General features: G+C 37.1%; 1 protein-coding gene across 2 annotated transcripts; it reads right to left on the bottom strand.

Annotated features, from left to right (window-relative positions):
- Positions 1-31,375: 31,375 nt before the first annotated feature.
- LOC131051219 (glutenin, high molecular weight subunit DX5) lies at positions 31,376-39,151 on the bottom strand. 2 transcript variants are annotated; one of them, XM_059218400.1, is made up of 8 exons: positions 38,480-38,616; positions 37,838-37,889; positions 37,239-37,375; positions 36,707-36,892; positions 36,480-36,575; positions 36,322-36,393; positions 36,028-36,147; positions 31,376-32,914 (listed from the first exon to the last, which is right to left on the bottom strand). In XM_059218400.1, the coding sequence occupies exons 2-8, from the start codon at positions 37,884-37,886 to the stop codon at positions 31,673-31,675; spliced, it is 1,902 nt and encodes a 633-aa protein (XP_059074383.1). In that variant the 5' UTR covers positions 37,887-37,889; positions 38,480-38,616; the 3' UTR covers positions 31,376-31,672. The 2 variants fall into 2 exon arrangements, with proteins under 2 accessions (XP_059074383.1, XP_057844652.1); XM_057988669.1 differs by lacking the exon at positions 37,838-37,889 and having other exon boundaries at positions 38,480-39,151.
- Between the last annotated feature and the right edge of the window lie 32,938 nt (positions 39,152-72,089).

The following is a 72,089-nucleotide window of genomic DNA, read 5'->3' as shown; positions in this document are numbered from 1 at the left end:
TGATTGGGGAGATTTCATGGATACACCTTTGGTTTTGTTTCTTCCCAAGGGGAGAAATGTTGTTTGCCGTTCGTGGAGTAGTTTCTTCATTCATCTTTGAGCTTCTACCAATAGTGCAGATTCTACATTGAGGGGCAGCTACCTAGTCTCTCTTCTTCTCTCATATGAGGGGGACTTTTTCCTCACATTGGATTTTGTCCTTCTCATACTTCCTTAAGAGTTCTTTGTATATAGTTTTCATCTCTCTTTTTGGGGAAGGGTTTTTTCCATTGGTTTTTTCTCTCTTTCCTCGCTTTATGAGAGATTACATTGGTTTGTGTGCATTTGCATTTGTACATGGGTACCTAGCATGGCCTTGTAGCCAGGACCCATCTTGCATTGCTTAGTTGCATTGTAGACTTAAGTGCATTTCCCTAAGTTGCACTTAAGGGGGGGTGTTGGTGTAATTATTTGTTCATGTTGGATATTAATACACTTTACTTAAGTTTACTTAGGTACATGCATTTCATAGTATTTTGTATATGAGACACTTAGGGAGATGTGCTACATTGGGAGTGTGTATGTAGGAGAAACTCCACCTTTTATGGTGTGATCTTGTTATTACTTTATCATATCCACTTATTGTGGAGTGATAATTCCACCTTCGTTGGGTAATCCACCTCATGTGGAATATTCTGCTATTTCTCCTACCTACCCTTGCATCTCATTGAGCCATGTGTCATCATTGTGTTCTCTCTTGTATCTTAGCCTTTCCTTTATAAGTAGGCTCATCTACATTATATGTAATGATTGATGATACAGTTGATCAGTATTTTCATCTTGATAGAATATAGTTTATTTCTATCAATATATTGTCTCTCTATTTTGTACTTTTCATTGAGCTCTTGATCTTGGCAAAATCTCATAGGAGTCTGTCCTTGAATGGGTTGTTTCTAGGGTCGGCATCGACATCTTGGAAGGAATGGAGAATCCTAGGGACCCCATACCATTTATTCGGTGGCCAGAGGATGGAGTTAAAGAGAGATACAGAGCATTGGCATGGCATGGTTGGGAAGCATTTAAAACATTTGCAAGGTTGATGAGGGTGTGGAAGAGGCTCTCAACGCAGCGCACTTGCTGGCAAGAGTGGAGATGGGTCGCGAACTACAACCAAGGGCATGTACAGATGAGGCAATGCGGATTCTGGCCAAGTTTAATGAGGAGTTTCCAGATAATAGATAGTTTTTCAGTGCTCTTGTATATTTCTGCAAGTCTGTAGGTAGTGTTAATAGTTTAGTATTATTGCTTGGTTATTGCTTTGTTAACTATTGAGCGGAAATATGCCCGTTACACAGTTTCAAACTACCATACCAAATTTTACAATATTTTTTGGTAGTTTTGGTGGGTTTCCTGTTGCATAAGATTTCTGAAATGATGATCTCTGAACAGTGTACTTTTTATTTTAAAATTAATACAATAACTTTATTACCAACCAAAATATATATATATTCTTTAGTGTATTCCAATGTTGCAGTCAGATTAAATGAGTTGTTTTGGCCAATATGTTGTAGTTAAGATATTGCGATTTAATGGGTTCTGAAATATAAATGTTTAGTTGGTTCAACAGAAGTTTCAGTGATTAGCATGTTGATTTCATCAAGTTATGAGGTTCGGTATTGTGGTTGTTATTCAGTCGTTCATGTTATTCGATATTCTGGTTTGTGCTCCGCATTACTTCAGAATTGCATTAGCTTGGTTTGTGGTTTTGGCAAAGTGTTGAGACATTCATATGTGTCCTCAATTCAAATGGTTCGTGATTTGGAATTCTGCAAGTGAATCTTTTAGTTTATCAGTCAATTCAGCGTGTGTTCTTGAGGTTCAATATAATGATGATGGAAAATCTAGTAAGTGGTGATGTTGCAGTTGTTTTTAGTGCAATTCACATTGCTTGTGGATGTTTCTAGATGGGGTCCTATCTATGTTGATGGTCCACATTTATTGTTGTGTGCGTTGTTGATCATTTTCTTGATCCGGTGGTGTTCTTCGTGTTATGGGACATTCTTGGTGATTATAGTTTGTTTCAGATGATCGAGGCATAATTTTTGGCAATGTTTCTCGGTTGTGGTATTGATTTAGGTCCATAATATGTCTTAACCAACAGTTTTTTGGTTTGCATGTACTTTTGTAGCGTGTGAGGTTATTATTTTATAATTTGTGGTGAGAGTTTAGCCAACCTTGAAATATAGGTTGATGGTTTGTATAAATATATGTAATATTCATTTGTGAGATGTATCTGCATGTGCAAACATTGAATTGATCTTTCAGTGGCAGAGGAGAAGAGTGAATAACTTAGAGTGTGCAGAAGTGGAAAGAGCAGCATTTCAGTATCTGTGCTTAATCGGAATTGTAATCAGGCATTGGGAGATGCTATTTCATCAATTCATGTAATCTGGATTGTTACCCTAATATTTGTAAGATAGTAAGTCTTCCTTAGGGTTGTAGCCCCTCTTGTTTTGAGCAATGAGCTCTAGGCAGTGTGCCTGAATGCATGTGCATTCCCCATTGTAATATTTACATTTACTCCTAACAGGGTATTATCTCATTGTGGGTAGGTTCCCACTGTGGTTTTTCCCTCAACCAGGTTTTCCATGGCAAAATCTTGGTGTTATGTGTGTTATTGATGTGGTGATGGTTTATGTCTTCATTGCTAATAATCATATCTGAATTTAAGTTTAAGTTGTGTAGAATTTGTGTGCAAATTGATTCACCCCTCCCCCCTCTCAGTTTGTTGCATTGTTGCCAACAATGGTTTGTGTGGTACAATCCCTTATTGATTTTAATTTTTTCATCTTTTTAGATATTCAATACCAATTATAATAAAATATGCATGGGTCTTCCAAGCAAGGGGATTGATTAGGCCTATTACATCAAAAGCCCATTTTTTAAATGATGTCATAACCAACACTAGCTACAATGGTATTTATAATCCTTTCATAAATATCACTTTTTAGTTTACTTGTTAGCATCCTTGAATAAAATGGCCCAACTAAGTCCTACCAATAATAACTTTCTTAATGTGCAATCACCAAACTAATGTCCTGTAAAAACACCTCCATGAGATTCTTTTAAGATGTGTTCTCTTTCATGTTTCATCACCACCCTTCTTATAAATTCATCTTTCCTTAGAATACATAATTCTCCACAAATTATGGTGTATGGTGGGGCTTGTGTGATAAGTTTGATTTAATCTAAATAATTTTCTAGGATCTTACCAATAGTCAACAATTCGACATCTTTTCATTCAATATTTACCACATTTACTCTAAATAAGCTTCATGATCTTCTTTAAGGATGTGTTCTCTTTCATATTCCATCACCACCCTTATTAGAATATATAATTCTCAACTAATAATGGTGTATGGTAGGGCTTGTTTGGTAAGCCTCCTTTAATCTTCTCTTTAGAAATTTTCTAGAATGTTACCAATAATCAACAATTCGACATCTTTTCATTCAATAGTTGCCACATTTATTCTAAATAAGTGTGCCCTAGGAAATCACCCTCAATTAAGCATTCTTCTTCCCTCTTCATTTCCTTTCTTTCTTCTTGTAAAGTGGAAAATTGGATCCTAGTGACTCCCCACCTAGGAGAGAGAAAGGAAGTCACTAGGATGATTTTCACTTGGAGAAACTTTACATTCAAAAGAGGGACTTTAATCCACTAGATCCAAATACAAGGGACACAAGGATATGAATTCCAAGTGGATTGCAAGGGTTGGAATGTGATTTGCCCTATTTTGTAAATAGATATGTTGACTTGTTGACTATGCAGAAAAGAGAGATAAAATGGGTGAAATGAGGAGCTATCGGTTTGGGATCCCGCTGTAACTTCAAATCTGAGATATTTAGATTGATACGGATATGCCCTACAAATTTGGAGAAAATTCGTCGGGACCATGTTGAAAGTGCACACGGTCCTCCAAAAAATCCGTGAAACAAAAAGGATTTTTTCATCTTTGCAAATGAAGCCCAAACCTGCAATTATAGCTACGCACCTGCAACTACACACAGAAAAGAAGGGAAGAAGGGTTGTGGATAGGGTTTTGCCTCAGTCAAACCCTGATTGAGGAATCAACCTTGAAAGAAAGTAATTGCAAATTCTTAAATGTAAATGATGGAAATGTATACCTTGTAGATCTGCAATTTGTTGATGATGATTGCTTTGCTTCTTGGATGTAATCACAAATGTTGTATGCAATGGCATGTAACATGATAAAACCCTAACACACACACACGCGCTTGCAAATGAATATTGTAATATTTCTCTAATGGATGAATGAAGAAGGCACGTGAAGAAGATGATTTGACGGATGCTTGAAGACTCGAATGCTTGATGAAGACCTTTCGCTTGAATTTAGCCTATCATGTATTTCATGCATATCGTCTCTATCTGCAAATGAGAAGACTAACTCCCTTTTATACATGCCTCTAGCCAAAGGCCGACATCGACGAGATTTGAAATCCTAAAATGCAGATAGGGTCGAAGGGACCTATCTTGGGGTCACCCTAAGAGGGGGGGTCAGGGGTGTCATGCCCCTATCCAAGGTGGACAAGGGCACCATGCCCATGTCCTGCCCAATCTTGAGGCCTGGACAGGGTCCTGAGGCAATCTCGGGGCTGAAATGGAAGGAGATCAGGGTGAAGGTGCAGAGAGGGGTCTCAATCAAATAGAAATATGTTGTCGCCAAGGTGAGGACCTCAACTCTAGTTAAAATGCAGGGGTTGCAATTTTATGACGTTACACTTCCATTAACCTTCTTCCATTGCAGGACCCCAAAATTTGAGAATTCAAGAGATCTCAAATGTAGTTTTACCCATCTCCCAAGGATTTAATGTCATTTAAGTAAAATTTAAGAATAAAATCTGAATGAGCATTATAAATAAGCTCAAGAAATTGCACAAAACTAAACATTTGAAAATATTATATAGCAAAGAAAAGTGTGTGTTTCATACATCTATATAAGCTCATAACTCATCATATTTCCAAAGTCCTTTCAAACTCGTGGTGGTACTACCACATATTCATTGCAAGCACATCAAAACAAGGGATAAATCGGGTTGACAATGTATAGAGAGAGGACAAGATACATTAAGAAACAAAGTTGACATATTATTGGCTCAACACCACATTATTAGAACCACAAAAATTGAGAATCCTAAACAAGAATTTAGGCCAAATCAACAAAAGTAACACCACCTTCCTTGAAGTGATCGTCCCACCAATATAAAGAATGTTAATAAATATCTTTTAAAAAATTATATTGTATTTTAATATTATTTCTTAAAAAATATTTTTTAATTTTATATATATATATATATATAACAATTTAATAATATTTAAAATAATATGGAAAAAAAAACAAGAGTAAAGAAAATGGCTCGCAGAGCAAAGTTCGCAGAGAAAATGGCTCATTGGGAGAAACCCTCAACGTTTGGAAGGGCCCCCCCATCACAGGATGGTGAATGGCATACAGTGAAGAGCAAAAGGATGGTAAGAGAAGAATGACGGATGAATGACTGGCTCAAAAAGGAAGGAAATCAGATATCCCAGATCTGGGTTGTGTCGATCACCTCTAGAACACCTGCTTTTGCATCAGGGGCTAATCGTGTTGTTTTGGGAAGCAATGATCCCAAACCATCGATTAGCAACTAGAGAACACAACAGATTCAATGACAAAATTGTTTTGAGCCTTTGAGCAAGACTGCGAAGGGTTTCCTAAAACCATCCAATGGAAGGGGTTTCAGAGGCAAGGGAAAACTTGAGCCCCAAATGGGCCAGGTTAATTGGAGACCAAGAGCCAAATTTAATTCTGCACTGATTCATAAACATGATTGAAATTCCCTTAGGGCTGCAACTAAGAATCAAAACACCGCCAATATCAGTCGGGATACTATTGAAATCACGGAGAATGTGTATTCCAAAGTTTTAAGGGATTGTTGCTCCAGGCATGGTCTCTTTGCTAAATGGTGTGGAAATGAGCAGCCAATGCTAAATGTTGGAGGGAAACATTCGAGGGTCAAGTAAGTATTACAGCCCTAGCTAATAATTATATTTTTATAGGAATGTTATAATGAATCCCTAAAACACAAATTCCTCAATGGAGATAGTATTTTTTTCAAAGGGTTTAATTTTAAATTTTTTAACTAGCAACCTAAATTTGATCCAAATTCACACTATTTAGAAAGTAGATCTAGATGGGTAGTTATTAAGAATCTCCTTGTAGAATAAATGTACTCTAGGATTATGATTGAGATTTGAGATAGACTGGGGGGCTTCGTGGGTCTGGAGGATAACTGGATGGATAGCTCAGATGTAAAAATTCTTATAGATATGGATGGTTTAGATTGCGAAAATCTACACAAATTCAAATTTCCCCATTTTTCTTCCTTACAGGTACTATATTGGCCACCCAAGTGGAGTGATGAATTGGATATATAATCATGGCTTTTAGCATTTTATCTACCTCCTTGAAAATTGCTTCTGCCATCATGGGATTGAAATTTCTCAGTTTTTGTCTAAAAGGAGAAACACCAGGCTTCAATGGAATTTGATGTTGAAACTGACCATTCCTAAATTCCTTCAAATCATCATAAGACCAAGCGAACACATCAATGTATTCTTTCAATAACTCATTGATCATTAGTTTCTCCTCAGAAGAACAACATTTGCCAATTGTTACCATTTTAGGGTTAGATTCATCACTAAGATTGATCTTTTCACAACCCACCTTACTGTCATTATCAAGAGCTTTCTTGCCAGTGAACACATCATTACGGGTGAAAAACCTCTCTAGATTTTGTTTCCCTTAAGCTGAATGAAACTCTTATCAGAATCAATACCAGGATCTGGGCAAAATTCTTTACACATATCTTCAGAACCCTCAAAATATGATTGGACAAAGGAATGGGTACACTCCATGAAATCTTTAATCTGAGCATTTGTATCAAATACTTGCCAATGATTCACATTGTCAGGGACACTAGGCCTAAATCATTTCAATCCTATAAGAATCATTCTTAAAGTCTAGGTGTGGTAACAAGAGAGAAACTGAAACGGCCAATGAATTCGCCCTAGTGTTTTGCTCTCTTGGTATAGCTTCAATTGAGAAAGCATCAAAAAACTCTATTTCATCCCAAACTCTGTTTCTATAATGTTTTAGTCTATCATTCTTAAGAATAAACATTTCTTACCTGTTTAACAATCAGCTCTGCATCACCTTTTACCCTAAGCAATTTTATGCCCTTATATTTGGCTTCATTCAACCCTAAAAGTAATGCCTCATATTTTGCAGTGTTATTTGTATTCTTGAAATTTAATTTAAAGGAAAAAGGGAAAACATAACGTTAGGGGAAAGCAGAACTACCCCTGCTCCTGAACCAATGTTGGCACAACTTCCATCAAATTCCATTTGCCACAATTTGTCTTGTTCATCAACTGCTTCTTCTAATTCTTTTTTTATCAGGTGCAAGAATGAGATAATTTCCAAATTCACACTCTTGGAACATAATCTGAGCTTTGGGATTATCAGAAGGAAAGACTATATATTTATTTTTTGGTTCAGGTTCAAGTTTGATCTTTTGTTTTCCTAGTGGAATGATAGCTTCTGACCAGTCCATCTTGATTTCATCTCCAAGATATTTACAGAAAGTTCTACTTAAAAGCATCCCATAACTTGCAAGAATGTCAGTAACCAAAATGGTCAGTTTTACCCTTTTATCAGGACATGTTGCAAGCACTACTTGAGCATCCTTTGCCTGCCCAATGAGAGGGACCTACTTCCCATCCATCGAGTAACATCTCCCAAATGTCTTTGTAAGTGTTAAACCTAAAGCTCTAGCAACAGATGATGGCATTATGTTATCTAACGCCCCTGAATCTATAATACAATTGCTAAGCTTCTGACCGTTTAGGAGGAGGGAGATATAAAAAGGTTCGAGTTTTAGAACTTCAGTGTCAAGCTTATCTTCAGCATTGTGAAAAGCACAGGGATTAATCGAATCAGTGGGAGGGCAAGAAGCAGATGTAGGTTTTTCAGCAGCAAACAAATCATTACCAACCACACACTTATACACTAAGGACTCTGAGGTAGGATCTCCTTTTAAATATTTGACCAACTTGTCTAATTCCCTCGGGTTCAGTTTCAAATATTCTGCAGTGGAAAGTTGAACAATTGAAGCTTTGCAAAATTCAATTATGTCAAAGGAGGGAGAAAGAGAAGAATTATTTTTACTTTCAATATTCCTTTGTAAAATCTTAACTTCAGGAGTCTTTGCATGAAAGGAAGAATCATTACTTGTGAGATCCTTACCCTTGAAATTAGTTCCAGTAGAGTTTGCAAAAGGAGCAGGCTGGGAGGTTCATTGATTCCCTGTAAGGATTGCGCATGCAGGGTCTTCAAGAGTTACCAAAATATTTCCACCTCTTTCTGAATCTGATTCATATTCAAGGTAAAAGGATCCAGAGTCGCCAGGTACTTCTTGAATCTTCTCTGCTCCAATGAATTCTCCGAGTTCATCCTTAGTGCTTCCCATTTGGGCATGCCTTATCATATCAGGACAAGAATTCCCATCATGATCTGAGGTAAGGTGAAAAGAGCACATAGTACCTTTATCAGGAGGAGCCTCTATTTGCAATCTTTGCGGGGCAGCAGGAAGTTGCAAATTTTGCCCATAATTATACTGGTTTGGTTGTTTTCTACTTATATCATGATATGGTTGTGGGTAAGAACCTCTAGTTTTTGGAATTTGCCTTTTCAAAGCAATCATATCATTGACTAATCTTTGGACAATTGGATCATTCGAAGAAGTGGAAGCTTGAGATTGACCTTGAGGAATTTGCACGTCTTTTCTCCACTTTCCAACTGTTATTAAATCATCTTCAAGCTCTATAGCCTGGTTTTGTGCAGTATCAAGATTAGCTGGTCTATTCCTTCTGAGATGGAAACCAACATCAGGAGGCATAGAGTTGATAAAGAAACATTGTTGGTTATTAGCAGTTGGTCTTTTAGCCTGGGGAATTTTATGAATAATCTTATTATACCTAGCTACATAATCTCTCATTGGCTCATGAATCTCCTTCTTCATTTGTGTGAGCTGAGCCAAAAGTGAGTGTTCATCATCAGCACTCTTGAACCGTTTCTCAAAAGTAGTTTTTATTGTTTGCCAATCAGTTACAGATCTTGCCTACAGATGACTGAACCAATCTGCTACTCCCTTGGTAAGAGTTTGAGCAAAAAGCCTAACAGCCACATCCTCGTGTTGCACTGCCAGTATCCCAGTAGCTACATTAAAGGAATTCAAATGTTCTTCAACTGAGATTTTCCCATCTCCATTGAACTTAGGTAAAACATCCCTAGCCCCTTTCGGAAGAGAATTATGAGCACCGAGAGCAAGAGGCCCGAATGTGGCACCCCATGGTTGGGCCATGATGAAAACAGGGTAAATAGTTACAAGAGGAGGAGCTTGAATTCCAGAAAGCATTAATGCTTGCCAGTGGCTAGAAGAGAGAGGTACTTTGGGAGTAGTTTTAGTAGGACAAGAAGGTCTGCTTTTAGCATTCCTCTTGGGAGTGAAATTTGTGGAAAATGATAACCCCTACAGTTCTTCAAAACAATTATCAACAACTCCCTCTCTCCTTTGTGATCTGGTATAAGGATGAGAATCCAGTGCTATTTCTTCTAGGGTCTCTAAATAACTCTTTCAACCATAGCAACGTTCTTGGGTTATGGGAATTTTTCTCAACCGTTCACCTTTTTCTTTTTCTCTTTCCAAAATAAAGCAATCTTGTTGATACTGTTGGTTATGAGTTTCAGTTCTAACACACATGTAACATACTGATCTATTGAATGTTGACCATCCCCAGCAGAGTCGCCAAAAATCTATTAGTGAACAGATTTGGTCTTTCTTTAAATTGAATTGATTCTAAGCTCTGTTACCCCTTTTGAAAGACAAAAGTTCAACTAAACAATTGGGTAAGTGTGACATACATCACTTCCCTCTAAATTTTAGATAGGTACAGCTCCCTCCATTAGCTATTCAGAGAATAATCTAACTAAATAAATTGATATGCTTTTAACCTGAAAGCACGTAAGGCTACCTACTTCATTCTTAGATGAGAGGCCAGATAATATGTAAAATATTTCAGGATAACTTTCTACAAGATGCTTCACCACGAAAATCAGAAGAAATCAAAGCAAAGTTTAATAACATTGATTTCAACACTCCTTAAAAATAAACAAGAGAAGCAAAGTCTCTTTTCAACTAAATATCTTTCTAAACAACACAGACAGGAGCCCCAGATTAACAACAACATCCACCATCAGAAAGATATTCACAGTCATTTTGATTAGATTAATATTTGCAAAGAAATACTACTCCACGGATTCAAAACTCAAATATTTTCCCCCTCAAAATGCATATGATCTTTATATATGTACTTCATGCAACAAAGACATAACAATACACGCATAAGTTCTTTCCAATTTTTTATTCTGAAAAATTGATCACTTCCTTCAGACCAAACCAAAACTTCTAAAAATCTAAGTATATTGTTCTAACCCTTTCTCTATCTATATTCATCTAATTTATAGTAGTCTCTTAAAGAATAGAGGAGGTCTCCCTCAAAACCCGACCTCCTCTGAAACAGTTATTAAAACCAACAGAGTATTTAGGGGACAGATGTCCCGAAGTCATTGCAAGGTTATGAAAAACATATAAAATAAAAACAAAGCATAAGCATCATGTTATGCCTCTTCTCCATCGTCATCCTCTCCTCCACTTTTATGGGCATCGTGGGCGGTTGCAAGCTCTTGAATTATAGACTGACTCGGATTTTTCATGGCATTGATCTTTGCTTTTGCGGCTTCCTTCTCCCACCTGTGTTTCACCATTTTCTCGGCATGCTTAGGTAACTGATCGTTACCAATGAACGTCATGGACTCAATTCGGGCGATTTGTGTTATATCTTCGGGAGTAAAGTTGCCTTTGGCCTTAACTTTCTCCACGTGCAGCCTAAATGCCTTTACCGCGTCCTGTGTGTTCAGCCCACAAAGTCCCAATTGCCAATCATGGTCTGGTTTAACCACTTTATTGTCATTGACCAAGCTACATTGAAGTTCCTGAAGCTCGTAAACAGAGGCCCTGGCATCAGAAATCATACACTTGAATGTAATTACTCGCCACGCTATAGTTTTCTTCAATACAAAGAGCTGGCACTCATCAGTTACCAATTTAATTGAATTTTTTGCTAAAAACTTTGTGGCTCCATATTTTTCTATCTTGGTGAGCATGGGTAATACATTTTCCCATTTATGCTCTTCCTTTTCCCATGGCACAATCTGATTCTGAATCTCCGCAGTGAGGTTTTGCATTTCATCGCATAGCTTCCTGGAGTTTGTAATATATTTTTTGCCATCTCTAATTACTCCTTCAATCCATTTCTCTATGGCCCCTACGATGCTCTTGGCTCGTTGAACTTGATTCATCTGTTTCTTGTTCGCTGGTGAAGTAGGGTCAAAACTTTCTGAAGCATGTGATATGGGAAGAGCTCCAAAACAGCCTATGCTATCAATGAATTGAGCTAGAATCTTGATATGTCGTTTCAATTCTCTTTTCTCTTGTCCATCTTTTTCTGACCTGGTGAGCGTCTTCTTAGCCATCACTTTAAAAAGGTGGTTGTCAAAGTCTCTGCTCATGTTCCCGAGATCCACTTTGGTAACCTCAAAATCCTCTGCATTTATTTCCTTATTCTCATCTTTGGGCTTATAGGAAGCAATTTCAGCAACCCACCTCCCGGTCTTTTCATCAGCATCCAATCTGGCAGTTGTTTTGAACTTCTTCTGTTTGGGACCCTTCTCCATGTATTTGACCACCATGTCTTGAATTGGGATGGACACTGGGATGAAGCTTCATTTCTTGCTTACTGAAGTAGTTAACCATTTGGGAGTTGTACTTGAACTAGTTGTTCCTCCGATTACTTTAGGTGGGGGTGTCATGGCTACAGTGATTGCATAAGAATCCATAGTGTTGACAATGTCACTATCAAGGTCCTCGACTTCAAAAATCTGAGTATCAAGGATCTTGTCTTTTTCCTCTGTGTCTTTGACCTAGTCCATTTTCCTCTGTGCAACACTTAGTGACCTTGTATATCGAGGGGCAGGAAAGTTCAAAGCAGGATTAAGCTCGTGCTTGGTGTGAGATGACTTCTTATTTTTACCTTATAGCAAATGAAGTGATAAAATCTCATTTAGTGCATTAATTTTGGCCATCAACTCAAATGTGTTGAGCATTGGGATTTGACATCATGTGTGTGTATTGAATGCATGGTGGTGTTTTTGGGGTAACCGCCAATTCCCAAAAATGATTACTTGCCTTCAAAAATCGGCCAGTTGACGTCACCCGAGATATGGTTCAATCTCCATCATACTTAGCAATAAATGTGCCATCATGTCCTTTAGTCCATGGGACCCACCTGATTTGAACATGCATGAACAATTTGAACTGACTTCATGAGGGTTCAGGTAGTTCAAAGCATACGTTATGCCAAGGAAATTTTACTTTGAAAAGATTAACTTTTGTTAATTGTCGCTGGCCTTTTGAACTTTATCGAACATGTTGAACATCATTGAATTGTTTGAACTAGGTTCAAACGGTTCACCGTCTGGAGAAAGAGGATATGAAACATCGTTTGTGACCGTGAAATAGAACTATTCAAAACACTTGAGTGAACGTTAGCCTGAAAACATCTTAGACACAACTTAGAACCTGTGGTACCTAAATGAACATTATGAACTCCTTTCACAATGGTTCAAGGGGTTCATGAGGTTCAAACAGACCATTGAAACTTGGCGCTACGGATTAAGAGACGATTTACAAGCGGATCAAGGATTGAACCAAGGAATTTTTAACAAGATAAAGACTCAAATAAAATTTTGTAGGGTGACTTACTCTTGTTATGAGGAACGAATGATAATATAACACAAATGTATGTGGTTGAGTCGGAAGGGGCATCAGGAGGATTAGCCATTTTATGGAAAAACAAATCCATAGTCTATACTAGCATGGTCAGGGAGCATCACTAGATGGTGAGTATTGTTAGAGCTCTTAAGACTCATCATATTAAATGTGTATGGCCCAATCCTCACAGATAAGAAAAATTGAATATGGGCGGAGATTGGACATTTCCTGAACAGTCAAAACATGCATCATTTTATAATAGGAGGAGACTTCAACACGATTGTTTGAAACTCTGATAAAAGAGGGGGAGTCAAAACTGTTAGGCAATCATAGAGAGACTTCAACAACTAGATACATAAATACAATTTGTTAGAGATCAAAACTGAGGAAGGATCCCACACTTGGAACAATAGAAGAGTAGGCTTTTATAATATTGCAGAAACACTTGACAAGTTTTTCTTCAAAGGAGATTTAATAAATTTACAATCAAAAATGAAAGCTTCAGTCCTGCCATGGTCTGGCTCGAATCACTACCCTGTATTGCTTGAATTATAAGGAGAAGACAAAATCATGGGGAGCCCTTTCAAATTTGAAATGATGTGGCTCAAGGATGAAGACTTCTTACCAAACATTCAATCTTGGTGGCTAGAAGGAGCCTTCATAGGATCAAAGATGTATTGCCTGGCTTAAAAACTAAAAATGATCAAGCATAAACTTCTGGATTGGAATATGGCAAAATTCAAGAATATATTCGATGAAAAATTAGAATAGAAACAGAGATGGAAAGGGTCAACAAAGAAGTAATAGCCAATGGCATGAACCAAGAAACATATCTAGAGGAAAGAAGACTATTATGCGAATATGAAGACATTCTCACTAAAGAGTAAATTTTCTGGAAACAAAAGTCTAGAGAGACTGGTTGGATGGGGGTGATAAAAATACAAAAAAATTCCATAACAGTGTAAAAGCAAGAAGAGCGTTAATTAGAGTTACACGGATCACTCAAGAGAATGGGACAATTCTTGATCAAGAACAAATTGTTGATGACACGGTGACATATTTTAGAAATATTTTGAACAATTGGGATTATTCAAATTTATCTGATTGCAGGGAACTGATTGAAAATATTATGAGATTAGTAGGTGAGGAAGACAATAAAATGCTTGATGCCAAATTTTCAAAGGAGGAAGTAGAGCTCGCCCTATCACAATTTCAAGCAGACAAAGCCGCTGGCCCTAATGGATTCCCTGCTCGATTTTATCAGAAATGTTGGCCTATGATAGGAGAAGAAGTGACTGCAACCCTTGAATCTGCACGTAATGCTGGTAGGTTTTTGAAGGAGATTAATAACACCTTTATTGCATTACTTCCAAAAAAGGAGAACCCAAAAAAATGGGATGATTTTCGCCGCATCTCACTATGTAGTATGTGATACAAATTATTAACTAAGACTACGGCTAACAAATTAAAAAGATTACTTCCAAACATAATATCAAAGGAATAGACTAGGTTCATACCTAATAGATCAATCCTTGATGGTATAATTATTGTTCAGGAGGCCATCCACTCCATACAATATCAGGGCAGCCCCAACATTCTTATTAAATTGGATATTAAAAAGGCCTATGACAAAGTAGACTGGTATTTCTTGTGTAGCTACATGAGAGCTTTCGGATTCAATAAGCAATGGATCGGTTGGGTATGTTATTGCATATCAATCCCAAGGTTATCAGTTCTTATAAATGGTAAGCCAGAAGGTTTCTTTGAAACATCCAGAGGTCTAAGACAAGGACACCTGGTTTCGCCTTTTCTCTTCATAATAATGTCGGAAGCATTGGGGAGAAACTTGATGGCTTCAAGAAGATTAGGGAGGCTCAATGGAATTCAAATTACAAGTGGTGTGGATCCAAGAACACACCAATAATTCGCTGATGATACTATCCTTTTAGGGATGGGGAAGATCATAGAGGCCCAAGGTTTCAAAAGGATACTTGATCAGTATGGTAGAAAATCTGGTGAATTAGTAAATGCAGAGAAATCAAAAATTTTCTTTTTTAATGTTAATCCTCAAGAAGAGCTTCAGATTGCCAATTTCTTATATTTCAGGATTGGTCAACTCCCTTGCACATACCTAGGTATGCCCATTCAAAAGGGTTTGAGATCCAACAAGCTATGGGAACCATTAACTGAGAAAATGCAGAAGAGATTATCATCTTGGAAAGGAAAATGGTTGACTCGGGCAGGTAGACTAACATTGATAAAATTAGTATTGGCAGCCATGTCACTATATCTCATGTCTTGTATTCCCCTTTCAGTTGGGGCCCATGCAAAGCTGATACAAATAATCGGAAATTTTTACTGGCAAGGGTCCGGTGAGAAGAGGAAAATGGCATTAATCTCATAGGACAAAATTTGCAGAGAAAATAAGGATGGGGGTACTGGAGTAAGGAATGTGTTATGGCAGAACAAGGCCTTGGGGGAAAAGCTTATATGGAGAACATATATTTTTTCGGATGCAAAATGGGAAAAAATATTAAGAAACAAATATATGGATGACTCCAGCAGAGATGCAATCTTCAGAATTCCGGATCTTCCCAAAGGATCAAGAAGTTGGAATTTTATGAAAGAATGTAGAGCTCCTATGATTAAATATTTGGCATGGGATATTTATGATGGTAGGACAGCCTTATTTTGGGAAGACTCGTGGGGAGTTCAACCTCCTATAGACAAACTAATGGACACTAGAGGAATTAAATAACAGCTTACTTAGGAATGGGGAAAACATGTTAGGGATTATGTAGTTACGGATACAGAGTCGGCAATTGGTTGGAGATGGAAACCCATGGAAAACTGCATAGGGGATAATAGACTACAAGAGCTTCAACAACTTCTAAGGAAAAGGCTTTTCATGCTCAGACCAGGTCAGGACAAGATAGTTTGGACAATGTCAAAAAATGGGTAGTATGATTGTAAAGAAGATTCAAAGCAATTTATGATGAGGCCAAGGTTATTGTGGATTGCATCCCAATTAGACTTTGTTGGGACAAATTTTGTCTTCCCAAATCGAGGATTTTTGCTTGGGCAGCAATACAAGAGAAGGTGTTAACTGCAGAACAATTCAGGAAAAGAGGTTATGAAGGACCCTCAATATGTATGATGTGTAAGCAAGATGAAGAAACAAACTCTCACCTATTCATGATGTGCCACTACACACAAAGATGTTGGAAATGGCTAATGGGGAAGTTAGGTTGGTCAAGTACTCTCCTTCTAAACCTACTTGATTGGTTCAGAGGGTGGCCAGTCATAAAAAAGAACTGTTTATTCCATAACCTATGGATTTGTAGCCCTAACATTGTCATCTGGGAAATTTGGAAAGAGAAGAACCGAAGGATATTTAAGGAATTTGAGATGCAAATAGAAAAGCTAATAGTTAAAATTGAAGCCTCCATCACAGATTTATCCAACAATAAGAACCTAACAATCCCTCAACATGATAAATCCTTCACAGAATGGGACAACTTAATCAGAAAACAATGGAGTGGTATCAAAATACCTCCTTTCTATGGAAAAGAGAATAATGACAATAAATCAATAAGGTTGGCATGCAAATGGTATGCTCCAAAGGTGGGATGACACAAACTTAACTTCAATGGAGCTTCTAGAGGAAATTCGGGCCAAGCTGGAGTAGGTTGTATAGTTCATGCGGACAATGGAGAATGGATAGGGTCAAGCATAATTCACTTGGGTCACTGCACCAATAATATTGTTGAGCTCTTTGGATTGATTGAGGGGTTAAACTTGTGCAAGAAAATGAACTTATCCAAGATTGAGATTGAAGGTAACTCGTCCATTATAATTAATGCACTAAGAACCAAGAACATGCCAAACTGGGAACTAAAATGCTTACTAGACAGAGTTGTGGTCCTTCTTGACAACTTCAATGATTACACAATCAATCACATTTACAGAGAAGTGAACACCTTGGAAGACAGCCTTGCTAATGAGGGGGCAGACAGTTCTAACAGAAAAATCATTAATCTCCCAATGCAGTAGGCTACCTTCTTAAAAAAAAAAGATCATAAGGATGTTTGGAAATGACCCTGATCTTGGTAATAGAAAGATCCTCTATTTTGATGACCATAAGCAGGGACAAGGTTGGAGATGAGGTTGTTGGCCATCTTGGCATCCTATAGAAAATTAACCATGGGTGTATGCAATAGCAATAAGAGCGCCAGGGAGCAAGTAACTTTGTGATTATGTGGTCATGTCAAAAATATGAATTTTTTAAATAAAGACATCACAAGGAGTTGATCAATAACAATCATAATGGAAGAAAGAGAAGCTTAAATAATCTCCTAGCCCGCTTGAAGATGTGTTGCAATCATCCATATCCTCTTCCTGGAAAACAACCATGTCATATGTTTAGTGAGTGGGCTTTCAGCTTGTTGGTTGAAGCAGTTGGAAGGATTCAACCATTGGAAAAGTTGTTTCCACGATTGAAACAAGGCCAAAAATTCATCTCTACTTCACTAAGCAAATCCCTCATCTGTTCTGGGCAAATCATCCATCACATGTCCCTTAATATGCATGTGCATCTATGGTATATCATAATCACTTCTAAGTCAAACCCAATAATAGCTTCTTGTGGATCAATCCAGTCAAATCCGCCATGTTTGTCAAGGGATGACCCTAAATTTAAACAAACTGTCATTTAGAACGATTTTTCAAATTTGAGTTTTAAGTAAGTGAAGGCTAAATTTCTAACCAAAGCATAGAACACTGAAACACACTAGACGATTTTATCCCAGTTTATAAGAAAATCTTACTTAAACTTCATGTGAACAAACCCAGAACAAAGCATATCCAAATGCAGGATCTCAAATGAGGGAATATGACCTTCTAAAAGGATTGGATTAAGTCAATATTACCAATCATAAGATTGTCACCCTATTTATCTTGGTTATTGTTTATCTTATTATGGGTGGAGGCATTTTTAGAGTATCGACAATGTTGTTCACCAAATCTAGTTAACCCAAGTTCACCTCCAATCCTTCTATGAAATGGCCAATTTCAATCTATAGAACACATCAGGACTTGGACAACATAACATAGGACTCTAATTGATCCTCCTGCACTTCAGGTTCTGCTAGACCTATGGGGGGACACCCTTTTGATGCATTAAATACAACAATTACAGACACATGGCAGCATCAAACAATAAGCAGATAGATCATTCCACAAACCCAACCAATTAGAAACATATTACAGATTGGCTAAATCTGTATAAACAATAGATGAAATAAGGATTGGAATGAAAAGAACACAACCCCTAAACACAAAGGGAAATAGATTTTCTTTAAATTTGTATGAATCTGAAAGTATCCCCAAATCCTTCAAAGACCAGTGCCTTGTTCATTGGGCATGGAGTCACACATAGAACTGTAAATGCAAATCCTAGCTACAAATTTGTTTTCCTTATAAAATATTCCTGCATCAATACCTCATATCAATGCATTACTCAATTCATTCACAAAATTATCAGATCTTGGATACATATTCCTTTATTTATGGCTGATTACAGAATTTAAAACCTTCATTGAAGGATACCTACAAACAGTCACAACAATATCCTAGAGATTACAAATTTCATCCTCCTTGAGGATTCAATTTGTAACAATGAAATACATGCCTAGAGACAATCTTGTGTGAAATTTACTCATGCCTTACATAAGTAAAACTTGCAACTAGAGAAAACAATCTGCAATACTGAAGTGCAGCTCTATACCCTGAAAAGACCCATAGAATTTTACAAGCTTTGGAAAAGAGATTCAGAACTGGAAACCATGAAATCTGGAGCATTTCTCTCAGGATTCTGGAACTCTTACAAAAGAGAAGAAATGGGAATAAGAAGGAGAGGGGGAAAGATCATAATCCATTAGAACATGCCAAGTGTCCTTTTTCCATAACTACAAGAATATCTCTTTTTCTTCCCGTAGAAACTGATCTCAATATATCTCATGTTTGTTGAAACAAATGACATGACTGAATTCCTTGTCTCAAGAGCTTTCCGATGATATATAATACTTGCCATTTCGGGTAAAAAATACCCTCTGAGCGAATTAATCTTGAATGCAAACCCATCATTTAAATTTTTGAATTTTCTCACTATAGTCGCGACCTAATCGCTCATGAATCCACCTTTCGCCACCTGGGATGACACCTCATCTGTCAGCCACGTGTCTACCATGTCACCTGTCACCGCCTCGTGGATCGCCACTTGTCAGCCACGTCATCACCACCTCACTCAGACCCGCCAGTCAGATTGCCACTCGAACCTGCCACATCACTTGTTAAACCTGCCACATCACTTGTTAATTCATCCTTCCTCTGCATAATTCATCTACCTCAAGAACCGTGCACGCGTGGGGTCCACCAGGTCGCTAGCTGGCCTCTTCGCCTTGGGAGTCGTGCATGCGCAAGTGGGGTCCACTGGGGTCACTGGCATCCTCCTGTCAAAAGCCTTTAAGCTTTGACATTATAAATGTGTTGGTTTTTGTATATAAATGCCAAAATTGTCCTCCGCCCAGTCAATGTGGGATATATGGTTTTGCCTGGGACTGCACTTTCTGAAAATTTCCTAAGTGTTTTCATGGCGTTTTTGCATTTGCTTTAAAATTTCTAATGCCTCCTTTGTCTGCATCGTGGGAGGCTGGACACTCTACCTGGCATTGCAAATTTTCATTTGCTTTGAATCTTTTTAAGAACCTTTTCAGAACACCACGTTGTTCTGCCTGGAGGAGGAAGTTTGGCATTCACCTGCCAATGGCATTTGCTTTGAAAGTTTCCACTACACTTTTCCTAGTTCAACTGCCATGTTGGGGGAAAGATTTTGGCTTGGGCATTTGCCAATTTGCAGTTTATTTGGAGGGTTCTTTAAAATCCTTTCCCAGCCACCAACGCAGAGGGAGGACTTGGCCATGGGCCTGCCAATTTAATTGTTGAAGACTTCAAAACTCCATACTCCACCCCACACGCAGCTGCACCTCACAGTCCATGTAGGCCATGCCATTTGCTTGGAAGTTTCTGAGGTCTTCTTCATTTCCACGTGCCACAGGGAGGACTAGTAAAAGTTGTGGAATTTGGAACTACACTTGCTCATCGCAATTGCATTAAATTTTATTGTCTGGCAATGCATATTTTCTGTTAAAACTCTTTTAAAAACCCTCACCATACCACGCACAGCAGGGAATAACAGGCAAAGGAAAAGCATTTCAATATGCCAATTGCATTTGTTAAAAGTTTATATGCCTTTCCAACTCCTTCAACGCCATACTCACAGCAGGGGAACTGACAAAGAAATTGGAATTAAGTTTTACATCTACTAATTGAATTTGCTTGGAGTTTCAAAAGTTTGCCCACTCCACTTGCCTGGAGGTTTCTAAGTCCTTCCAAAAACTACAGCAAGGGGGAGATTTGAGTAAAGTCGATTGGCATTATGGCTGCCAATTGCATTTTGAAAGTTTTAAAACCCTCTTCCAAAAAACTCCACTTGCCAGTTGCATTTTTTTAAATGTCTCTTCTTTGTCGCTGAAGGAAGATTTGGCATTAAACTCACCAATTCGGAATTGCCTGGAGTTCTATTAGCATCTTGAACTCTTATGAAATGTCTTGTGATCACAATCCACATTTAAATATTCTGAAATTCTCCCAATGAACCAAGTCGCCAATAAAATCAATGCACGAGCATGAGCCAGGTCGGGCCCCAAAGTGGGTCTGACTAAAAAAAAAATCGTTTTCATGCAACTAACCTTCGAAATGTCTCACGAACCTTAAGCATACCTCTGGAATCTATCGGCACCATTTTCTCATCATTAAACTGAGTTTCGCGACCTTCAGGCACCTGCGCCACATTTTCGCATTTAATTGCAAAGATGTAATTTTCAAACTAGTCAAAACACCTTTCTAGACTTTGCAAACTAACAGGTGTGTACTCTGATATACAAACATAAACTCTACCAAGTCGTTTCTCAAAACGAATCCTAAGTAAAAAAAATATTAATGGTCAAAGATGACCAAATGGCTTTGTCAACACTGTGAACCTGATAAAACCAATGCGCAGGGAACTCATGATGCCTTTCTTAAAAATATCAAACAATCTCCATAGACCCTCAAATCTGAGGCATAGGTACCTTGAAGTACAGATCAAAACTTAGAATGCTCAAATCGACCAGGAATCTAATAGGGTACAAATAGTGCGCTCATGAAAATAGCCACTTTAACTGATGAAGCAATGAAAATACGGAACATTGAATAAGGTGGCTCAAGAAACCCTTTTGAAAACTAATCAAACAGATTGGCAGGAGCTTGAAATTTGAAACATAGCTTGTCTTTTATATCAACAATAGTCCGGAATAAACATTTTGATATGACACTCACCAGGGCAACTTTTACACATGTGCAAAGCGAGGCTCTGACTAGCTGTCGAAACAGGGACTTGTGCAAACCATAAACTGCAAACGGATTAAGCTTACCAAACTGAGCAAATGGATTCATAAAGACATGAAATTTGGCATGTGGACTCACATTTATGCATAGAAGTCAATGCACTTTGAAATTCAATATGACAATCAACTGGGAAAAAGTTATAGGTGCTCAAAGTAGGCTACTTAATAAAATCTGCATTTGCACCTAACATGCACTTTTAGCTCACCCCTTGAAATGGGTACCTGATAAACTGATCCAAACAGAAATCTGAAAGTTGCAACACACTGCATAGGCCAAATGAAAGGTGTAGGACACATTTCCCAAGCCTTACCCTTTGAAAATCAACTGGCTCCATTTTACCCTCTCTCTAACTAGGCCACCTGAATGAGATTAGGTGCCTTTTTGAAAATGAAATAGCAAAATTTTTGAAATGGGCCTCTCAACTTGACCAAATTTAATGAGTCCCAACAGACAATCCTAAGGATAATAAAGTTATTGCAGATCCAATGGGTATATTTTACTTTTCCTAGTCACTGTTAACATGTTTTTGTGATTTAGAGGATGAAAAATTTATTTCCTAACCAATTCTTTTGAAATATGGTAAGCAGATTTAAATAGATTCTGGTTTTGATATTTTTTATTTGCTCATAATTATGATTGAGACTAACATTATTCAATAAGATGGTAAAGCTCTTGTTTGGAATTTAGTTATGAGCTCTTTACAGACGCAGGGCAGATTCAAACAAATTCAAATTCAGACAAGGATGGACACAAACAACCAATACAGATACAAAGAGCATTGTTTATCCTATACTCGGATACAGAGAGGAAACAAATTTCAAAGGAATATATCATGATTCAATGTAATATCAACACTTCGAGTGTAATGTTCTTCTCGAAACAGATTTTGATGTGTATATTGCTACCAACAGTTCATATTCAAACTCGAGCTTGAACGGGTTATGTATTGTATTTTTTATTTTTAATATTTCCTTCACAGGGAGATACAGGAGGTTTTCTTCGCCCAAATCTTTCCTACATGTGCCCCTAGTGAGTCGGGTTGTACTAGGCTTTGAAAATTAATAAAATTATCGGCTACAACCCTTTATCGAGCAAAAATAATAATAATAATAATTAAAATAATATGAATATAATATAAATAATATAATATAGTTAAGATTAGGGTTACTTTTACAGTTGTTGTTAGGTTAAGGTTTGGTTGATTCTTCGATTTAGGGTTATTTTAAGGTTCAGTTAGAGATAAGGTTAGATTTAAGGTTAGGTTAGGGTTAGTGTCAATATTCTTAGATAAACATTAATACTATTTTGACATACAATTCAAAACTTGGGTAAGTAAGAGTCGAAGTTCAATTAGGATATATATTTTAATTATTATACTTTTTTAATATTATATTATTTATTTTTATTATTATTATATTTATATTATTTTACTTTTATTAGTATATTATTATAGTAAAAAAATCATTATTCTCATATTGTTATTATTATAATTCCATTATTATGTTTATTATATTATTAATATAATAATATAACATAAATATTAAATATATTAAAAAATATAATTATATAATGTAATTATAATTACTAAGGATGACCCCACAATGCAGCAGTTAGTTGTGAGCCTCCTACATGAGAGGTCTTGGGTTCGAGTCTACTCAACTGGTTCTTGGCTCTAGGGAAAAGCTTAAAATAACGCTTCAGCAGTTCAAAAAAAAAAAATTATAATTACTATATATAATAATATAATTCATTTTTTAATAATTGACTATTATTAATATTATAATAATACTATTGTAAAATAACGCATGTTAATGAGCCTCATTGGGTTGATCCATATGCAAAGACTGGAGATGGGACAAACAATGATACGAAAACCCAAGCGAAAATCCTTGCAATCGACTTGGCTTCATGTCTTTCTATTACATGCCTGCACCTCGAAAGAGACTCCCAAGTGATTACAAGCTCCATTGCCAAAGGCAAAGAACGGTCCTTGAAGTTAGATAAGTTTATTGAAATTATTGTATCCAAGTTAAAGCAATTCTTAGATTTTAAAATCTCTCATATTGAGAGGAAACGGAATAAGGAAACGGATGTGTTGTCAAATTGGGGGTGTTGTGCAAGTGATGATGAGCTGGACCTGTACAATGGGAAGACTTTTGAAACTTGTCAAATTTTGAAGAGGCAAGCTGATGTGATGGGCAGATGGGACGGGGGTCTTTCTGCAAAGAGATGTAGTTGTTTACACTGGCCAAGGGTGACGACTTAGGGGGTGCACAACCATTTGGGATCATCAAGGGCCAGTGACATAATAGGGATAGCAGAGATTCGTGTGGAGTGTGGGTGAGCATTTATTAATTGCTCGTAAACCTGCTCCCTATTTCATTCTACACAACTATTTTTAGTAGAGAGGGGCTCAAAGAGTGGTGTCGAAGGCAAGAAGGTGAGACTGTGGCTTGGTTGAAGGAAGCATGGAAGCCATTTTTTTTGTTGGGTACAAACAAGCAATAGCATGCCTTCATGAGTAAAGTGTATGAGGAGTGAATGAGAAATATCTTCAAAATTGAAGATCCTCGATTTTGGAGGATGGTGGATAAATTTTAGGGTGCAGACTGCAGAGTACATGAGCTTTGAGTTCAGATTAAGGACAAATGTGGGTGTGGTGTCCATGTTTCTAGCATAGAGCTTGGAGTTGGGCTCCAGAGAGGACGTGAAATTGGGTCATGAGGGAGTTTATTAGAGAGGAGTGGAAATATGGGTTGGAGTCTTTATTGGCAATGGCACGCGCTGGAGAGGACTTTGTCATGAAAGAAAGCGAATGGATTTGGGATGTTGAATTCATTCCACCCTTGAGACCATTTCTTATTTGGGTGCAAACAGTGACAGAGAGTAGAGGAGAGCGGAAGCCCAAGAGGGGTGGGTGCTCATCAAAGAACATTTGTGTGATCATGGCTAAATGGAGCAAGCCACAGGCAAGGAAGACCACAAGAAAGGTAAGATGGAACCAATCTTTCGCAAGGAAGACTATTGGGTAGGTGGAGGGAGCCTAAAGGAGGCAATGAACGATCGTATTATGGAAGGTGTGATTTTTTTGTTGTCTAATCACAGATATTGCTTCAATTATGGAAAACGGGCATATCTATGCCTTGATTGTAGAGGTTTTGCAGTTAATTGGAACCTCTGTTTTTTTATAGTTGTGATTTCTGTATGTAAACGTTATTGTAATTTCTCATGGCTTTGGCCATTTTCTGGATATGCTATAGGGGGGTCGAATGGACCGTCGTTTCTCATGTTTGTATGGTAAGAAGTTTCGAGAGTTAGGTTCTAGCGTGCACAAATGTTTCAGAAACATGCATTGTAAATCTTTTTTATATTAATATAAAACTACATTTAACTGATCCAAAAACAAACTCTAATATATTAAAATAATAACATATTTTTTTTGATATGACAATAAAAATAATAAATAATATTAATGAAATACAATAATAATAAATTAATATTTTATACTAATTTATGTTATATTATAATTATATTAATAATATTTTTTTATTTTAAAAAAATTATATTATTAGTATGTGTTGTTTATATTTGTGATTAATTACCATAATCATTGTGATGCTTATCCTAGAATCATAATAGTAAGGCTAATCCTAATTATAAGTTTTAATGTTCACTTATGTTTAGGTTTTTAGGTTTTAATTATGATAAATATATTATTATTATATTTTTACATTATTATCATTTTTAATTTAATATATTTATTCATATTTCTATTTTATTATTATCCTATGTGTTCAACGACCTTCATAGCTACCACCACCACCACCTCAGCCTTGGGTGCCTACGAGAAGGAAGGCGCGAGTTTTGAACTCGTGACTGTCACATTGCAGGGTCATCCCCTATTATATTGTTAATATTTAATTATTATAATTATTTTATTATTCTTATTTTATTAAATTTTAACACTAACTCTATCGTAGCTTTAATAATATGATATTATTGTTGTTATCCTTAAGATTATTAATTTGATTAGAGTTATTATTATCTTATTGTATGATTATATTCTATTATAATATATTATAAATTATGATTAAATGTTATTAATTAATAGTAAAATTATTCACTGCCTTTAATTTGTGAAGAGAGCTAAATATTGCCTTGTTTGAAAAAGGAATCAAAGGTAATTCCTCTCACTTAAACAAATGAATATATTTTTTGAAGATTTCATGAAAAAAAAACATATCTATATTATGACAAAGAAATTGAATATTATTAAAAAATAATTTAATTAGGAAAATTGATTTTAATATGTTTAAAAATGTTCTTTTATTAAAGTTTAAATGACAATGAATGCCTTAAAATTGGTCATTTTTAATGGGAACAATAGTTCCTTCACCTTATCCATTATCGATTCCTTTTTCAAAATTTAAAACATATATGCTTACTAAACTACATAGGAGGTAAACCTAAATTGTTTAAAATCACTATGTTGGAGGAGAAAGTGAAGAGGCTAGAATAAATACCACCATAGCAACGTGTCTCATTCCACAAAAGCTTCGAAAATAGTTATTTCAATTCCACGAATCTTTTTGCACCCTCAAAGCTCCAAATTATCACATTTATAAAAACAATGAAATTATTGATAGGGTGAACTCACAAAGCTAGTTCCCACTTTTTGGTACATCCTGATTTTTGCTGAAATCATACATTTTTTGGAAAATATAATTATTTAAGCTTTAAGAGGTCCCATTTGAAGTAATTAATTGAAGAGAGTTAGATCAAAGGCTCTTAGATCAAAATTTCTTGGATAGAACCTCTCTACTTCTAAATCATACTTGCAATGGAGTCTCCTTTGCATCTATCAAATGTTGATAAAAAACCAATTTTACATTAGCTTTTGAGGGGTCAAACAAATTCATTTAGAAGTTTTGTTTTCTTGAGGATTTAGTCCTTATTATAAGCTTTCCAAATAGTATAATTTTTAATATATTTAAGTTTATTAATATATTTTTATTTTATTTTTTATGAATGTAGGTTTTTCACTGAACATGAACTTCTTTGTTCAATGCATTGGGAAAAATAGCAAACTAATTCAAAAAAATTCTGAAAAATATCTATGCCCTAGGTATTGATGTCTTCTTTCTAACAAAAAAAATAAAACTTAATTTTGATATATATAGAGCAAGTTATGTGTTCAAACGTACACCTATATCTAAATTATAATTAGTCGGACTTCAAAACTTAATAAAATAGAAAATATTCAACATATCACTATCAAACCAACTGCATGCCCTGGGTATTGATGTTACAAACCAAAATTTAAAAGAGATAAGTTTTTATCATTTATAGAAAAAAAATTATACGTTTCGGGATGCACATCACTCTTAAAAAATGTTTCCTGTAAAAAACTACTTTTGAGGGAGATGGAAAAATCAAAAAAAAATTATTCAAAAAAATTTGAAAAAAATATATTTAGAATCTACAAAAAGGATGTTACAAATCACTAGTTTACATCATCTTCAAATTCTTAACAATTTAAAAGTTATAGGTGTCGGAAAGTGAAGGTTTTTTGCAAAATGTTCATCTAAGTGTCAAAGTTGGTCAAAAAGTGGGAACCAGTATTGTGAGTTCACCCGATAATAATATTAAAATGAACGAATTAAGGTGAACAATGGCGATTAAAAGTTGAAACCGTGATTAGGTTTTTATTTACACGAATACCTGACCCCTATATGGTTGTGATTGAAGAATGTCTATCGACATTAACCAACATAAGAGGTTAGTAATGCATGACATTCCGACAAATGCTTACCCACAACAATTGGAGGCTATCCTCTCCTAGACCTTGGGTTAAGAAAAAACCCTTCTCAAACGTCCTAAATGAGTAATGATAACAAGGCTTATCATCAAAGGGGTTAAGGTCAATTGGTGGGACCACTTGATTCTCATGGAGGAGACTAGGGTATGGGCTAGGGCCCATTCTTTTATAGAAAAAATGAATGAATGGAGACCAATGAAGGGAATAGCTATGGTCACATCTTAGTGCCATTAGTGTGGTGGACAAATATTCCTATTCTAGTGGTAGCGTAGCGCAGGCCTACAAGGGATGATAGAGTACGAGGAAATGAGAGTAGTTGTCCTTCACAAAAAGGAGGAGAATGCATTCGAATTATATGAATGAAAAACGAAAACGACAAAAGTGGATACCTTGCATTTTAAAAATGGATGGAAAAAGTAGGTGTCATTCGATATGTAGAATAGTTGTGATCCCAACAATATCCTCATTGAGAGAGCATCAAACAAAAGTGTTAGACTTGCTAATTGTAAGGAGTGAAGACCACACTACCAACCCTCGCTAGATAATCTTTAAAAGAAAGTAGTAGCAAGGCCTATCTACCTTCCTATCAACCACCATATTCCACTTCATCCACATATTCTTGGTGGGGTTTATCAAGACATCTTTGCACTTACAACCCATATGATTCCAAATTTGATCACCTATCCTTCTTACCTACCTTCTATCCTATCCCATGCACCCTTAGAAACAACACACAATGCCACATTCGATATGTAGAATAGTCGTGATCCCAACAATATCCTCATTGAGAGAGCATCAAACAAAAGTGTTAGACTTGCTAATTGTAAGGAGTGAAGACCACACTACCAACCCTCACTAGATAATCTTTAAAAGAAAGTAGTAGCAAGGCCTATCTACCTTCCTATCAACCACCATATTCCACTTCATCCACATATTCTTGGTGGGGTTTATCAAGACATCTTTGCACTTACAACCCATATGATTCCAAATTTGATCACCTATCCTTCTTACCTACCTTCTAATCCTATCCCATGCACCCTTAGAAACAACACACAATGCCACCTCATGCTAATAATCCTCTAAAGCACATACCTACAAAAGTTGAAGAAACCCTTATCTTCTTGAGTTATTGCCTAAATCCCAAGTTAAAAGGAGATAATAGTTCTCATTCCCAGTAAATGATGCCTACAACAATGAAGAAACGAGAATTCCCAAAAGGTCACCCAATCCAACACTATAAATCAAGCATACTAGAGCATATTTCACAAAAGAGTTTCTCCTAAAATCAAATCCACTTAATTTGCTACACCTTATAATATGGGTCAACGAGTTGATTCAAACAAAAACCACGAATCTTGATAAACTATCGTAACTAAAACCCCGCTCATTCCATCAACTCATCAATGATTTCAAACTTCTAAATTGATATCGAAGTGTTCTTATATATCAAGCAATAATTATAGCAATCAATCACTCACTTCTTGACTAGGTGGACATATGTGTTATATTTCTCGAACTCTTTCTCAAATGGATTGCCACAAGTTATGTGACCTCTCTTTGCATGCATCAAACAAGCATATGCAAGGTCTATTAACTCACGTCCTATAAACAAAGCTTGAGGAAATAGTATGTATGAATTAAACAACCATGGTGGCATGAGAACATATCAAGCAAGGGATTATTCAATGAAAGCACAAAACACAACCAGTAAATATATCTGCCCCTAAAACCCTCCAAAGCAACACAAATGCAACCATCAATGGAGTTTCAAATGCTCTATTGAACAAAAAGAGTAACAATTACTATGAGAACATCAATTAGAGTTATGATTGTGAATTTAGCATGACAATAACAACCAATGTACCCTGATCATTAATTCAGTCATCAACACCAATGAGATTACTCACAAGAAATGAAATATCATCAATAAAACTTGCATCCTCAGTAAAATCTTTAATTAAAAATAAATAACTCGTTCATTTAATAACACCAAGATGCTAAATAAAAATAAATAAATCGTTCATTTCATAATACCAAGATGCTTGGTTTAATTTAACTCTTAAGAGATTGATGAGAATGTACAACGCAATATTTGATTCAAAGGATCTTGTGTATCACGTCTCCAACCATTAATAATGACTAAATAAATATTGAGGGGAGTAATTAATTATTTGCCCGTGGTTTGCATAATTACGTGTAACAATGATAAGTACGAGCCATAAGGTAGTGTAAGGCACCATTGACGGTAGGCTATAAGGATCATGAGCAAATGATTCCATACGTCAACCAAATAGAAATGTATCAAACGATAAGAATAATATTGCTCTAAAATGCCTTCAAAGAAACCTCTAACCGTTTTGATATATCCATTTTTTCCTCCAAATACATTGGTTGAGTTGAGCGTGTTTAGCAGACATCTTAGTCCTTAGTGATCAGCCACCATCCGCAATGTGACTCTTGGTACGAGGTGCACCCCGTCTTATAATGGCTGTTTCTCATTAGCATATTAAATAATAGTGCGTGTACTAAAACTACCTTACTAAAAAATTTATTTGTTAGGAATTTAGTTAACATGACCTTCCATATTTGCGCTTACAGTAAACAACCAACATATTGTTTTTTTGTGAAGGACACTCCCCTCCGAAAGAGGAGGTATTCGTTCAAGATTAAAGTGGACCAGTTTCAGTATTTTAGAAAATAATTCTCTGTGCAATGTTGTAGTCTCCTCTCCCCTGACTATTTTTGTGGACAGACATTTTTGGGAAAAACAAATCTGCCAAGCCAATCACTCACATTACAAGAAACAAGCTACAGATCTTTCAGGCAAATTACATGTGCTAAAATGCAGTATTAAATAAAATTTGAGCTTTGCAGAATTGTCAATATAAAGCACGCATTACTTTTGAGAAAAATTTCCATCACAACAAAATTAAGAACCTAAGTATGACTACCATTTAAAGCACAATTATCTAAACTGTAAAGAACCCAATCTTATGCATTTTTTTACCTCGCGCCACCTCATACATTATTATAATTAGCACTTCAAAAACACAGGAAAAATATTTTACAAGAGATCGATAATTATATCTCTAAATTATAGTCTTTTGACAATCTTAAATGAAAGGCTCGAGAAAACATACTTGGAAATACCAAAATGCAAGCAGAAACAAAATAGCATATTCAAATATCATGAACGAAGGCACTTGAAATTAAATTAGCTATATTAAAGTTTAAGTTTGAAACCAAAGTTTATTTCCTTAATTTGCCAAAAAGTTTAATCCTTTAACATTTGTTTGTCTACCCTGATTGTTTTTGTATTCCATTGACCTATTTCAGTCACTTTGCATAATTCATTGATGTCACTGTATTTTATGACAATTACTAAATTGAAATATAATTCACAAGTCACTTCTGCGCTCCACCTTAATCCTTACTGATGAAACCTGTCAGTATCATGAATCATCTTGGAGAGTAAGTGTTCCACATTCAACATTATGGACTGTCAAATGAACTGCCTTGGCAATAAACATTCCTCGCCAAAAAACAAGCCAAATAGATGTTAAAGTTTACATGAAGCTAGGCCAAAGCTCAAAGATATCATACGGGTGGGTGGTTTACATGGTGAAGTCAGTTCAACCTGTACCTCCCAGTGCTTCCAATTCAATGCATTGGGTTGGATTTGGGTACCTTGTGATTCATTTTAAAACAACCAAAATACAAAACTAACTCATCTTTTTCCAAGAAATATTAATAATCACAATAGTCATTGCCAGAAAACAATGTAAAATTTGTACAAACCAAAAAAAAAAAAAATTAAGAAGTACTGTAATTTCTGTTGATCGATAATTCACGAGAAAAAACAAAGCTGAAATCAAAATAAAAGAATCCATAACTTCTCAAATAAATTATCATCTCTAACTAAACAATTCTATTGTAAAGTCCCTATCTAGGCAGGAATAACCCTAAAATAAGATAACACAGCTGAAATTCGGAAGATCAAAAAACTGGCTAATTAAATCATCAAGCCAATAAGCAATTCTATGATAACATGGCAAGCAATGATTGGGAATAATCAACAAGCATATGTTATCCATTTCTATGTCCATCCAAAAATACATGATATCAAAATCCGTCCCCATGATGAGTAATTATCTCCAACAGTAAACTACCATTCCAAATGCTCAAATGTAGTTCCGTTATAAAAGTTATTTTGATCTGCTCCTAAAAATTAATTCTTTAAAAGCAGTAAGAACATGAGAGCCACGTTCACCTAGATTTTCCATTGCCGTACAGCGCATGTTAGTGCATGAGCCTGCATCCACGAAATCCTATATACTACAGAGCCTTTAAAGAAAAACTTCAACTCTGAGATGTTTTAGCAGTTGCAACCTGGCCACTGCTCTGAGCACTCGAACTTGAATTTGCAGTGGCATCATTTTCAGTTGGATAATGTGATGATTGTGTATATCCATGATTTGCAGACTGATCATTTTGTGGCTGGCCATAGCTATATGTATCATTGTAGGGCTGCTGACCATAGCCTTGCTGTGCAGATGCACCATATGCTTGCTGATTGGATCCATGTTGCATGTAAGCAGGTTGAGCAGAGGCTTGTTGCTGAGTATAGCCAGCATGCGATGAGAGTTGCTGTCCATACCCTGTCTGTGTTGAATCCTGCTGACCATAGCCAGGCTGAGTTGTACCTGGCTGGGCATATTCCTGTACAGAGCTTTGTGGTCCATAACTTGTCTGAGTCAACCCTTGCTGTGGGTATGCAGGTTGGGTTGAAGCTTGCTGCCCATAGCCTGGTTGAGTTGATACCTGTTGCCCAAATCCTGACTGGGGCACAGGCTGTTGCCCATAAGCAGGTTGAGATGCTCCTTGCTGTCCATACCCAGGCTGTGAAGCTCCTTGTTGAGGATAGCCAGACATCGCAGGTGATGGTTGGCTATAACCCTGCTGAGGTGTAACTGGCTGCCCTTGCCCTTGGGGTGTAGTCCCTTGATTTGAAGAAACTTGCGATGTTCCATATCCTTGTGATGGAGGTCCATCCTGTTGTGGAGCTGCAGGTTGAGCAGTTCCTGGGGGACCATAACCTGGATTACTGTAGGCTTGCTGGTCATATCCTTGCTGTGCATCCACCTGCTGTCCATATCCCTGCTGCGATGAGCCCTGATTCCCATAGGCCTGCTGTCCATAACCTTGTTGGGGATACCCCTGCTGGCCATATGTGCTTCCTTGCCCATAACCACCAGCTTGGGGCTGCCCATAGCCATAGTTTCCATCAGCTGAACCTGCACTAGCCTGCCCTTGTTGTCCATAGTAATCATAACCTCCAGGCTGTTGCACAGGTTGACCAGGAGCAGGAGGCCTCTGATCCCATCCAGAAGCATAATTACCTGGAGGCTGTTGGGGGTACCCACCATATGGCTGCGACATATATTGCTGAGGCGGACCCGAGTAAGGTGCTGATTGTTGATACCCATACCCTGGTTGCTGCATGGGAGGTGCACCTGGTGGACCCCATTGCGGAGGAGGTCGAGGTGCACGATAGCCCTGCTGTCCATAGCCACCAGACATGGGAGGACCTCTAAAACGATTCTGCAGAAAAAACAACTTAAGTAAGAAAATCCACATGCATAAACAACATAGACGAAAAATCCTACAAACCACATATTCAACCAAATTGACGTACAGACAAAAGTTTGCAAAATCAACAGCATTTCACATGTATAAGAAAGCACCCATACAAAAACAAAGAGATTTTCAACTCCAAGTATCACTAATTTTGTTTGCAATCACAAGGATAATGCAATAATAATTATAAACAATGTTAATCTGCATGAAACAGTTTCTATTCACTTCACAATAAACAAGAGATTAGGGCCATGTCTACACTCACCTCAACATTGGTACTGTGAGCGTTCAGCTTACCAGCATATCAACAAAGCCTCATCCTTCCTCGGATATGAATTGATTTCGTTTGAAAAAATCTCTTATAAACAGGAAACAATATAGAAATTCGAAGAATCCAAGATGGGAAACTTATAGAACACTGTATGGGCTTTCATTAAAGTTTCATGAACTTCTACAACCTTGAGAATTCCAAGTTCAAAAACCCCACTAAAATAGCTACAAATCATAATTCTTGCACATTGACTGAAGCTTAGATCCAGTAGGAAATCTCTAGTAGAGGACGATCACATATACAAAAAATGGAACAATCACATACCCCTATATCATAATTAGACTGCATGGGAAAAATTATATAAACAAACGAAATTCAAAGAAAATGGATATTATACCCTGATATGATATGGATCCCCAATATGTAAACATTAATTTGATAAAAACCCTAACATTAAAATCTATCAAAAATCTAATCCAGAAATCATTGTCGTAAACATTGCCATCACCTTCAATGACTTACAGAGGCATGAGATTAAAAACCTTTTCTGTTGCAATCATGATGAGGCATCGTCGAGAGCATACCATGTTTCCAAAAGGCGCAAGGCATCTTCAACTAATTAGCTGTCGGTAATAGAAATAAAATGAATAGCATTGCCACTGTAGTGCAAACGCCATAACATGATTATCCTGCAGGTTCGGTAAACTGGATGCAGCATAACAAGTAACAAAAGGTACATAACCTATACAGGGCATACTATAACAACAATTCTGAGCATCTAAGCTGGTTGTTTTTATTATTGCAAAATCTTGACAGGCTACTAACATTTATCAGTCAAAGAAGATAGATCAAATAATTATTGTTTTCCTGCAACGACGTACAAAGGCCATTAACCTTGATCAAAAAATAATATGACATGCAACCAGGTCCAACTCAAGTATTCATCTTCAATATGGTTGCAATGATTCTATTCCTGAACTCAACTGAGACATCTTATAGATATCATACCTCTCACCCAAAATAAATATTGACAGAACTTTGTCCCAAAATAAATATTGATAGAACTTATAAATTAATCCAATGAACGTAAGTGCAAAATCATAAACCTCTTCTTTGGGCGTAGTTGAAACCGTACCCTTTATCCACGAGGTGTTAGACACCTTTGCTTATAGTTAGCTGTCAAGGATTAGAAACCAACATTTATAATGCACAGCCACATATACGAAGCAGCAATACACATAACAGTATAACAAGTATAATAATCTATAAAAATCTAAAGAGTTGCATTAAGCATTTGGTAGTCAACATCCACATTGTCTAGCTAAAGTTCAAAATATAAGAGACCATACTACAAGACTTAATTATAGTATTGTATAAAACCTTTGAGGGCATATTTAAGGTATATATTAGGTAAACACTACAGCTACTGGCCTGAGATTGATCAAAGTGTGATACCAAGATCATCTTATTTTGAATCACTAACACAACCTAACTTGAGGCTTGCAATAAAAACCATTTACGATATTGACAACATATGAGCCAGAATTGTTATCGAAGGAGAATATGTTATGATTATGATAATGCAATCATCAATCTTACGGAAAGTTCCATTTGTTAGACACCAAGCTTGGGTGGGTTTGTACACAAGCAGGATAACAAACAAAAAGTTCCATATTACTAAAAAATCAAGATTGGGCAGGTTTGTACACAAGCAGGATAATAAGGTTGAACCTTGTTTCTTCTGGAGACCTGATGAGGTCTAGAGCAGTCCCCACATGGTTTATCAATACAACACACACCTTTATCTACTGCTATGATTGATAACTCAATGAGAATGACATATGGCCGTTGCTGCCCAAAAGATCACAAGTTTGACTACTCTGCAGGCTGGACAAGCCTGTGCATTCAACGAACATTTAAAGATTTCAACTTTCACATATGAAAGCAAGTTATACTACACATTAATCAATACTTATCCATACACGATCATTAAACCACAAGCCTCACTTCAGAAATATCCAGGTAGGTATTCTACTTGTTTCAAGACATGGAAAAGTTCAAGAATAACATCATGAACATTCACTTAAAACATTATTTCCCCAGCTTTGTTATGTAGCTTCAAATTGGATATTTCAAATGTCAAAATGACATGGCATCCAATTTTGATGTGAATCAAACCTTATTGCAAAATCGCCACAATGAGCCTGCCATTTCATTCAGCCAAGAGACATAATTATCTAGTGTTCCTATCATATTATATCGTAACATGAGCATCAAGTTCCATCATCCTTCATATATAAGAGTACATCATATCACTCACATTTCTCTTGCAGAGATGATGAGACAGTGGGTTGAGTTCATACCACAATACCAAGGCACAAGACATCATTGCCTACTTTTAGCCATCAATGAGGATAAATGCAGATTGCAAGCACCAAAAGATCCAACAGTCTGTCCTGCAGATCTCAAGACACAGTAGCAGCGGAGCAGATGATCTATAAACATACAAGAATACATGTGCATGCAGAAGTTGTTGCTAATATAAGATATAGTCTCTCCAACAGTGACCTGCAGATGTGGGAAATCTATAGCAATATATATATGACAAAACTTCAAGGCAGTCTGGTTGATCCTATGGTTGTCTACATCTAGATAAAGATTGCATAAGGAAGTTGTCAATGAAACTTAGAAAAATAACACTACTCAGAAGTCAATACTATTCATAGAGATAACTTTCAATTACCCATGCACTCAGAATATCCTAATAAGCCATAATGTTAATGCAGAACCAATTTCAATAGCATACCTCGTTGTTTATAACTTCATTGATCATTTCTTGAGCAGACTCAATTTGCTTTTTGGTGCCAGTCATCTGCACCGTCCTTTCAGTGGATGTATCCCCTTCAGGAAGATGTAATGGTATCAGCTGGAAAATAATGATGATAAATCAGTAGATATAAATTATAATTTCCATGATGAAAATCAATTGATACAATTTCTGTGATGATAAATCGGTGTATATAATTTCTATGCAGATAAAACAGTACTATAATTTCCTAATAAGTGATAATTGTGACATCAAGCAATCAACCCCACAAACCTGGATGCGAGCTCCAGATCTATTTTGCAAATTCTTTATTGTCTCACCACCTCTACCAATGATCAGACCAACCTAGCATTGCCAAAGGAGCAATTAATATTGAGTATCAGATAGTGTTTAGGAGCTTAATGAAAATGAAAACGGCATCCCATCCTCACCTTGTTGTTTGGAACTTTTATTTGAACTTGTTCTGCTCCAGGTTGTACGCTGCTAAACCCTCTGGCAACAAGTGTGGCTGAGCCCCCTGCATCTGCCTGGATGACATCCAAAAAAAATCATTATAAAGCCAAAATTTTTGAATTTTAAGTTTCAAAATAAACTGTTGTTGGTACATGCTCAATAAATATTTGAAAGTATTAAAATCCAACTAGAATATACAAAGAACCTCTGCAATGACATCGTTGATCAGCTGCTCCGCCCTATTGATTTGATCTAAACTGCCCATTAACTCCACTTGCCTAGTCATAGAAGATGGATCTGAGTCTGTATCTCGTGTTACTTGAATTTTAGCACCTGATTGATGCTGAAGATATTTAATAGTTTCTCCACCTTTCCCAATGATTAGTCCAACCTGTATTTAAATATGCACAAAAACCTCATTATTGTTCATAGTAGCACATATGTTTTATTAGTTTATATGCCAAAAAGAACATGCAACTAAAGCAGGGAATTTAAAAGAATACAGGAAAGATCAAAATTCTGGTTAAATTGGTACAGTAATCTGCAATAACAATACAACATAATCCATCATATTAATGATATGACATACTGCATTCCCAAAAAACAGAGGTAATTGCTTGATATCTAGAAGATCTAAAGTAAACTCATATTCACAGGCACCATAATTTTGTTTAATGTGGAAAACTCAAATGCAATATTAACTTAATTGACCAATCAAATAAAATACCTAAAATTACCTTAGCATTAGGTACATCAACTTTCCGAGATGATGTCTGAAAACCAAAGTACGGTCCCGGTTGTGTTGCAGAAGGAAAATCACCATGCTGCAAACTTCCAATAGACTGGGTCTGGGGCTTTTGCATTAGACTATGATCTACAGGTTCCATTAAATATTTAACAATTTCAATAAACATATTAAACAATGTAGTTAAAAAACACGCTAGTACAGACAAGTGGGAAATTTCATTGGATTAACAGAACTAATAAACTTATAAAGATATAGAAGATAGATATTAAATTATATCCCGAGCTTAAAATAGTAATTTCAGTGGTAACAACAAGAAAGCTCAATAATCAAATACAAAAACTGTGTTCCCTAAGTGTAACGCTTAAAAATCATAATAAATTTTTCTTAACAGCAAAATTTGCTTTCAAATGGCATTTCAAAATTATGACCTTTAAAAGCATTTGTCCAGCTCATTTCAAGTGTTTTATGTAGTTATACCGTATACATGAATCACCCAACAATGTCAGGTTTTGCAAATAGGCAAAAAGCTAAGTGAGCTTTATTGTGGAGGAAACTCGATGATTAAGCAAATTTAAGCCAGAATGGTACCGTAATGGATAAAATCCCGAGAGAAGCCCCCGTGCTTAACTGTGACCATCACCTATATATAATGAGCAGATGAGATGTGGATAATCTTGTGAACCGTTATTTATGAGATATGACTAGATTAATATTGGTTCAAACTAATAACTAATTACCACCTTAAAAAGGCCAAAGCAAATATTAACTAAAGCTTACAAACAGCTGCTACACTACAATAAAAAATCCTGACTGTAAATCTAGAGATTTAAATGGTACCGTGATAACAAAAAACAAAAACTCCATACTGCCAAGTATTAGCCACAGGCAGAAAAAAAGCCTTTGACAGATATTCCAACATGTTGCTGCAACAAATCTAGGTGATGTATGAAAGCCAGGTATAGATGTGCTTAAAACGTTGCTCCTCAAACAACTCAAATGGAAAGGCAGACATAAGTCACAACAAAAATGGCACCGTATACCCTCCACCCAACAAAAAAAAAGACATTTCCACAATACAGACAGAACGATTGTACAGGGCGTCAGATCCTGAAAACACTAGCAAGAGCAAACAAAAAGGGAAAAGATATTCAGCGTCACTTGCGATGCGCAATAGGTAGTGTAGATCACTGAACTATAAGTAAGAATAAGTGAGGTGACGTTACTATTTACCGGACAGAGATCGACCAAGATTGGAAGAAGCGTTAAGAACAGAATGGTCGTCAGAAGCGGCTGCAGGAGGTGGCACGTCGTCGACCCTGGGGCGTTTGGCGTCTAGGGCATTAGCGTCGCCAGTGTTGCTGTTGCTGATAAGGCGGGCCACAATCTCCTGCGCCCTCTGCTTGGCGATCTGCACCTCATCCATGGGCGGTGGCACGCTATTGTAAGAAGCAGTCTGGCTGGGGATAGGGTTTATCGGAGCCGAGAACCCCGTCGAACGCCGCGGGACATGAGCCTCCTGCTGAGGAGGCTCTGATGTGTCATCAAACTTGCGCTTGTTGCTGTTAATGTCAGTTGCGGGACGCACAGTTGGGGGCGCCGCCGCCACCGGGTACTCTCCATCGCCGCCAGAACGGCCATCCTCCGCCATTTCTCTATTCACTATACTCTTCTCAGCTTTAACAAAAACCAGGGAATCAAAACGTAAAACGAAACCCTTGCGAAGATAAGGGTTGCAGGGGTAATAGGGTTTATAGTTGTAGGCTACCAAAGCCCCGAAAAAAGACGGACACTGAAATGGAGAAAAATGTAAGGATGGATGATATGTGCTCAAAAATCAGCCCACACCCTTGATTGAGAACGTTATTAGTCAATTTCCTTATATAAGGAGAAGAACTTGAATCAAAAAGTAGGTTCCTCTTTAGCTTTAGGTTTGTTTGTTTTTAATTAGTCCTCAAAAAAAATTTGCATAATATTCCAAAAATATTCTATTGTTAGGTAATAGTATTAACTAGATTATTTATATTTTTTAAAATTTATGTAACCTATATGAAGAGATCAATTTTTCAAAATATTTAACATTCATAAATATAAATAAAGCAGTAATTCATTATTAAAAACTATCAAAGAATTAATTAACTAAAAAAATGCTACTCTTGTCATTTTTAGAACTATGTTTCAACTTCATGTCTTATAATAAAGAAATAATTTGCATCTTTCTATTTCAAAATTTAAATTGAACTAAAGATTGTTGAGAATTATTTTCTTGTGGATTAATAATCAAAATGATAACGAAACCCTCTCAAAGGAAAGAAAGAATGGTGAGACTAGGAAAGCATTAAATTATTTGATCAAACATTCATTCAAATTTAATTTTTTGTTGTTTATTCACTAAAATATAGTATTATATTTAAAACCTAAACTTATATTTATACTCCATTGATCCATGCATGAAAATACATCTGAAATAAGTAAAAAAATAAGGAAAGATTTTGAAGGGCATGGCACAACCTGTAAGTTAAAGAATGAATTTAGGAAAGAAAATATATTAGCATCAATTTGGCTATGCAAACATCTACACATAGGGATCAATTGGCCAAATACCCTTTGTTGCAATAGACATTAACAAATTTGAAATATATTATTGAGACATATTGAGAGACTATTATTTACCATCTCCTTTTAAAGTATCTCCAAACTATTACATTATCATGGCTTATGAATGCAATAGACTTAAGTTCCACAATCCCTCTCATATCAAAACAGCCTTCACCATCATCAAATTCTTTGAAGAATTACAGTTGAAAGCTTTATGTAGTCTACTATACGTGAACACTTCATGCCTCACTAGTTCCTCAATTTCGAATTGCATGTCATTAGTTTTGAATTGCATGTCATCGCCACCTAGAGACAAAGAGTTAACCACAAACTCTAGAAAACAATAAACTCGCAACTATTAACAAAATTAACCAAACAAAGACTACATCAGATCCATCATAAAAAAAAAGAAAACATGCAAAGAATACATAGTATCTGATAGTCGTCTTCGCACTTAAAAATTTGATTTGAGATACAAAATACAAACTACAATTTGTAAAAAAAAATTATACTTGCATGATACCAGGTCATGATTTTCTCAATATGTTGAAGTAGTCATTCGTTCAAAAATCAATAGAGACTTGCCAGTTGAATTTGAAGCCATTATCCTCAACTTGCCATTTGCATTTGTAGGTAAAAAGAGATAACAGGAGGCATTGCCATTTTTTATTTGATAGGAAGGAAACAACACTCTTATCCTAGCTTTTCATTTAAATGATGTGGATTAGAAAAATTTATGTAAACAACATAGATAAATTATCTTTATTTGTCTAATTTGTGTTGAGAAAATGTGTGTTGTACACCTTGCATAACAACGTCTACAATTGTAATATTGTATCTGTTATGTGTGTTGTGTTGGTGTAATTGTGTAATGATCCTCTACTACATTGTTAGTTATCGATTGGTTGTTGATTGTTGCTACAATCATTCACCACTTTGCAATCTCATATATGTGTACATGCCCGCCTACATTGAACAACATCAATCAATTTTTTTCACCATTTGCTCTCATTTGGTATCAAAGCCTCTAAAGTCTTTGTGTTTGTGATAGCTTTGCAGTGGAGGAGAATGTAGAAGTATGGCATGAAGTCAGTGTTTGAAGGTTGCTTTGTGCACAGACTAGCGTGAGAAGAAGTTTGTTCATTTTGGTGAATGTTGCAATAGTCATGGCATGGTGTTTAGGATGATAGGCGTTAAACTCTAGCATGAAGATAGTTTGTATGTTTGTTGGGAGTTTCCCATACACTACAAATGGATTGTTGATTTTGTAGAAGCCGCATGGTCGTGGATTTTCTTATGTAACTTATATTGCTATAGTGATCAAGCCACATTATTTGTAACCTGTCTGGGATCTTAACTGAGTCACGATCCATTGTATTAGAGGAGTGAGCAACTACATTGTCATAGTTGGTGAAGCTAGAAACAAGGCATGCCATTTGTGAGGATAGATTGCTATGTGATTTGAGGAGTAATGATTTGTATGATCAAATTATTGAATTTATGAAAAAAATGTGAATGACACAATATCATCTGCCCAAACTAGGTCCTTCGCAGAGCGACAAAGAGGGAGAATGGTAGTTGGTTTTAGGTTGGAGGGAAAAAAAAGGCAAGCCAAGATGTCAATGAATAATCGTTCTATTACCTTCGAGTCGAATTCAATCCCTATGGGTAATAAAGCATCAGCTAATTTTCGTCCCACTAGGGATCCTTTCTCTAATTCTCTCGCAGTTCGTTCTCTGCTCGAGTGCGCTAAAAATGGAAGGCATCCTCATCAGCCTCCACAATTGGTTGCATTTCCAAGCTTATCTAAAGACCAGCTGATGGAACAAAGGAAAATTCTAAATCAAAGATGGTTGAATGCAAACCCTGGAAGGCCTGTGGTTTTTAGGGCTGATTCCAGGAGCAGATAGAAAGGTTGTCGAAACCCTTTTAAGAAATCTAATATACAACTTAGGGCTAATGAGTGGCCCATCAAAACTACAAAGCCTGGCCCTAAAGCTAAAGAAATTAGGGCAAGCTCTACCCCATCTAAAGAAATTGAGTATTCAAAGGCTGGATTATGCCCTAATGACGACAACAAGCATCAAGGGAAGGTTTTGACTTTGAAAGTAGATCTTATGCATAAATTCTGGGAACATTATGCTAAATTAGGAATTATAACGAAATGGAATGGTCAAAATCAATCCATTCAAGCTATGGCGGACTGGTGGAATATGAAGTTCTAGAACCAGGTAAGTATCTTTTGTTTAGAAGGTAACTTCTTGTTGATTACTTGTTCTAATTCTAATGTTAAGCATGAAATTCTTCATGGGGAAGTCAAACTCTTCAAGGGTTACACTTTTCAATGTATCGAATGGTAACCTAATTTCAATCCTAAGTTTTTTAAACCCAATAAAGTTGTCAAATGGGTAAATATAGGGCCAGTGCTAGTTGATTATCATTTTTCAGAGATTATGGATGTAATAGGCTCGCAGTTAGGTGTTTTTCTAGGCATTGAAGGTATTCAAAGTAAGAATTTGGCAAAAGATATTAAACTACTTATAGAGTTAAGCCCTGATATTCGAACTTTAGATCCCATCAACATAGTGTCTGAGAAGGGTAGCTGGTTTATTAAACCCGCCTTTTCTGAGGGAGTTATAGATGTTGCCAACATTTTTGTTAAAAACAAACGTCATCCTGAGCAGTCCTCATGGCAAGAAGTTTCTTCCTTAGATACACCTGTTAGGAGCAATAAGAAAAATGGTGGTTCTATTGCAAAGCCGAGTGTTAGGCCCATAGAGAAGGGTAAAAACTTTATGTATAGGTCAGGGAAAGACAATTACCTAAGTAGCAATAGCAAGAGAAAGTCTACTAATGGTGGGTCGGAGGATAGGATCTCTTCAAGCAAAGTTGCTCTACAACAAATGCTCAAAGAAGCGGAGGACTTCAAAACTGATGTCTTGGAGCAATTAGAATTGTTGGACCAACATATTGATGTTGATGAATACTAAGAGGGGGGTGAATTAGTATACCAAAAAATACTGAACTCAAACTTCTAAGCAGTTTAGCAGATAACCGGTACAATAGATTCACTAATAAACAGGTTAAGATAAATGCAAACCAAATAGCAAACAAAGCATTCACCCACAAGAGAACAATCACCATACACACAATATGTTTTGATGTGGAAACCCAAATGGGAAAAACCACGGTGAGCAGAAACTCACAAGTAACTATCTGCAGAATAGAAACCAGACCGGTTAAGGTCATACAATGTTCTTCACCAGAACAGATCCTGTTAGGAATCTAGATCTCTGTTAGGAGATAAGTCTTGTTAAAGACTACCTTGTGAGAGGATTTCATATTCACAGTTGTGAACCACCTTGTTAGAGGATTTACAAAGGTTTTTCTAGGCCTACCCAGTTAAGGGTTTCAGACTTGTCGAAGATGTGAGTAATCAACAAGTGAGTGATCTAGATACTAGCATAGTATGCTTGGTTAGATCCTTGATAGCTCATTGTTAATGCATTTCAACATTACTTCAGTCTTCAATATCTCCACACTCTTACTCTTCACACAGACCTAATCTTCTCTTCTATGATCGCACATACAAACCCTCATCATTTTTTTGAAACCCTAGACATGATGTCCTTATAAAGGAGTTTGATTTCATGTCGGTCCAATAGGATTAAATTACAAGTTCCTAGGTTCAATGCATCTAGACACATTTGGTAACACAGCACAAAATCACCATCAAAGTGTCGGTGGATGATAACTCATCACAGAAATATCGGTTGGTAACTCATCACAGAGTAATACCGGTTCATACAATTTACCAATTACCAGTTGTCAAAAATGAAGATTGGAAAAATGTTAACTACCGCTTTGTTCCTTCGTACCGCTTGAGATTCTCGAACCGCTTGAGGTCTTCATACCGCTTGAGGTCTTCAATCAATTTGTGACTGGTAAACATCTTCTGCAAAACACCGATAGTCTAAAGACTATAATACATAATACCAATTGGAACAAATACCGGTTGAGCATAACTCATACATCAAGAAAGTGTACACAAAGCAAGTGTGTGTCCATCAATGACAATCACAACATCATCAAAATTCCAACAATCTCCCCCTTTGGCATTGATGGCAACACTTAGGAAAATTTTGACATCTAAGTGTTTTTACAACAAAAATATGCCATATGCAAAATTACTCCCCCTAAGCATATACACTATCCCTTTTGCAGAAATTACAATGTATACTACTCCCTTAAAGAGGTAACATGAAAGTATACATGAAATGGTAACATTCACCAAATTTTAAATACTACTCCCCCTTTGCCAACAATGACAAAGTACTGCAAAATAACCCTTGTTTCTCATTATCATTAAAATCGAGTAAATGTTTATGACAATAAGGAATGAAACTTGTCAAAAACAGATTTAAAATCCTACATAAAAGTCTTCATGGCTAATGACCATGACTCAAGTAATGAGGTAGCAACCTCACTTTCAGTCTGCATTTGAGATACATGTTCTTCCATGGCATCAATGGTACTCATCTCTTGAGTTATCGTTAAGGCTTCCAGATTAAGAAAGCACTTCTGAAGAATTTGCAGTCTGGGTAATAAGACCAGTTGAAGCTCATGCAAATCTCTTGACTAGTTGTTGATCTCTAATTCTATCCTAGCAGACTGAAGCTGATAACGATGAATTGTTTGCCCATATGTAGTGAAGGAATCATATGGCGTCTTGAAGTTGCTTATGTATGCCTGCAAATCTGATTGGAGTTTATCTGTTTGTGTGAGCACATCATCGCAAAATAGATGGGGTTGGTTGATTTTTCTCAACAATAGTTTGCCCTCATCCATAGCAACAGTTATATCCTTTTGTCTTTCTGAAGTTGAGACCGGAGCTCGTTCAGTTTCTTGACTAAGGCAGTGTTGAGTGCCTTTTCATGCTTCTTCTTTGCATTTGCTTCAGCAACATCTTCCAAGCATTGTACCTGGTCCTCTACAATGGTACATAGAAGTTTCATTTTAGATAGAGAGGAATCGATACTAGGGAGGTTAGTACCGGGAATCAAACTGGTAAGGGTGTCAACCGTAGTTTGAATGACATCTTGTTCCTTCTTCCTCCTCAATGCTTCCAATCTTTCCTATGCAAGCTTTATGCTTTGAAGCAACTCTGATTCATCTGCAAATTGGAGATCAATAGGACCGGCGATGTCAACCAGTTTGGCTTGACCATCGGTTGCCTTGGGAGTCTCCACTTGATTGGCTCTTTTTGCTTCCTTATCCTCTACGGCTCTTTTCTTTTCTTCTTCTTTCTTCTTTTGTTCCTCTTCTTGTTTCTTCTTTAGTTCTTCCTTCTTCTCATCTTCTTCCTGCTTTTTCTTTTCTTCCTCCTTTTTCTCCTCTTCTTTCTTTTTCTCCTCTTCTTTCTTTTTCTCTTGTTCTTTCTTTTTCTCCTCTTCTTTCATCTTCTCCTCTTCTTTCCTCTTCTCCTCTTCTTGTTTCCTCTTGTCTTCCTCTTTCTTTTTCTCTTCATCTTTCTCCGCTTTCTCTTTATCAGCCTTTTCCTTGTCTTGTTTCTCCTTCTCTGCTTTTTCCTTGTCTGGTTTCTCCTTTCCTGTGTCCGAAGTGACATCTTCAACATCCAATGTATCCACATCAATAGTGTCAACCTGTTTTGTAACTCTTTCCCCTTCACCATCAAATACCTCATCCGGTTTGGCTGAGGATAGGTCAGGTTCTTGTTTGGCCTTCTTGTTGGCCTCAGACACTTGCTGTAACCTAACAACAACTTTTGCATGTAGATGAGTGTCCTTCTCCACTTCAGAGGTTCTACCTTCTAGCAGCCTGAGTCTTCTTCTTCTCATGAAGAAGAGACCTTTATTCTTGTCCATTATCTCAAACAATTCAGAATTGGAGGCATCGAGAAAGTACTAAGCAAAGACTTTCTCCCTTATTTCCTGTTCTTTCTCAATGGCAATGCGCCATTTATTGTCCAAAAAATTGTATAAAGACTCAGGTGTCACCGATCTAATTTCAGATGGCGACCGGTCATTAACACATAGATATTTTATCATTTCTTGCTCTACTTCTTCCTTCTCATTATCAGAAAAATCATCAAAAAATTCTTTTAAGTCATCAAGCACCTTTCTCTTAATGTTCTTTAAAGTCCCTTGATAATGTTTCATAGGCTTATAAGAAGCGATGTCTATATTTACCGGTGCTGACGATGTAGGTGCATTACCAATAGATTTTGCCTTCTTGCTTGATTGCCTGGTTTTCTTACGCCGTACTTCTGGTTCAGTATCCTCTGACTCCGGTGAGTTGTTTTTGGTCTTCCGCTTCCTCTCAAATACTTTAGCGAGAGCAACTTCTGGTTTCTTCTTGGCAGGTGACCGCTTGGTCACTTTTGGGCTGGCTGAGGTAACCGGTGTCGATACCGATGGCACTACCTTGCCCTTTTTCACTGTAGGATCTTCGACCGGTGTTACTCTCTCCAAGCAGGTGTCGGTTCATTTTTTCTTAGCATCTAGAGGTGAGGCAATCAGGGTAGAGGCATACCCATCCAACATGTAATACATCACTTCATACCCCATAGGTTCTACTGCTTCCTTTCTTGGCTCTACCACTTCCATTATGCATTCATCTACCTTTATGATAAAGCAGATGTCATCTTCATATTTCTTACAATATCTCCAAAAATCTTCATCCTCTGGCTCATTTTCTACTTGAATTCATCAAAATATTTATTCAGAACCTCAGGATATCCAGTTCCCACCGCTTGAAGACTTTCCTTGATTTGCTTAGTGACCGGTTGGTCAGCAGACCATTGAATATCACCTACTCCAGGAAAATAGCCTTGAAAGTAGAAAAATAGGTTGACCAAAAGTTTTCCAAACCTGAACCTTAAAGCATTATCCTGTTTAATGGACTTCAGGTTCAATAGTAGTTGCTTCTGCAAACAGGTACACAAATCAAATGAGGCGTCTTCCTGAATCATTCTATAGGCGGCATTCACTATAGCAACGGGGATAGAGTTTATTCTGCTGGAATAAAACAACCGGTAGCCGATCACCATGCAACCATACTTAACCAAATCATATTTGATGGTGTTGACAGTCATTCCTCATTGGTTGCTCAGAGAACTGGTGAGTTTTGTCATTTCAGTTTTAATGACCTTCCTTAGAGCTGGCACCTCTCCAATGTTACAGAAACCGGTGACAGCATGAATTGCTTTTGGTGTAATATCATGTGACCTCTCGAGATACATTTTGTCACCATGTACTCTACTTAGGATGATGCAGATGTGATCTTCAATGAACTCTTCAAGAACCATTGCTCCAACTCACTCCCTCCATGATGAGATGCTATGTGTAGGGAGTGATTCATAAGCTTCTCTTGCATTGTCCTTCAAAGTCCTGACAAATAATTCCATCACATAATATTCTGCATAAACCTCGTAATCCTTTACAAATGTATAAAATACATCCAAATGATCAATTTCCGATTCATCATATTCCCCATGGAATTTTGGTACAAGTTGTGAAAGCTTAGGGAACAAATTGTTTGGAATACATTGAAAGCCACTAAGATCCAATGGCTTGATGCCATCTGGAATAAAAGGCTTTCTTTGAAACATTTTTAAAAAGGAATTTTTTCATCTCCCTCTAGGTCTCTTCCCCTAGTAGAGTCACCAATTGAAATAAAACTTCTTATTAGGTAGAGTCGCCACCCCCTATGGAGGAAAAATTACTTATTAAGCTCCTAGGTTCTTCCTTCCAGTAAAGCACCTTAAATGAGATCCTGGAATTGATGTCTTACAGACAAATCCCTAGCAGAGTTGCCAATCTATTTTGTGACTCAGATGGGGAAAACAAAACTTATGAAATCTTCAATGCAAAAACACTAGAGCTTCTAGGTGAATGTCAAACTAAGTATGACAACTCCCCAACAGAGTCGCTAATATGTTGATTGTGGGACTCAGATGGGGAACTCTCAATTGGTTACTAATTCAATGATCTATCACCAGAGATTCTAGATTATATTTTACCAATATATTCAATTTAACTCCCCAACAGAATCTTAATAATTCCTCCCCAGTAGAGTTGCCAATCTTTTGGTGCCCAAAACCACAAATTGGAAAACCAAAAGACTTGCCAAATCCTCAAGTATTCCAATCAGCTTTGGCCAACAAACAAGGATGGTCAAAGATCAAATCCCTCTGCACTTTAGGCTCCACTGAACCTAGGTGGGTATGCCTCTTCCTCTCAAGCACAAAAGAGGTTATTTATAGTGGATTTAAACCTTTTAGCAAGTTTACACAACTGGCAAATTATTGTTCTGCAACTATGCTTTATTATGTGATTTAAATGAATGCTTTGAAAAGAAATGATTGTGAATGTATATTGAAAATGAAATTGCTTTCAAGACTTAAATGAAATTTGCATAGATCGGTTCATATGGGATTTGGGAAGAACGTTTCTCTATCAAGGACCTTGAATGCATGCAGATCAAAACCTTAAAAAATCAATAACAGACCAGTGCCTCTATCTAGGGATATATATGACACTTTGTGGACAAAATATCTTATCAACTCAAGAGACAATTTCTCATCAGCTGTGAAGGTTCAGTATGCATTACACAAACAATAAGAACTCAATCTTTCACTTAATGTAACGGCATGTGATCCACACCATAGCAAATCTATAAACAAATTTATCAAGAGAACAAATATAATCATCAACACAAAAGTATACACAATATTTGGAAAAAGAAACAACGAACCTTGTATATTAATCTTCAGGAAATAATTGCATACATAAGCTACACTTGCAGATACTCCATTACAAATTGCTTGCACAAAATGATACTTCTTCTTCCTATAGACTTCTCTAATACAAAATGATATTCAATCCTTACAACAGTATCTTGTTCTTATGACTCTCCCCCCTTACATACAAAAATGACTCCCTCTAAGTATCTAAATCAAAAGGCATATATGAAAGGACACACCCTTTCATACACAGAAGGGAGTTACAAACAGTTACATTCCAAAGGACACACCCTTTGGTTTAATAATTAATTACAAATGAGAATCCTTAAAAATACTAAATGATACTTAAATCATGTGTCTTATATTCTCTACCTTGATAAAATTCTTTAGCAAATATCCATCATCTTCTCATTATCTCCTACACACGATTTAAGCCAATCAAATTCCTTGATTTAAATATTAAAACATATTCCACCTTAGCTTTTAGTTTGAAAAGTCAATAATTTTTATTTCCTTATACTTGTTTAAAATAATTCATTCAAATCAAAGTATTTCCATCTTTAAGAAAATAATTTTGTGAACATAACATCCATTTATATAAAATAATGTTTTATCCTAAAATATATATCCAAACCACTTATTTAGGATAGATATACATAAATTTCATCTTTAACGCACATTCAAATAATAGATAAGGTAGTGTGATACGATAAGAAATATTTCCCTTTTATTATTCTTTCGGCTAAACTTCCTCCCTCGGCGAGCTATTCTCATGTCGTATCGATTCTGTATTTTCATCGATACCTTTTATTTTTGATGGGATCGCTTCTGATTTCTTTGATGAAACTACTGCTTTCGGTGAGTCCTTTTAGAGATCCATCGCAGCTTAGGTTTGTTCTATAAGTCATTTTTTGATGACATGCCACCTGACTACCACTTCAGCTGCTAACTCATTTTGACCGGACCCACTGTTTCACTTTGGTTCCTCTTTGTCGGTGATCCGCGATAGATATTGATCATGCAACGTTTCATAGCAGAATAGCAACCGTCGTTGGATCTCTTTTAACTTGCATAATTGTTATCACACCTAGGCTGCCCACCTCATATGTCAGGCCCACCACGTGTCACCTCTGGATTGGCTCTGCAGTCCCTGCCTTGCCACCTTAGCACGACCTCACTAACTGCCAGAATGAAGCTCTCCCTTGTCACCTAGCCACGATAGAAAGTCTAATGAGCAATTTCCCATCACGACCTAGCGACCATCATTAGATCTTCTTCAGATTTGCTCACTTGTTATCTCCTCTGAACTACTTCCTTAGCAAGCCCCACCACTCGGTCGCCATGTCGCGAAGAATAAACATCTCACATATTTCGATCACGATATAGCGACCATCATCGGAATGACTTGGCCAACCGCTCGATCTTCCTTATCTACTCGACCTTTAACCTTGCTTGAGCGGCTCTCTCTTCTCTTTATCCATCTGTGTCACGTGTCACTCTTTGGTTCTCTCGTGCATCCACCTACCCACCACTTAGACCTAGGTTCTTCTTCCATGCTCCACCACATGGCACATCCTAACTAGCTCTGGAGTCCCTACCCTGCCACCTTAGCACGGCCTCACTAATCGCTTGAATGAAGCTCTGCCTTGTCGCCAAGTCGCGATGGATATTCATCTAGCGGTTTCCCATCACGGTGTAGCGATAGTCGTTGGATCTTTTTGCTCAACCATCAGATCTGCCTAACTTGCTTGATCTTTAGCCTCCATCCTCGCTTGTCTATCACAAAACTTTGGTTGCCTTGAGATGCGCATCCACATGCGTGGGGTCCACCGGGTTTAGCCTTCTTCATGCCAAAAGCCATTTGTCTTTCGATAATTATCATATAGGCCGCTTTGGATTTAAGTGTTAAAAGAGCTTATCCCACAAACAATGTGGGATAAAGGTTTTCCCTCTTCTGATGCAGCTCCATGTTCTTCAGTTATGCTCCTGCAAAACGATTTACTAACATCCGACTGAAAAGCTTTGAATTTTGATTTATCTTTAGAAAACATATCAAATAATCTCATATGAATCCGAAATTCGAAACGTAGGTCTTGAGATATACATGAAATACAAAGGAATAGTTAATTTGATCTGAAGTGTTGAGATGAAAAAGAATTATGGTTCGAAAAGGTATACCTGGCTTGATTCCGGAATTTATGAAACATATACATACCTCAAGCTGACCTCTTGATGGATGCATCAGACCTGGTCTCTGCAAGTTAGAATTGAACGAACTTACTTGATTATAGATGTTACACATGATTGAGCTTAGAAATCTTCTTTTTGGCATAAATCTGGAACCCTAAAATTTGAAAATTTTAAGGTTCCAATAGTATCAGTTCTCACCAGTTGTTATCCATCCAGATATTTTAATATGACCATTGGAGGTTGGCCTAATTAATGAAATACCTTAAATGAAACCTTATAAGAGAATATTTCCTAATCCATATTCATCCATCTACATTCCATTCACTTCCTAGAATAAGTATTATGAGAAAATTTCTTTACATCTAAGCATTATGGAGCAACAATTTACAACAATCTTCATGGAAGTAGTTGATGCAGAGTCCCAAGCAACAAAGGCTCCTCACACAAACTCAATCCACTAGACTAATGCAGCCATAACTGGTAAAACCCTCAAAGAGAATCAACCAGCTTATGCGGCAAGAGTAACATAACAAAAGCAGCAAGAAAACATAACAAGATTGCATAAAGAGATCAAATTATTACTTTAAAACTTTCTGCAACCATCCAGTTATCATCATATAATCATAAAAGAACACCCGATAATTAACCGGTTACATGTAGGCTATCAGCCAGATACAGTCCAACCGAGACTCTAAGATTCAACCAGATCACAAAATGTGAATCTCAATCCTTATTCTCATTTCTACTTCCTCTGCCCCTACAAATGATTATGTAACACCATATTTATACCCACCAAAACATATATGGGTTGGCCTCATAAGATTACATTTACCAATTGAGGAAAATGAAACGTGTAATTAGGTTAGCCCTAAGAATTAAAGGAATCTTTCCAAAAAACAACAACCGCAAAGTGCGGTTCAGTAGGAAGGTTGGCCACATGCCAAATAACATCGGACAAGACCTAAGATAGATCCACACCAAGAATTGCACCGATAAAGAAGGAAAACCAACCAGTAAGCACAAGAATTATCCTGGAACCCAGAAACAGTCAACCAAAAGTGATAACTGACTGGAAAAGAACCCAAATGAACTAGAAATATGGAATTAAGAACATGAACCCACCTGGAAGCCGAAAATAAGATCTACCATGAAAAGAAAGAAACTACCGGTACCAACTGGTAAGAACACAAAAAATTGTATAAAAAACTAGACAAGAACAAAACTGAAAGGAAATATTTTTGGTTGATGCAAGATTTCTCATCGATCAGGGATGCTCCTGCGTCAGACAACCCAGGTAGAAAAATATGTTCCATGTGAGGCAACTCATGAACATCTAAAAGGATCAAAATAAAGACCCCATACTCATTTTTGATCCAAACATCTTCTTTATCTGCCAACCTCTGCTTTAGTTCCTTTGGTACCTCAATCGACTTCTCTAACCTCTAACTATCTTTGTTTCTCTTCCTTTGCTACAGATCTGCACATTGTCTCTGTTTACTTCCTTCTTTCTTGTAGAAATCTGATTTGTTTCTGCCACAAGACTTTATCCAGTTTGTTATCATAAGCTCTCTATCATCCGGTTTTATTTGTCCATTAGGCTCATCTGTCAAATCCTTCTGCAAACTCATGTCACCCTCCGATATAACCTTTACAACTAGTTCTATCAGATCTTTCTTCAAGTCACCTTCTGATATAACCTTTGCCACCGGTTTCTCAGTACTGCAACTTTTCTCAGGACTTAGATTCTTCACCTCCTTCTCTTTCCCCTTCAAAGAAATCAATTTGAACTTCTGCCCACCCTTCTCAATAGTGACTATGTTTCTTCTACAATCATAAATAGCTCCCCTATTAAATTGCCAAGGTTTTCCCAACAAGACATGACAAGCACTCATAGATACAACATCACATAAGACCTCATCCCTGAAAGGACCAATATTCAAATTCACCAAACACTGTTCCTTTATCTTTATCATTTTGATCATCTTGCAACCAACTTACCTCATAAGGACAAGGATGTCGAAGCCTCTTCAATCCAATCTTTGCAACCATCTCCGAAGATACCAAATTGTCAATACTTCCACTATCTACAATAACCTTGCAACACTTGCCACCTGATTTACACACCGTCCAGAAAATACTCTTCCTCTGAGTAGATCCGGTATCCTTTCTTTTGAACATAAGGGATTCTCATTGCTCCGGTGCACAGTCAGATCTAGTACCTTCACCTTTCGGTTCCTCATTTTCCACACAACTTCTTTCCATTCCCTACTTACATTCATAGAATCTATGTCCAGTTTCTCCACACTTGTAACATTTGCAAGGAAACTCTCTATCGGTACTGCTAGTGCCTTTCCTCTATGTTTTCTACTCTGATTCTTTACAACACTTAGGTTTTCATTCATCTTCCTCAATCGGTTTCTACTTCTCTACACTCATCGGTCCCTTGAATTTCTCCTTCCCTCTATTTGGTTTTCTTTTTCTCATATTATCCTTAGCCTTCAAAGCATACTGGTAAGATTCTTCAACTATGGAAACCCTCAACATACACATTTCATCCTGAATGTTAAAAGCAAGTCCATTTATGTACCTCGCCACCTTTTCTTTGTCCATCTCTCTATGTCCAAATCTAATCACCACCTTATAGAATTCCTCAGTATATTCCTTCACAATCATGTTTCTCTATTTCAGGTTCTGCAAATTCTTGAAGAATTCCAATTTATAGTCTCCGGGTATGAACTTGGCCTTCAATCTTGAAACCATCTGTCTCCACCGAGTGATCTTCAATTCACCATTCTCTACTCTATCTTTCTACAATTCTTTCCACCATAAGACAGCATGCCCTTTCAGCTTAGTATGTACCAACCAGACTCTCTACGGGTCTTTGACATCCTCAAACTCGAAGTAATCCTCCACTCTCCAATCAATCAGATCCTCTGGGTTCAACATTTCAGAAAAGTTGGAAATTTCAACTTTATGAACTTTACTCATTTATGCAAATACTCTCAGGAATATTTCCTCTCTTTCGCCTTCCAGTCCTTCAACTTCCTCAATCTCTTCATCGACTTCCTCATACTCAACCTCAGAATCAGGGTTCCTCCGCAAACTAGCCAAAGCGTTTTGGATTTCATTCCTCACTTCATTCTTGAAGTCTTCCATCATCTACTCTACCCTCCGGGGGTTTGTCCTTCTAGGTGGAATATTCTCTTCCACTTAGGTGAACTACCTCAAATCAACGATCTAACTGTCGGTTTCAATTACCTCCCCTCGATGATCTATTGAACACATGCACAACCTGCCTCCAATTGATGATCTGTCCACCCAAAGGAATGCCTCAATGTTCGTAAATAATTCTTCCACCAACTAGTCCATAACCAACTCTGATACCACTTGATGCAGTCAAGGTAGGGAGATCCAATGAAGGATAGCCCATCCTTGCATCCTAACACAAAAACCATGCAAAACATACCTGTAACTGGTAACACAATGCCATAAATAATAGAAAGAACAATTGATAACAACATAGAATACATAGCTGATAAACAATATGAACAATTTTTATTACAATCTGAAGAATTACACATGCCACATGTTGGATCGTAGTCTAGGATGCAAACAATCCTTACAACACAAACATAAGATCCACAGATCATCCACATATCAAATCGGCCTCCAGATACAATTTGTCGGTTCAACCCTAATCCGGACCTCAACCCTTCCGACTTCAGTCCACTTGACCAAAATCTCTCTAGTTCTACATCTTCGCTCAATCTCTAAACTTTTTCCTCTATCTTATGTCTTCTATCTTCTCAAATGATTCACAAACCTCAATTTATATCATTCGCAAATAACAACTTGATCAAGTTGGCCCAAAGACCAACCGGTTCATGAAACATGTAACGGTAACATGTTGGCTCAAATCACTAAGAACACTTCCAAAAATGCATAAAACATCACGCGGTCCTCTAGGAACATCGAACCAGGCACAAGAAACATAAATCCATGATCTGCAAGTCATGGGAACCAACCACAACCCGATCCAACTTCGCTCAACACACTGCTAGACTAACCAGTAAGAACATATCAACTGGGCCAATATTGGAATCGATAACTCATTGGGATTAAATCCAAATGCCAGGAAACTCGAACATGACAAAGATAACAAACACAAGGGAATAAACCCAAAACCACAATGCTAAAATCTCAAACAAGAAGAAATGCCATGATCTCAAGCAATTCCACTTCAAACTGCCTCAACTGGTAAGAACTACACCGGTGCTCCTGCATCATACTCTTGGGGTTAATTGAAAAGTGAGTCCCATCACTTGATCTGGTTTGGCAATCTATCAGTAGGTACTTACAACTGCTTTAGGGGGTTCAGTGATCAGACTACAACTTCCTGTTGCCTCTCCTCAATGATCTATCGGTCCACTCTATAGCTTGCCTCAATCGACGATCTGCTCAAGTCTCCACCCACTGACTGCCTCAAGATCAAGCTCTAGGATCAATGATCTACCTGCAAATCTTTCTCTACCTCACATTCGATGATCTGAACAAGTCCACAAGTTGCCTCAACTTCCTCTCCAACCAACCGGTGCATAACCGGGTCTTCTTCCAATAACAGGTTCACAAACCAGCTTCGATACCACTTGATGCAACCATAACCGGTAAAACCCTCAAAGAGAATAAACTAGCTTATGCAGCAAGAGTAACACAATGAAAGTAACAAGAAAACATAACAAGATTTCAAAAATAGATCATATTATTACTTTAGAACTTTTAGCAACCATCCAGTTATCATCAAATAATCATCAAAGAAAATCCGACAATTAACCGGTTACATACAGGCTATCAGCCAGCTATAGTCCAACTAGGACTCTAAGAATCAACTAGATCACAAAATGTGAATCTCAATACTTATTCTCAATTCTACTTCCTCTACCCCTATAAATGATTACATAGCATCATGTTTATACCCACTAGAACACATCTGGGATGACCTCATAAGATTACATTTACCAGTGTAGTAAAATGAAACTTGTAATTAGGTCGACCCAAAGAATTAAAGGAATCTTTCCAGAAAATAACAACCACAAAGTGTGGTTTAGAAGGAAGGTCGGCCACATGTCAAAGAAAATCAGACAAGACCCAAGATAGATCCACATGCCAAGAATCGCGATGGTAAAGAAGGAAAACCAACTGGTAAGCACAAGGATTGTTCTGTAACTTAGAAAAAGTCTACCAAAAGCGATAACTGACTGGAAAAGAACCCAAATGAAATGGAAATCAGGAATTAAGCACATGAACCCACCTGGAATCTAAAAATAAGATCTTCCATGAAAAGAAAGAAACTACCAGTACTAATCAGTAAGAACACAAAAAACTGCATAAAGAACTAGACAATAACAAAACTAAAAGGAAGGTGTGTAAGGACCAATAACGAGGACCAGAGGCAAGAAGAGGGAGAAAAAGCCAAACAAGGAAATTGAAGAGCTCAAAGTTAGTCTGACGAATTATGACCTATTGGTCATCAAGGCTGCTGAACTTCTAAAGTCTTTGTAGGTGTTGCTAGCTATCTAGGTCTTTATTTCTAGTTTTTTCTGCTTTGTTGTTCCTAGTTTTTTGTTGTCTGTTCGGGTTGTTGGCTTTCTTGCTAGTATTTTGTATGTTGTCTTTATGCTGGTCTAGTTGATCTTTGCTGAACTATCTTTTTATCTTTTTGTAAAAGGTTTCGGGTCCTTAAAACCTGTTTTTCTAATTAATCAGAACAAAACTAAAAGGAAATATTTTTGGTTGATGCAATATTGCTCATCGACCTAGGATCCCTTTGCATCATATACCCTCAACTAAGGTCTCAAAATTTACATGGATTCTTGGTCAATCCTGACAGCAACATGAAGGACTCCTCTACACCCCCCTTTTCTCAATGGGACCCCACTATACCCATGAATAACTTATGGAGATACAACTTCTCACATCAAGTCTATTCTTGACACCAACTCTCTTGTAGCCACCTATGACTAACTTGGATTACAACACAACATAAATTGCAGAATAGGTATGGACCCTATAGAACCTTTTTTCTAACCTTATAAATATTGATTACAACCAAAACAATACCCTTTTGTTTGTACAGATGCAATCAAGGTGACTACCCTCTATAAGAAACCTACTCCTAGTAGCCCTGTTTTGAAATTCTAAGGCAAAAATCATAAATCCATCTAATGACACCATAGGATCTTGACCATTTTTCATACCTCCATTGATGACATAAAAATTTGCAAAACTTAGAACCCAACTCTTGCATTAACTGGGTCAAACGTAACCGCTACAGGAGGGCTAAAAGGGCTTTTAGGCCACTTTTACAAAGCAACCACAATCCAAAGGTCTGATGCAAAGACAAAAATGGATGAAAAATGACTTCGCACATCCCAAAACACCAAATCCATAGTCATATAGGGCCTAACACACTTATTTTTACCCCTACACAATTTTTAGCAGTCAAAACAGGCTAGTCACATGAGGATGCCTAGCCTAGGGCTTGATCCCAAACTCCACCAGTTCAACGACCCACTCAAAAACCTCAAGAATATTAAAGTAAATTGTCTCCCCTACCATTCTCATAATTTGAGCCAATTTGGCCAGAGGAAGGTGGGGTTAAGAAGATATTTCCTTAGAAACCCTAGTTTTGGAGGGTCTTCAAACCGCTTGTCACCAAAATGCAAATATCTCGCTTGTTATTCAATCTTCTTTGACCAAATAAAAACCAAAAGAACAAAAATTCATATTCCTATACAAATTAATGATTTATAATGAACATGGAGTCCATACAATAACCCTACAAGATACCGTTACAACAAATTTATGGAAATTTCTGAGTGTTTATTGAAATTTGATCACAATCTTAAATCCAAACTTCATCATCATCATTCTTCTCAACCTCCAAGGCTTTAAAAAAGGTTTCTCCAACCTCTTCAACCGACTCCAACTGAAATTTGAATTAAGTAGCTGTTGGAGGAAGATTAGTTACAAAGTGACAATAAAAGTTGTCATCAACTTGACAACTTTGCACAAACTTCACAATCTATGATTTTTGCCTCTGAAACCTATTAGGACACATAGAAGCGAAAATACATTTCTTGCCTCATTTAGGCATGTTGGATGTCATTTGACCATGGTTGACCAAATAGGTCCTAGGAAGTTTGCACTACAAAAATGGCATCAAAGCCTTACATGGCTAATCAAAACAACTCAAACGGTCTTGAAAGACCTTATTACAAATAAAAAACATTCAAGGAACCTACAAACACTTCTAAGAGCCTTCATTGCTCAAACGATCTTGAAATCCTACAAGGTGCTCCTACACCATACTCTCGGGGGCATAGATGACTCAAGTCTCTTGAGGAATGAGGTATGCAACAGAATGCCCATCCCTTTTAATGTCATCTTCTGTCATCCACGTGGAATATTCATCATGTAGACCACTCCATTTGACAAGGTACTCCTTATAAGTCTTCTTCCTAGTCTTTTTGACCACCTTGGTGTCCAAAATACTGTCCAACTTCAGTGGTTGGCTAGGTGGTAGATCCTTGACCCAACCTTCATCTCCTTCTGATTGAAAACCTACATTTGAACCTGCAACATCACCTTTGTAAGGAAACAAATCCGAAACATTGAAAATGTGTGATATTCCTAAGCCTTGAGGAAGTTCAATCTCATAAGCATTAGGACCAAATTTATGCACAATCCTACAAGGACCAATCTTTTTCGTGAGTAACTTTGTTGGCTAGCCCTTTGGAAGTCTCTCTTTCCTCAAGTGTACCATCACCAAGTCTCCCACCTTATACTACACATCCTTCTTCTTTTCATTTGCTTTCTCTTTGTACCAAAAGTATTAGCACCTAAGAAGAATGGAGAGTGGAGAATGTGTACTGATTCTAGAGCAATAAACAACATCACAATGAAATACCAGTTTCCTTTGCCTAGGATGGATGACATAATGGACTATTTGAGTGGAGCCAAATACTTTACAAAGATAGATTTGAAGAGTGGATATCATTAGATTAGGATTAGATAAGGAGATGAGTGGAAGAAAACATTCAAGACAAATGAAGGACTATATGAATGGTTGGTGATGCCTTTTGGGTTAACTAATGCATCGAGTACTTTCACGAGGTTGATGAATAAGGTATTGAAGAAATTATTGGGTAAGTTTGTTATTGTGTATTTGGATGACAATTTGATTTTTAATAGGACAAAAGAGGAGCATTTGTTGCAGTTGAGACAAGTTTTGCAGAGGTTGAGAGAAGAAAATTTGTCGATCAATATTAAGAAGTGTACTTTCATGAAGGATGAGTTAGTCTATTTGGGATTTGTGATATCTCAGGATGGTTTAAAGATGGACCCTAAAAAAGTAAAAGCAATTGTTAAGTGACCTACACCGAAAAGTATTGGAGAGGTAAGATCATTTCATGGATTGGCTAGTTTTTATCAGAAGTTCATCAAAAATTTCAATTCATTTTGTAACCCTATGACTGAGACCATGAGGGGAGATTAGAAGGAATTCAAGTGGACCACCGAAGAAAACAAAAGTTTTGAACTACTGAAGTAGAAAGCAACGGAGCAACCTATGTTATCTTTACTGGATTTCAATAAAGTATTTCAAGTGGATTGTGATGCAAGTGGAACAACAATAGGAGCAGTCTTGAGTCAGGAAGGGAGAGCAGTAGCTTATTTTAGTGAAAAATTGAATGATGCCAAAAGGAGATATTCAATATATGATCAGGAGTTTTATGCCATAGTTCAAGCCTTGAAGAAGTGGAGACATTACCTGTTGCCTAAGGAGTTTGTGTTATATACAGATCATCAAGATTCATAGTATTTGAATAGTCAGAGTAAGTTGAATTAGAGACATATGAGATGGGTATAATTCTTGCAGAGTTACACCTTTGTGTTGCAGCATAGAAGTGGGAAATCTAACAAAGTTGCTGATGCATTGAGTAGGAGAAGGAATCTGCTGACAGAGATGAGATTAATAATATTAGGATTTAAAGAATTGAAGACCTTATATGATGATGACCCGGATTTTGCAGAACCTTGGAAAGCATGTAGAGAACTGGTTATGGTAGACAGAAGCAAGTGATTGGATTACTTCATTCAGGATGGGATGTTATTTATAGGAGTTCAGTTGTGCATACCTAATAGTTCTATGAGGGAGAATCTGATAAAGGAGAAACACAGTGGAGGATTAGTTGGACATTTTGGTATTGACAAAATAGTAGCATTGGTGAGTGAACAATACTTTTGGCCCCAAATTCATAAGGATGTTAAGAAATATGTGCAAAGTTGTAGAGTTTGTCAAGTTGCAAAGGGTAGTAGTTAGAATGTGGGATTTTATAAACCTTTAACTATACTAGTAGGACCTTGGGAGGATATACACATGGATTTTGTACTTGGATTACCTAAAACACCGAGAGGGAACAATTCTATATTTGTGGTAGTGGATAGATTCTTGAAGATGACTCGTTTCATACCTTGTAAGAAGACATCAGATGCATTACATGTAGCAGACCTATTTTTCAAGGAAGTAGTGAGATTGCATGGATTACCTAAGTACATAGTTTCAGACAGAGACACTGAGTTTGTTGGCTATTTTTGGAGAGCACTTTGGAAGAAGATGAAGATGGATTTGAAGTTCAATTCTACTTTTCATCCACAGACTAATGGACATACATAAGTAGTTAACTGGAGCTTGGGAAATTTGTTGAGATGTTTAGTTGGAGAGAAGACCAGAAGTTGGGATTTGATTCTTGCACAAGCAGAGTGTGCGTGCAATAATTCAGTAAATAGGAGTATCAGAAGAACACCTTTTGAGATTGTTACTGGACTGCATCCTAGAGGCATATCAGAACTAAGAGACATTAGCAGTGAAGACTAGAGAAGTTCAGAAGAAGAGAACTTTGCAGATCACATGAAAGCCTTACATATTTAGGTTAAGCAACATTTGGAGGACATGAACAACAAGTATAAGGAGAAGGCAGATGAGAAGAGGAGACATAAGGAATTTGAAGTTGGCAATGAAGTGATGGTATATCTGAGAAAAGAGATTCCCAGTTGCAACTTATAACAAATTGCAAATGAAAAAGTTTGGACCTTGCAAGATTTTGAGGAAGTTCATTTCTAGAAATGCGTATGAAGTGGAGTTACCAGATAGTCTTGAGTATTTCACCCATGTTTAACATTGCGGATCTTCATGCGTATCATGAACTAGAATTTAGTGAGGACATGATTGCAGACTTGGAGAAATAGTTGCCCCAGAAGGAACCATATCAGATTAAAGAAATTTTGGACAGTAGGATTGGGCGTAGTACCCAAAGCAGTCAGTATAAGAAGTATCTTGTGAAGTGGAAGGATAGATTAGTTGAAGATTCATCTCTCAGGAAGGGGTAGACTTCCTTGGTTTTCCTCTGACCCTAGCAAAGTGAGAGACTCACTTTTTCAATAACCCCAGATGTCTGATGCAGGAGCATCCCCAGTTCATAGCAATCTTGCATCAACCAAAAGCATTTTCTTTATGTTTTGATTTCTATTTGCAGTTTCAAATTTTCTTTCTGTGTGTTTCAGTTTTGGCTCACCAAATCCTATGGAGTTGGATTCTACTTGAAGACTTGATCATCTTTCTTGTTTCTAGACCGCATCATATTTAAATCATTTTTCAGCAAGATATCGCTATCGGTTTCCTTGACAATTTCATGTTATCGGTTGACAGTTTCTTGTTACCGATTGCTTGGACCTATTTTTCTTGATCTATCAAAACCCCTCCCGAAGCTTGTAGAGCCTTGGGCGCTGATTCTGATGTTCCTTGGTATACGGTCGACCTTTTTCCATGATCTACTTCATCCTTTAGATTTTCTGGAGGAATCTCTTGGCGGAGGCCGACCTTGTTGATTTCTAATGTTTGTGCATCAAATTGAGCAATAAGAAAACCCCATGCTTTTAAAACATTAACAATTGGTTTCAGGACCGCAAAAGAGGGGTTTCGGGAAAACATATTTCCTTTATTTCATTTCAATCTTCACATCCTATGTCGTATGGGTAATTAGGCACACTTCAATTCAACTAAGGAAATGGACATATTGTGTCTTTTGAGTAATTAGGCACACTTCAATTTGATTAAAGGAAATGAACCCCATGTCTTTTGTGATTGGCACACTTGTGTGCATGTAGAGTGGTCCTACTACTAACACACACTATCCTCTCCCTTGACTCTCATGGTCCTAGGTGTAAGAGAAAAGTGTTAGCGACACTCATTTTTCTTTTTATTAGCGAGTCACCTCAAGGGAGTGTTTCAAAACAGGGGCACGTTGGGGATATCATCTCTCCTAGTGTGACCTCGAGCGGTTTTTTTGAGCCCCTATATAAAAAACTTGATCAAATGGCTAAAGGGTTGAGTGAATTCATCGTATGTGGAGGCCTTCTCTACATTGGTAAGATCAATTAAAGTCTTATGTGGCTTGCTTCTACAATCCATTCTTGGACTGGACCCGTCGAAAAATTACTAAGAACCATAATTACAGTGTTTCTTCCTCTCTAGGATGCTATATTCCAATTTAATTTTCGTGTCATCCCCACAGAATAGACCTAGCTGAGAATGGATCACTAGGGATCCTAGTTCTTCCAATTTACAATCAATATATCCTAAAATATCTTCCTCAACTATAACTCCAGTGGGTATCTGGGATAGGGCATTGTATTTCTCTTCTTTTGAATAAAATCCGTTGAGTCTACAGGTGCACTAGGACTGGAGTGCGATGCAGAAGCCATGATCAAATGATAGACAAAATGTTTTTCGAGAAATACCTTCACACTTCAAAATTTAGGGTTTTCCAATGTCTCTCACAACACACCACTTCGGTTGCTGGATTACTGCTTGGTGTTCTTCACTTGATTGATTGAAAACAATCTCTGGATTCTTCTACAAGATTTTGAATTTACTTTGAATCGCTAGATGAATCTCTCTTATCACTTTGCACTTGAAAATTCTTCACTCAAAAATAGATAAGTGAAAATGGCGTCAAAAATCCCTTTTAAATGATCTTTCACCTACCATAATAAATGCTCCACCGCTAGGGTACAAACCCTAATTTTGCCTTTTACCGCTTCAAAATATTCTACCGATTGACGGGTAATGTATATCGGTTAAGGTATTTACCGATATAAAGCAGGGGTTCAAATATTTCACCGATATGATCCCCCTAATCTTTTCTGAAGCTCAATTTGTCAGTTCAGAGACTTCCACACTAGGTGCAGAAACCGGTTCATCTTGTGACACTTCTTTAGGTTTCTTTTTCCATGTTTTATTCATTCCCGCTTGAACGGTTCAACATCAATCTTCCGTTTTGGAGTGATCGATATATTATCTAATAGGTTCTTTCTCATTTTGCAGGTTCTGGCAGTGTGTCTCGGTTTGTTGCAATGATAGCATACCATTCCAGGTGTTCTCCATGGTCAATTGTTCATACTACCATTCTTCCTTCTGCATGTTGTAGTAGTGTGACCACTACCATGATAGATCAAACAGGTTGCTCTCCAACCAGTTGCCACTTGATAGCCACTACCACCTGACTGATGGTCATAGGCATTATACCGGTTTGGATTCCGGTTCACAGTGGGTTCCGGGATAACTCCTTGAGTCCTTGGAGGGTATCTCCCAGTGTTGTGCAAAACATACCTGCATTCAAATTCTCTATGCCCAAACTTGTTGCATGCATAGTAGTTTCCATTGAATCTATTAGGATCTAGGCTTATTGTTTAGAAAATAAGGAAAGTGATTGTAGGCCTTGCTTCTACACACATTAGCAATATGTCCTTCTTTGAGACAATTAAAGCAAATGGGTTTAAAATTTTGCTTACCTTTATCCTTTGATGTTGGTTGCTTCTTTGATGCTACATCTTTTGTTCCAGAGGTCTCACCTTCCTCATAACCAGAGAAACCAAGTCCAATGGTATTCTTTACCAGTTTTGCTGATTCAAGCTTTTGCTCTAGCTTTTGCTCTAGCTTAGTAGTACTCTGATTGAATTTGGCAAGTATCTCCTTTGTCTTAGTAAGTTATTTGGAAATAGAAGCATTGGATTCCTTCAAGGTTGCATTCTCAAAAATATCCATGTTTAGTTCACCTTGCATTTCTTCTTTTTCCACTTTACTCTCTTGGAGATGAGCGGTAAGGGCACTGATTTCTTGCTTCAGCTTGGAGATCTCACGATCTTTATCTTTTACCAGATCTTCAGCCTTCCTTCGGTTCTCAAGCTCTTGACACATTTTGATAGTCAGTCCTTCCAGTTCCCTTCTTAGGTTGGCATTAGATTCATTCAAATTTTCAACTTCTTCAACTAGGGCATCCATGTCTGCTTCATCAAAAGAACTATTTTTCAGTAAGCTCCATTATTTTCTCAGCATGCCCTCTTCTTTTTGCCAGAGAGGCTTTATACTTGACTTTGAGTTTATCATAGGCTCTCTCAGTCTGAGTGAGATGATGAGTAAGTTCCCTCACAGTGTATTCCCCCATATCTCCTTCCAAGTGGTTAGACTTGTAGAAAGGTTGGCTCTGATACCAATTGATGAATACTAAGAGGAGGGGGGTGAATTAGTATACCAAAAAACACTGAACTCAAACTTCTAAACAATTTAGCAGATAACCGGTACAATAGATTCACTACTAAACCGATTAAGATAAATGCAAACCAAATAGAAAACAAAGCATTCACCCACAAGAGCACAATCACCATAACACAATATGTTTTGACATGGAAACCCAAATGGGAAAAACCACGGTGAGCAGAAACTCACAAGTAACTATCTACAGAATAGAAACCAGACCGGTTAAGGTCATACAATGTTCTTCACCAAAACAGATCATGTTAGGAATCTAAATCTCTGTTAGGAGATAAGTCCTATTAAAGACTACCTTGTGAGAGGATTTCAAATTCACAGTTGTGAACTACCTTTTTAGAGGATTTACAAAGGCTTTGCTAGGCCTACCCGGTTAAGGGTTTCAAACTTGTCGAAGATGTGAGTAATCAACAAGTGAGTGATCTAGACACTAGCACAGTATGCTTGGTTAGATCCTTGATAGCTCACGGTTAATGCATTTCAACATTACTTCAGTCTTCAATATCTCCACACTCTTACTCTTCACACAAACCTAATCTTCTCTTCTATGATCGCACATACAAACCCTCATCATTTTTTTGAAACCCTAGACATGATGTCCTCATAAAGGAGTTTGATTTCATGTTGGTCCAATAGGATTAAATTACAAGTTTCTAGGTTTAGTGCATCTAGACACATTTGGTAACATGACACAAAATACCGCCAAAGTGTCAGTGAATGATAACTCATCACAGAAATACCAGTTGGTAACTCATCACAGAGTAATACCGGTTCATACAATTTACCGATTACCGGTTGTCAAAAATTAAGACTGGAAAAATGTTAACTCCGCTTTGTTCCTTCATACCGCTTGAGATTCTCAAACCGCTTGAGGTCTTCATACTGCTTGAGGTCTATAGTTAATTTGTGACCAGTAAACATCTTCTGCAAAACACCGATAGTTTAAAGACTATAATACATAATACCGATTGGAACAAATACCTGTTGAGCATAACTCATACATCAAGAAAGTGTACACAAAGCAAGTGTGTGTCCATCAATGACAATCACAACATCATCAAAATGCCAACAGATGTTAGGCAGGACGATGTTGGTGGTAAAGTAGAGATGTCAGTAGAATTGCAGTTGGCATTTGGTGTGCAAGTAGAGGATATGGGTGCAGTAGAGGAGGAGGATTTAGATGGGAATCAACATCTGTTCAATCATGGGTTGGTAGCCCTAGAGGTTGATGTCATCAGAGTTAGTGGCAGTGGTGGTCCTACAACGGGCAATGTATTGCCCCTTGGCATTGATCTCTTGGGTATCTACAGTTCTAATGTAGGTAAGTCTAAGATGGATTGTGGGAGTCTAAGGTGGAGAGGGAGAAAATCAGGATCTTAGCCGAGAAAGTTGTGGATCAGACCAAGATAATGTTAGGACCCGGAGGCAACTGAGAGGGGGGGGGGGGGGTGAATCAGTTGTCTATTAATTTCAACCCAAATATAACTTAATCAAACTTGATGCATAATACCGGTAAACCAAACTTAATGTTGGTTGATATTTTAATAGTTAATAACAATATCGGTGAAGCTTAATGCATGAAACAGAAAGAGAAATGATATCCACAACACATAACACATATATTTGTACGTGGAAACCCTGTAAGGGAAAAAACCAAGGTGGGAAACCTTACCCACAATCAGATGATACTACTACAGATAGTATGTGTGTACAAATGGGGTCTGCACATGCAGAAAGGCCAACTGCCTAGAGCTCACTACTCAATCACAAAATGAGAGTCACACTGACTACAATAGGATGATTAAATCCTAGATAATGTACTGCTCAAAATAACATCTTCATATGTTGGATTCAATACTAGTTAGGCTCAGATTATCTCCTTCATACCTTCCTCGAATCTTCAAATGATGTATGCATGAGTAGCTCTTCTTATATTCGCATATACCTTATTACAACCTTATCTTATCTTCTATTCTCTATCTCATCATATTAATCTCACAATTGAGATCTTACATATATACCAAAACCTAAGACCAAATGTGTAGACCTCGGCTCATTAAGAATATTACAATTATAAATGAATTAATATGTGATGCATCATGTTGGCTCAATGCATTCACAATAATAACCAATCAATAAATCATCTCCATAACGTGTCGTGCTGATCTGGAATAGATAACGCATGTCGATCCATAACCTAGACCAATTTTCTGATAACAACAAATATGCCAACTCAATTAGACCAATAACCAAATCACCAAAACTAAGTGTCCAAACCATGTCTTCGACATAAGCAAGTAATCTCCAGATGATAACAAGTCATCCTCTGTGCCGGTGAACAATATAACTTGTTGGTGAACCAGATACTGGTGACTGTGCATAAGTCATTGAACATGCCGGTGAACATAACCAAAGATCTCCAGAAAGATAGGTGTTGATAAGTGTTGACATCAATGACAAAACCAATGCAACACATCCATAATACCAACAGATAACTGACGTTCTGAATGTAGGGAAGGGGAAGTTCCTTCCCACTCCGCCATGAAGATACTTGCATGGAATGTTAGGGGCATCAATGCCCCTAACAAGCAACGTATTGTAAAACATTATATCTCCTCAGTTAAAGTGAAAATAGATTTGATTCAAGAAACTAGAAACTAAGTGAAACAGAATTAGAAGAGTTTAAGAAGAAGCTAGGTTGCTTGAGAGGGGAGGTTGTCCCTGCAAAGGGTGCCTTTGGTGGTTTAGGTATCTTCTGGGATCCTAGAAGAGTCTCGATAGAAGTTTTCAATAAGAACAAGTTTTGACTTTTCTCCTTAGTTAGGAGTTTGAATAGTAACCTAAAATTTACCCTTTTTAATATCTACGATCCTATCCCAACTAATAAGAAAAGGGAAGTTTGGGAAGAGTTGGGCCAATAATTCTACCTAAATTCAAATTGGAACTACATTCTTGGTGGAGAATTCAATGCTATCCTAGATCTCTTAGAGAAATTTGGGGTTATTAAGAGAGGATCTCAATCCCTTATTGACTTTAGGAATTGGATCACTAGCCATAATATTATGGATATTAGGATGGAGAATGGATTATACACCTAGTCTAATAGGAGGATCGGATTTAGTCATATAGCTGAAAAATTAGATAGATTTCTCTTCAAAGGCAACATTATTGATTTTCATTATCTACTTAAATCTACTATCCTACCCATTTCTAGATTGGATCATTTCCCGGTTCGTTTGTGCATTTTTGAGGACACAAAACCGCATAGATGCCCGTTTAAATTCGAAAAGATGTGGATGAAAAGTGAGAACTTTGTGGAAATGGTAGAAAGGCGGTGGAAGGAGGATCATGTAACAGGCTCAAAGCTCTTTTGTTTTGTCACTGAATTGAAAATTATTGAAAGTAAATTACTACTCTAGAATAAGGAGCAATTTGGGGACATCTTTAAAACTAAAAAGCATTTAGAAGAAGAGTTGGAGAACCTAAACGAACTAGTAATCAAAGAAGGCACAAATCAAGCTAGTTATCTAAAAGAAAAAGAGTTATTGCAAAAATATAAGGGTATTTTGTCTAGAGGGAAAACCTTCTGGAGGCAAAAATCTAGAGAAACCTGGCTTGAGGAAGGAGATAGAAACACCAAGTTTTTCCACTCTGGTACCAAGGCTAAGAATAACATCAATTGGATCACAAAGGTTAAGGTTGGGTTTATTTTAGAAGACCCAAAGGCCATTTCTAATGAAGTCATATCCTTTTCCAAAAACTCCTGAACTAGAGTGAATCCTCAGACTTAGAAGCCCAGTCCAGATACCTAAGCTGATTACGACAAAGCATAATAAGAGACTAAATTGCATCTTTTCCAAAACAGAGGTTGAAGCTTCTCTTAATCATCTCTATCTGGATAAGGCCCCTGGCCCAGATGGTTTTCCCACATGTTTCTTCCAAGCATGTTGGCACTTCATGGGGGATGCGTTAGTTGATGCTTTAGAATGTACCAGGAACTCTGGAAGATTCCTAAAGGAAATCACTAACACTTTCATCGCTTTGACTCCAAAGAAGGAGAGGGCTAAATTCTTGGATGAGTTCAGACCCATCTCCTTATATAATACTATCTACAAAATCATGGCAAACACCCTAGCAAACATATTAAAACCTCTAATCCTAGACATTATTGCAAAAGAACAAACAAGTTTCATCCCTGGTAGATCTATCTACGATGGAGTTATAATTGCACATGAAGCAATTCATTCCATCCAACAGAACCATTCATCATTCATGCTAGTTAAGCTCAACATTAAAAAGGCATATGATAGGGTAGACTGGAGATTCCTATGTAAGTGCATGGAAGCCTTTGGTTTCAATAAATAGTGGATTAATTTAATCTTCGATGCATTTCTAGCCCAATGATATCTATCCTAGTGAATGGATCTCCGAAAGGTTGCTTTGGGATTTCTCGAGGGTTAAGATAAGGAGATCTTTTATCCCCCTTTTTGTTTAGCATTATGGTTGAGGCTTTAGGAAGGACCATTTAGAAATCGCAAGAGTTGGGTAACCTATTTGGTATCAAGATCACTAGCCTACTCCCCCCTCTGACCCATCAACAGTTTGCTGATGATACCCTATAGTTTGGAGACAATAGCATGATGGAAGCTAGGAACCTGAACCTCATCTTAAAGTGGTATTCTAGAGCCTCTAAGCAGACGGTCAAGAAGGACAAATCTAACATCTTCTTCTTCAATAGAGACAGTAAGTTAGAGAAAGGCATTTCTAACATTCTAAGCTTCAAACGAGGAACTCTACCATGTAAATATCTAGGGCTCCCTTTGGAGAAAGGCATCAAGTCCACTAACCTTTGGGATAATGTGCTAGCTAGACTTGATCAGAGACTCCAATTCTGGAAAGGGAAGTGGTTGTTAGCCGCAAGTGGAGTTATTATGCTTAGATCAATCTTATCTTCCATTCCACAATTTCAAATGACCTGCCTACCCCTAACCACTTGAGTTAGGAACAAGTTAGAAAAAAAGCTAAGGACTTTCTTTTGGTAGGGTCTAACAGATAAAAAGAAGTTTGCTTTGATTGCTTGGGATAAATTTGTAAACCTAAGGTGGAGGGTGGTATTGGTCTTAGAAGTCAGGCATTACAAAATAAGGCTTTAGGGGCATAGTTGGTTTGGAAAATATATAAGGAACCCTAGTTGAAGTGGGTCAGAATCCTTTGTCATAAATACTTAGATGCAAATGACCCTATTAGCATTTCTAGGACTGCTAACCCCCCTAGAGGTTACAATATTTGGAACTTCATTGTCATATGTAGAGACATCATTTTAGATCAAGTATCCCAGAATATTGCAACAAGTGATCAAGCACTTTTCTAGGAGGATTCTTGGGGGGGATCCCCTCCCATCCACAATATTCTCAATAATCAAGCACTTAAGGATTTCTTGGAAGCCAAGGTTGGTAGATTTGTGAAGGATTATTTAGTATTGAACCAGAATGATCTTGCCCTTGGCTAGCATTGGAAATCCCCATAGGATCTAGACATCTCTCGGGAAGATTCCAAACAACTTTTAGACATATTGCATAATAGGAGAATTATTCCCTCCAGGGACAAAGACATGCTTATTTGGAATATGGCTAAATTTGGAGAGTACTTGGTGAAGGAGGGGTACAAGTATATTTATAATAAACAACAGATGTCTACAACTATCTTTCCCACCACCCTAAGCTGGGACAAATTGTGCCTTCCAAAAGCAGGGTTATTTTTATGCGCTGCTATGTAAGGAAGGATTCTTATGATGGAATGGTTTAGAAAATTTGGATATGAAGGCCTGAATCATTGCCCAGTCTGTGAGAAGGAGGAAGAAACTCTGGACCACCTACTATTAAATTGTGTATACTCTAATCAATGTTGGACTTGGTTGATCAACAAAATGAACTGGAGCACAACCTTGCCTAAGGATCTGTTGAGCCTACTTCTAGGCTGGGCCATTCACCTGAAGTATAGTCTTTATGGCTTTCTATGGATCATATCACCTCTTATCCTTTTATGGGAGGTATGGAAAGAGAGAAATAGAAGAATCTTTAAAGAAAAGCATCTTCCCTTGGAGCAACTGCTTAACAAGATCGAAGCTTCAACCATTGAAGTGACCAACAATAGATTGAGAATCACTCAACAATCAAACACTTCTTTCATCTGCAGGGATGAGGTCCTTAGAAGGAACTAGGGCAGACTCATTATCCCACCCTTCTATGACAAAGGAGGTCAAACTGTTGTAGATAGAAGGAAGGAATGTAGATGGCATCCTTCGATGAATGGTTGCTACAAATTGAACTTTGATGGGGCCTCTAGAGGTAATCTGGGGAAGGCAGGGATTGGATGTGTGATTCATTTCTGGGATGGGGCAAAAGTTGCGAGATTGGTTAGGCCAATTGGGGCAACAACCAACAATGAGGCAAAACTTAATGCTTTAATTGAGGGTCTCCTACTTAGCAAAGACTTAGGTATCAAGAGATTGGAAATTGAAGGAGACTCAACTTTAGTCATCAACACTTTAAGAGCAGACAAGACTCAGAATTGGAAGCTTAACAATCTGGTGAACTGAGCATCGAAGATATTAAAGTAATTTAAATCAATTACTGCTAATCACATCTATAGAGAGGGTAATGTTAAAGCAGACTCTCTTGCTAATCAAGGCATGGAAGGGTCTTGGGTAGAGCGAGTAGGTGTAGGTTAAGGTTGTTTCCCTATTTTTGGGATGAGGTGTTAAGTTTCTATCATATTTTATGTTTATGACCGCGATAGTTTGGCTTTCTCCTACTCTAGGATTTCTACTCTTATATATATATTATTTCTGTCATTTTCACTTGGCCCTAACTATATTATTATATGAATTCTTACTCAATAGGCTCATGTATGAGTATTCACATATATATTCAAAGTCTCCCTTTCCTCCCTTCTCTTGATGCTTCTTCTTTTAAGCTTGTTTACTCATTAGCCATTATGTTTGCTCTCTTATATTCATTCTCCTTTTCGTTCCCTCTTGTTTTTCTTCTTATATATATATATATATATATATATATATATATATATATATATATATTCTTGTCTTTTCATTTTTTTCTCTCTGCTTCTTTGCACATATGTGTGTGTGTGTGTATACATATATGCATAAATATATATACATACACGTATGTATGTATATATATACATGTCTATGTATGTGTGTGTGTGTGTGTATATATATATATATATATATATACATATGTATGTATGTATATACATACATATGTATGTATATACATACATATGTATGTATATACATACATATGTATGTATGTACACACACACACACACACACACACACACACACACACACGTATACATATATAAATATAGTTATTCATTTTTTTCTTTTCATCTCTAATTATTCATTTAATCATCATTTATTCGCCTATTAATTATACTAAGGTTTAATTAATATCCTCATTCTTCTAACCAGCCTATTAATCAAATTAAAGATTTGATTAAAATCCTTTTCTTCTAGATTAACCTATTAATTAAACTAAGGTTTGATTAAGTACCCTTTAGCCATTTAATTGAATAAATCTCACTTATTCAATTAAACCCCC

This window comes from Cryptomeria japonica, chromosome 3 (assembly GCF_030272615.1).
Source record: "Cryptomeria japonica chromosome 3, Sugi_1.0, whole genome shotgun sequence".
NCBI lineage: Eukaryota > Viridiplantae > Streptophyta > Pinopsida > Cupressales > Cupressaceae > Cryptomeria > Cryptomeria japonica.
Note: the sequence above shows the minus strand (reverse complement) of the source record. Positions and strands in the feature narration are given on the sequence as shown.

Excerpts from the sequence above, each read along its gene's own strand:
- LOC131051219 (XM_057988669.1), bottom strand. The coding sequence starts at position 38,897 with ATGGCGGAGGATGGCCGTTCTGGCGGCGATGGAGAGTACCCGGTGGCG. Across the intron at positions 36,394-36,479 it reads TAAAAGTTCCAAACAACAAG|GTTGGTCTGATCATTGGTAG; the intron begins GTGAGGATGGGA and ends TGGCAATGCTAG. Across the intron at positions 36,148-36,321 it reads GATCTGGAGCTCGCATCCAG|CTGATACCATTACATCTTCC; the intron begins GTTTGTGGGGTT and ends ATTATTTTCCAG.